Source organism: Oncorhynchus mykiss, chromosome 11, assembly GCF_013265735.2.
Source record: "Oncorhynchus mykiss isolate Arlee chromosome 11, USDA_OmykA_1.1, whole genome shotgun sequence".
In the NCBI taxonomy this organism is placed as follows: Eukaryota; Metazoa; Chordata; class Actinopteri; order Salmoniformes; family Salmonidae; genus Oncorhynchus; species Oncorhynchus mykiss.
Genome location: NC_048575.1, coordinates 77,517,295 through 77,576,585, shown reverse-complemented (window position 1 = coordinate 77,576,585; position 59,291 = coordinate 77,517,295). Strand labels below are relative to the sequence as shown.

The 59,291-nt window shown below is 43.8% G+C and overlaps 4 protein-coding genes across 4 annotated transcripts; 1 reads left to right on the top strand and 3 right to left on the bottom strand.

Moving 5' to 3' along the window:
* Positions 1-2,166: 2,166 nt before the first annotated feature.
* Positions 2,167-14,214, bottom strand: dhfr (dihydrofolate reductase). Its single transcript, XM_021622191.2, has 6 exons — positions 13,932-14,214; positions 13,450-13,499; positions 10,399-10,504; positions 8,537-8,663; positions 6,019-6,134; positions 2,167-2,357 (listed from the first exon to the last, which is right to left on the bottom strand). Exons 1-6 carry the CDS (start codon positions 14,021-14,023, stop codon positions 2,276-2,278), a joined length of 573 nt encoding a protein of 190 aa, XP_021477866.2. The 5' UTR covers positions 14,024-14,214; the 3' UTR covers positions 2,167-2,275.
* A 10,453-nt stretch (positions 14,215-24,667) lies between these two features.
* On the bottom strand, positions 24,668-28,271 carry LOC110535121 (cytosolic phospholipase A2 delta-like). Its single transcript, XM_021619983.2, has 3 exons — positions 28,135-28,271; positions 27,522-27,722; positions 24,668-25,107 (listed from the first exon to the last, which is right to left on the bottom strand). The coding sequence occupies exons 2-3, from the start codon at positions 27,678-27,680 to the stop codon at positions 24,847-24,849; spliced, it is 420 nt and encodes a 139-aa protein (XP_021475658.2). The 5' UTR covers positions 27,681-27,722; positions 28,135-28,271; the 3' UTR covers positions 24,668-24,846.
* Positions 28,272-33,870: 5,599 nt separating this feature from the next.
* LOC118937409 (cytosolic phospholipase A2-like) lies at positions 33,871-35,934 on the bottom strand. The gene is made up of 3 exons (XM_036936422.1): positions 35,870-35,934; positions 35,264-35,464; positions 33,871-34,242 (listed from the first exon to the last, which is right to left on the bottom strand). The coding sequence occupies exons 2-3, from the start codon at positions 35,420-35,422 to the stop codon at positions 33,982-33,984; spliced, it is 420 nt and encodes a 139-aa protein (XP_036792317.1). The 5' UTR covers positions 35,423-35,464; positions 35,870-35,934; the 3' UTR covers positions 33,871-33,981.
* An 8,767-nt stretch (positions 35,935-44,701) lies between these two features.
* On the top strand, positions 44,702-46,906 carry LOC118937407 (perforin-1-like). The gene is made up of 3 exons (XM_036936419.1): positions 44,702-44,828; positions 45,362-45,545; positions 45,849-46,906. The coding sequence occupies exons 2-3, from the start codon at positions 45,387-45,389 to the stop codon at positions 46,107-46,109; spliced, it is 420 nt and encodes a 139-aa protein (XP_036792314.1). The 5' UTR covers positions 44,702-44,828; positions 45,362-45,386; the 3' UTR covers positions 46,110-46,906.
* The last annotated feature ends 12,385 nt before the right edge of the window (positions 46,907-59,291 follow it).

The window sequence follows — 59,291 nt, the reverse complement described above, 5'->3', positions numbered from 1 at the left end:
CAGAAAGAGGGAGGAGAGAATGAGTGTGACAGGGATGGAGAGAATACAGCGAGGAGTTTGGAGAGGAGAATGTTGACAGCAGGAGGTGCATTAATAGTGAGGAGACTGAAGAGGAGAATGTTGACAGCAGGAGTGTTAATAGTGAGGAGACTGAAGAGGAGAATGTTGACAGCAGGAGTGTTAATAGTGAGGAGACTGAAGAGGAGAATGTTGACAGCAGGAGTGTTAATAGTGAGGAGACTGAAGAGGAGAATGTTGACAGCAGGAGTGTTAATAGTGAGGAGACTGAAGAGGAGAATGTTGACAGCAGGAGTGTTAATAATGAGGAGACTGAAGAGGAGAATGTTGACAGCAGGAGGTGCATTAATAGTGAGGAGACTGGAGAGGAGAATGTTGACAGCAGGAGGTGCATTAATAGTGAGGAGACTGGAGAGGAGAATGTTGACAGCAGGTGCATTAATAGTGAGGAGACTGGAGAGGAGAATGTTGACAGCAGGAGGTGCATTAATAGTGAGGAGACTGAAGAGGAGAATGTTGACAGCAGGAGGTGCATTAATAGTGAGGAGACTGAAGAAGAGAATGTTGACAGCAGGAGTGTTAATAGTGAGGAGACTGAAGAGGAGGAGCAGGAGTGTTAATAGTGAGGAGACTGAAGAGGAGGAGCAGGAGTGTTAATAGTGAGGAGACTGAAGAGGAGGAGCAGGAGTGTTAATAGTGAGGACTGCTGGTCTCTCAGTGAAGGACACAGGACAGCCAATGAGGACCTCTCTGATGGTACAAAACATGGGTCTGAGGTTTAGGTTGTGCACAGGTCAACACTCCCCTTGTCTTTTTGTTGTAGTGAAAACTCACACTGTGTATATGTGTGTATTAGAGAGAGAGACGGAGAGACAGAGAGTGTATGTCCCCCTGGCATTATGCCATAACTGTTGAATACTCCAGGTGTTAACTGTCCAAGTCTCCATCGATCTGTGTGACGACTCGGCAGTCAGACAGCGTCAGGTCCTGGTCACTCAAGGCTGAGGAGATAAAGACGGCCTTTTGAACAACTCAACATCCTGTCAGCACTGTGCTCAGCCTGTGAAGACAGAAATATGACGGTTTATAGCACATCCTTCACGGACCAAGACTAACTACTCACCAAGAGTCATACAGAAGTAGTTTACTCAGGGTCAAAGAAAGAGGCTGACCTAGGTCAGATTAGTCTCAAGTGTGTGTGTTAAAATATCACATTTATCAAAAAAGGCTAGCACACAAAAAAGGGATTCAGTTGTGTAAATTCATCTCATTATTTACAGATTTCGATCCGCCTTCAAGTCAGCTTTTGTCTCCTGCAGAAACAGGTGCTCACTCACCGTGTGTTTGTGTGATAATACGAGTGAGTGTCTCTCATCAGAAATGCTAATGTCGGTTCTCTTCAACATTTTCCAGACTCTCTCGTGTGCATGGCAGTGCACCGCAGGCTGAGGGGCACATGGCTCTGATCTCTGCATAATGACTCTCCTTTAAGTGCCAATCAAGGTGTGTGTGTGTGTGTGTTCTGTGTATGAATTCTGTGTCGTAGTGTGTGTTCTGGAGCATTACAGCCAGGGCAGTGGGGCCTAATTGAGCAGGGTTAACATGATTAAAGCCACAGTGTGTGTGTGTGTGTTCTGTGTATGAATTCTGTGTGGAGTGTGTGTTCTGTGTCCTAGTGTGTGTTCTGGAGCGTTACAGCCAGGGCAGTGGGGCCTAATTGAGCAGGGTTAACATGATTAAAGCCACAGTGTGTGTGTGTGTGTGTGTGTGTGATGGAAAGGTGTACTCCTCTGCTGTGATGGGCCACTCCAGACACCTGGTGAGTTAATTAGCTTTCTAGTGAAAACCTTCTGCATATTCATGTCATGTCTCATTTGGAATGAGCAGTCATGTCTCAACCTGCATCCCAAACAGCACTCTATTCCCTACGTAGTGCACACTTCCTTTGACCAGGGCCCATTGACGCAGTCAAGAGTGGAACAATCTACCTTAGAAACCACTGTTTTTATGTGTTTGTGCGAGAAATCTGTATCAAATGTTTCAATATTTGTAAAGTCTATTTCTGTGAAACAAATATCCAAGGACATAAAAATATAACCAAAACAGAAAGGAATAGGAGAAAGAGAAAATACAAAACAAATATCACAATTGTAATGGAATTAAACACATTTTATTAATTAAATTTGAGTGACAACAGTGAGCAGTGAAAAAATATTTACATGACAACACAGGATGTTTTCCTGGGTGTGTTTATAGCTCATTGGTCGATGCTTTCGTAGACTTCAAATCTGTACTGTAGCCCAGCCTCCTCCTGTAGGTCTTGTGGGACTCCTGGGAACCTGAGGAGAGACCGAGAGAGACACAACCACTTAAATCTATCCTCAATGCTCCACTCAACCACACAACAACAAGGACCATGAATTTTGCTCTTCACTGAAACCAGGCTGGCCATTTTCAATTATTTAGGGCCATCGTAAAACTTGGGCAATATGGTACTTTACGCCATAACGACACTATCTTGTGGGTTTGTCTCCATTAAATTTGTCTTAGATAACATTCACGAGAAGAGAGTTGACCCCACGAAGACAAAAACATTTATCATTGAGTTGAGATATGGTTTAATCTGACCTCCATGGTTTAACCTGATCCCCATGGTTTAATCTGACCCCCATGGTTTAACCTGATCCCCATGGTTTAATCTGACCCCCATGGTTTAACCTGATCCCCATGGTTTAATCTGACCCCCATGGTTTAATCTGATCCCCATGGTTTAATCTGACCCCCATGGTTTAATCGGACCCCCATGGTTTAATCGGACCCCCATGGTTTAATCTGACCCCCATGGTTTAATCTGACCCCCATGGTTTAATCTGATCCCCGTGGTTTAATCTGACCCCCATGGTTTAATCTGACCCCCATGGTTTAATCTGACCCCCATGGTTTAATCTGACCCCCGTGGTTTAATCTGATCCCTATGGTTTAATCTGACCCCCATGGTTTAATCTGACCCCCATGGTTTAATCTGACCCCCATGGCCTAATCTGACCCCCGTGGTTTAATCTGACCCCCATGGTTTAATCTGACCCCCACGGTTTAATCTGACCCCCACGGTTTAATCTGACCCCCATGGTTTAATCTGATCCCCATGGTTTAATCTGACCCCCATGGTTTAATCTGACCCCCATGGTTTAATCTGACCCCCATGGTCTAATCTGACCCCCGTGGTTTAATCTGACCCCCGTGGTTTAATCTGACCCCCATGGTTTAATCTGACCCCCATGGTTTAATCTGATCCTAAATCACCATGATGACAGACAGACATCAACAAACAGAGGATAAACACAGAAGCACCAGTCTAGAAAACATGTCTCATTCCCACGTGTCATTGTGCGCAATCTGACACACACACACGCTCCAGTGTGACCACTAACATGACAGCGATGTCAGAGAAATGTATTGTTAGGAGGATACAGACAGGTAGAACACACGGAACATTTTCAGTCAAAGGTGACAGGTATAACACACGGAAACGTCTCAGTAAAAGGTGACAAGTAGAACACACGGAACGCCTCAGTAAAAGGTGACTGGTAGAACACACGGAACGTCTCAGTAAAAGGTGACTGGTAGAACACACGGAACGCCTCAGTAAAAGGTGACTGGTAGAACACACGGAACGTCTCAGTAAAAGGTGACAAGTAGAACACACGGAACGCCTCAGTAAAAGGTGACTGGTAGAACACACGGAACGCCTCAGTAAAAGGTGACAAGTAGAACACACGGAACGTCTCAGTAAAAGGTGACTGGTAGAACACACGGAACGTCTCAGTAAAAGGTGACTGGTAGAACACACGGAACGTCTCAGTAAAAGGTGACAAGTAGAACACACGGAACGCCTCAGTAAAAGGTGACTGGTAGAACACACGGAACGTCTCAGTCAAAGGTGACTGGTAGAACACACGGAACGTCTCAGTAAAAGGTGACATCACCATGAGTGCACACACCAAAATAACACACACACACACACACTCACTCTCTTTGGTTCTGTTCTGCTCAGGGACTAGCTAGTTAATAACCAAAACAAATGATTGTAATCATAAGGGATGATGTTTTACCTTTGAAAAGCAGCCTGGATATCTGTTGTTGTGGCAACACATTTTGTTTCGTCTGTTATAAAAACCTCAGAACGTGACTTGAAATGGGCCTATTCACTGCAGATGTACCTTAGCATACCCCCCCCCCCCCCCCCCCCCTTTTAACAAAAGATCTTGCATTTTTTTTAAAGATTTTAAAATACCTTTTTAACTGTGTTTTCACTTAAGGTTTTGTGGACTCGACACTAATTGATGTGTTCTCTGACACCTGGAGCTGCATGGCAAATGGTCTGGGAACAAAGAACCAAGAGCTAAGGACCAGTGTGTCATTCCCCATCTGAATGGCCAACATGTGCTGTCCCTCTCTGTTACAGTAAATCAAATCTAATGTTATTGGTCACATACACATGGTTAGCAGATGTTAATGCGAGTGTAGCGAAATGCTTGTGCTTCTAGTTCCGACAGTGCCATTAATATCTAAACAAGTAATCTGACAAATTCACAACAACTACCGTACACACACAAGTGTAAAGGAATTAATAAGAATATGTACATATAAATATATGGATGAGCGATGGCCGTGCGGCATAGGCAAGATGGAGTAGATGGTATAGAGTATAGAATATACATATGAGATGAGTAATGTAGGGTATGTAAACATTATTAAAGTGTTGTTATTTAAAGTGACACCTTTATTAAGTTAGTTTACTTAAGAGTTAGTGATGGCTGTTTAACAGTCTGATGGCCTTGAGATAGAAGCTGTTTTTCAGTCTCTCTGTGTTCGTGGTGGCTGTTTAACAGTCTGATGGCCTTGAGATAGAAGCTGTTTAACAGTCTGATGGCCTTGAGATAGAAGCTGTTTTTCATTCTCTCTGTGTTAGTGGTGGCTGTTTAACAGTCTGATGGCCTTGAGATAGAAGCTGTTTTTCAGTCTCTCGGTCCCTGCTTTGATGCACCTGTACTGACCTCGCCTTCTGGATGATAGCGGGGTGAACAGGCAGTGGCTCGGGTGGTTTTTGTCCTTGATGATCTTTTTGACCAGAGAATCTTGTTTTTCATGGTCAGAGCCCTTCAGAGGCCTTTTGGTAAATTCCAAGTGGGCTGTCATGCACTTTTTACTGAGGAGTAGCTTCCGTCTGGCCACTCTACCATAAAGGCCTGACTGGTGGAGTGCTGCAGAGATGGTTGTCCTTCTGGAAGGTTCTCCTATGTCCACAGAGGACTCTAGAGCTCTATCAGAGTGACCATTGGGTTCTTGGTCACCTCCCTGACCAACGCCCTTCTCCCCCAATTGCTCAGTCTGGCTGGGTGGCCAGCTTTAGGAAGAGAATTTGTGCTTCCAAACTTCTTCAAATTAACAATGGAGTCCACTGTGTTCTTGGGGACCTTCAATGCTGCAGAAATGTTTTGGTACCCTTCCCCAGATCTGTGCCTCGACACAATCCTGTCTCGGAGCTCTACGGACAATTCCTTCAACCTCATGGCTTGGTTTTTGCTCTGACATGCACTGTCAACTGTTGGACCTTATATCGACAGGTGTGTGCCTTTCCAAATCATGTCCCAATCAACTGAATTCACCACGGGTGGACTCCAATCAACTTGTAGAAACATCTCAAAGATTGATCAATGGAAACAGGACGCCCAATTTTGAGTTTCATAGCAAAGAGTCGGAATATTTATGTAAATAAGGCATGTTTTTTTATTTCAATTTTGTATTCATTTGCAAACATTTCTAAAAACCTGTTTTCGCTTTGTCATTATGAGGTATTGTGTGTAGATTGATGAAGATTTTTAATTTAATCTATTTTAGAATAAGGCTGTAACGTAACAAAATGTGGAAAGGGGAAGGGGTCTGAATACTTTCTGAATGCCCTGTATGTGTATACATGCATGAATGAGCGATACTCACTCTGGCAGTAGGCGGTATTTGTCTTGGTTGATTTCAGGCAGGAAGGTGTCACTCTTAAACTGCTGCAGGATCCGTGTCACAAACAACCTCCTGGTCCCCTGACTCTCCATCATCTCCTGGGGATGCAGACAACAAATAAAACAACAACAAATATATACACTGAATGTATACGTTGGGGATTTTAAGACCGAGACCCACATTTTGTCAATCATTTCAGAGTAGGAGTACTGATCTTAGATCAGTTTGCCCTTTAGAACATAATGAATCAGATTATTAAGGAGGGGGGAGACCTGATCTAAGATCAGTTTGCCCTTTAGAACATAATGAATTAGATTATTAACTTCTTATGGCTGCAGGGGCAGTATTGAGTAGCTTGGATAAGGTGCCCAGAGGTGCCCAGAGTAAACAGCCTGCTCCTCAGTCCCAGTTGCTAATATATGCATATTATTAGTACATTTGGATAGAAAACACTGAAGTTTCTAAAACTGTTTGAATGTCTGTGAGTATAACAGAACTCATATGGCAGGCAAAAACCTGAGAAAAAAAATCCAAACAGGAAGTGGGAAATCTGAGGTTTGTAGTTTTTGATGTCAACCGTCTTTAGAAACTTGAATGAGGCTTCTACTGTGATGTGGGACCGGATGAGAGCTCTTTGAGTCAGTGGTCTGGCAGAGAGCCTGGTCCTTGTCATGCGCATTTCACATGATAGCGACCTGCGGTCCATGGCTTTTCTACAGACAATGGAATTCTCCGGTTGGAACGTTATTGAAGATTTATCATAAAAACATCCTAAAGATTGATTCTATACTTAGTTTGAAATGTTTCTACGACCTGTAATATAACTTTTAAAACATTACTTCCGACGTTCGGCTGGACCTGCACGAGCGTTTAGATTTGTGTACTAAACGCCCTAACAAAAGTAGCTACTTGGACATAAATAATGGACATTATCGAACAAAATCAAACATTTATTGTGGAACTAGGATTCCTGGGAGTGCATTCTGATGAAGATCATCAAAGGTAAGGGAATATTTATAATGTTATTTCTGATTTCTGTTGACTCCAACATGGTGGATATATATATTTCCACCATGTGGATATATATATATCGCGCCATTCTCAGATGCATGGTTTGCTTTTTCCGTAAAGCTTTTTTGAAATCTGACACAGCGGTTGCAGAGGTATATCTATAATTCCACGTGTAACACTTGTATTTTCATCAACATTTATGAAGAGTATTTCTGTAAAATTGATGTGGCTATGCAAAATCACTGGATATTTTTGGAACTACTGAACGTAATGCGCCAATGTAAACTCAGATTTTTTAAAAATATAAATATGAACTTTATCAAACAAAACATACATGTATTGTGTAACATGAAGTCCTATGAGTGTCATCTGATGAAGATCATCAAAGGTTAGTGATTACTTTTATCTCTATTTGTGCTTTTTGTGACTCCTATCTTTGGCTTGGCGGTGACCTAACATAATCGTTTGTGGTGCTTTCGCTGTAAAGCCTATTTGAAATCGGACACTGTGGTGGGATTAACAACAAGATTACCTTTAAAACGGTATAAAATACATGTGTGTTTGAGGAATTTTAATTATGAGATTTCTGTTTTTTTTTTTATTAGGCGCCCTGCACTTTCTGTTGTCATTTCGATCCCGTTAACGGGATTGCAGCCCTAAGACATTTTAAGGAGGGGGAAGACCTGATCTAAGATCAGTTTGCCCTTTAGAACATAATGAATCAGATTATTAAGGAGGGGGGAGACCTGATCTAAGATCAGTTTGCCCTTTAGAACATAATGAATCAGATGATTAAGGAGGGGGGAGACCTGATCTAAGATCAGCACTCCAACTCTTGACAAATAGACCCAAGACATTATTTTCTACTAATATGCCCCATTGTAGATCGACCCAGACAGTCTGTGTGTGTGTTCATAACAAGGTTGTGGTTAAATGGAAAATAGTCAAGGTCTTAAAGTCCCAAATTGAGTTAACCCTTTAGATTGAGATATGAGGTGGAGAGTGTGTGTGTGTGGAGAAGTGAAGAGAGTTCGAGAGCGTGTGCTGTATTGTCAAAAGCATCCTTGAGCGATGAGGTCTCCATGACAACCTACCGACTGCCGAGGGAAAGAAAGGTATGAGGGACGCTCTCTGTGTGTGTGTGTATGGAGATTGAAACTTTTCTACTTTCAATTTCTTTCAGATTTAGCGGACAAATAGTATAATTTAAAAGTCTCTCAGTGTTTTTGACAGCGGAGAATGCACCAAGGTCGTCTGTTTCTGAGGTAAAATACATTTAGAGCAGTAATGAAGTTCCCACTCTAGTAAACAGTTTCAAAAAACGCCCACTCACTCAAAACCCATTTCTCTACAAGTCTGTCTTTATGACCACGTCCCTCTACACAAATTCCCATCTGGCCATGTCTCAGAGACGGTTGACCCATTCCGAATGGATCCTATCCAATCCTCCATGTGAAGGACCAATGGCTAAGGCCTGCGTATTTCTTACCTCGTACAGAGAGCTGCCACCGATCACCCAGACCTGGTCGACCCGTTCTGCCATCTCAGCCGTGTCCAGCAGGCGGAGTGCTGAGCGGAAGTCTGACGCCAGCTGGTGAGCCCCGGCTGGAGGCTCTCTGACATTCACACAACACGGTAGTAATGTTAGGACAACACAGTAGTAATGTTAGGACAACACGGTAGTAATGTTAGGACAACACAGTAGCAATGTTAGGACAACACGGTAGTAATGTTAGGACAACACAGTAGCAATGTTAGGACAACACGGTAGTAATGTTAGGACAACACAGTAGTAATGTTAGGACAACACGGTAGTAATGTTAGGACAACACAGTTAGGACAACACGGTAGTAATGTTAGGACAACACAGTAGTAATGTTAGGACAACACAGTAGTAATGTTAGGACAACACGGTAGTAATGTTAGGACAACACGGTAGTAATGTTAGGACAACACAGTAGCAATGTTAGGACAACACGGTAGTAATGTTAGGACAACACAGTTAGGACAACACGGTAGTAATGTTAGGACAACACAGTTAGGACAACACGGTAGTAATGTTAGGACAACACGGTAGTAATGTTAGGACAACACGGTAGTAATGTTAGGACAACATGGTAGTAATGTTAGGACAACACGGTAGTAATGTTAGGACAACAGTTAGGACAACACGGTAGTAATGTTAGGACAACACGGTAGTAATGTTAGGACAACACGGTAGTAATGTTAGGACAACACGGTAGTAATGTTAGGACAACACGGTAGTAATGTTAGGACAACACGGTAGTAATGTTAGGACAACACAGTAGTAATGTTAGGACAACACGGTAGTAATGTTAGGGCAACACGGTAGTAATGTTAGGACAACACAGTAGTAATGTTAGGACAACACGGTAGTAATGTTAGGGTTAGGACAACACGGTAGTAATGTTAGGACAACACGGTAGTAATGTTAGGACAACACGGTAGTAATGTTAGGACAACACAGTTAGGACAACACGGTAGTAATGTTAGGACAACACAGTAGTAATGTTAGGACAACACAGTAGTAATGTTAGGACAACACGGTAGTAATGTTAGGACAACACAGTTAGGACAACACGGTAGTAATGTTAGGACAACACGGTAGTAATGTTAGGACAACACGGTAGTAATGTTAGGACAACACGATAGTAATGTCAGGACAACACGGTAGTAATGTTAGGACAACACAATAGTAATGTTAGGACAACACGGTAGTAATGTTAGGACAACCCGGTAGTAATGTGAGGACAACACGGTAGTACTGTTAGGACAACACGGTAGTAATGTTAGGACAACACAGTAGTAATGTTAGGACAACATGGTAGTAATGTTAGGACAACATGGTAGTAATGTTAGGACAACCCGGTAGTAATGTTAGGACAACCCGGTAGTAATGTGAGGACAACACAGTTAGGACAACACGGTAGTAATGTTAGGACATGGTAGTAATGTTAGGACAACATGGTAGTAATGTTAGGACAACACGGTAGTACTGTTAGGACAACACGGTAGTAATGTTAGGACAACACAGTAGTAATGTTAGGACAACACAGTAGTAATGTTAGGACAACACAGTCAGGACAACACAGTAGTAATGTTAGGACAACATGGTAGTAATGTTAGGACAACACGGTAGTAACAATGTGTTTTGGTTCATAGTATTTAATGACTTCAGTATTACATTGTCCCTTATGACAGAGGAAGAGAACCTTCCCTATATTATCCTAATTTCTCTCGCAGGTACAGACAACACAGGATGATGAACATTGTATAGAAATGAGTAGCTGGTCAGTGGCTGTCATTACAGATGTCCTCCATGCCTCTTACTTAAGTTCTCTGCTGAGAACGATGTTGATCCTGTTCTTGAGTGGCCGGTTCCGCTCTGGAATGGAGAACCATGTCTTCCGCCCCATGATGACAGCATTCTGTTTACCTAACCAATCAAAGACAGAGATGACAACATTCTGTTTATTTAACCAATCACAGACAGAGATGTCAACATTCTGTTTATTTAACCAATCACAGACAGAGATGACAACATTCTGTTTATTTTACCAATCCCAGACAGAGATGACAACATTCTGTTTACCTAACCAATCACAGACAGAGATGACAACATTCTGTTAATTTAACCAATCCCAGACAGAGATGTCAACATTCTGCTTATTTAACAAATCCCAGACAGAGATGACAACATTCTGTTTACCTAACCAATCCCAGACAGAGATGACAACATTCTGTTTATTTAACCAATCCCAGACAGAGATGACAACATTCTGTTTATTTAACCAATCCCAGACAGAGATGACAACATTCTGTTTACCTAACCAATCCCAGACAGAGATGATGACAACATTCTGTTTATTTAACCAATCCCAGACAGACATGTGTTTCCCCTGGTCAAGAATAGCTCAGGGTCCTACACAGCCCTGAGACATGGCTGAGGCCTGCTATGATGTCTATGAAGGCCATGTCTCAGGGCCCTACACAACCCTGAGACATGGCTGAGGCCTGCTATGATGTCTATGGAGGCCATGTCTCAGGGCCCTACACAACCCTGAGACATGGCTGAGGCATGCTATGATGTCTATGAAGGCCATGTCTCAGGGCTGGGCCAGACCTACAGTCAAGCACAGGACTGTTTGATTCCAGAACTGAAGGGCCAAAATACTTCTTGTTTTCATCCTCTCATTCTAATCTAGGACTGTTTCAGACCTGGGGCACTCGGTGGGAGCAATTAACTACCAGGTAGAAAGAAAAAACAGAGGTGTTTTGTCACCTCCAGGACTGGAATATAGTGAGGAAAGAAATGAAGAAAAGGACAGGAGAATGACATTTGATGATGACAGGACATGTGATACAGGTGCTCAGGTCATGTGATGAGGGAGGAGTGAGATGTTATATAAAGTTTGCAGATGACACTAGTGGTAGGCTTGATTACCAACAACGAGGGAGGAGGACCATCGGAGTGTGGTGTCAGGATAATAACATCTCACTCAACGTCAACTATTTAAAGGAGAGGATCGTGGACTTCAGGAAACAGCAGAGGGAACACCCCCCTATCCACATCGACGGGACAGTAGGGTAGAAGGATGGAAAGTTAAGTTCCTCGGCGTACACATCATGGACAAACTGAATTGGTCCACCCACACAGACAGCGTTGTGAAGAAGGTGCAGCAGCGCCTCTTCAACCTCAGGAGGCTGAAGAAATTCGGCTTGTCACCAAAAACACTCGCAAACTTTTACAGATGCACAATCGAGAGCATCCTGGCGGGCTGTATCACCGCCTGGTACGGCAACTGCTCCACCCACAACCACAAGGCTCTCTAGAGGGCAGTGAGGTCTTCACAACGCATCACCGGGGGCAAACTAACTGCCCTCCAGGACACCAACACCACCCGATGTCACAGGAAGGCCAAAAAGATCATCAAGGACAACCACCCGAACCACTGCCTGTTCACCTCGCTATCATCCAGAAGGTGAGGTCAGTACAGGTGCATCAAAGCTGGGACAGAGAGACTGAAAAACAGCTTCTATCTCAAGGCCATCAGACTGTTAAACAGCCACCACTAACATGGAGTGGCTGCTGCCAACATAGTGACTCAGATATCTAGCCACTTTAATAATTAAAAATTGGATGTAATAAATGTATCACTAGTCACTTTAAACAATGCCACTTTTCTCATATGTATATTCTGTACTCTATACCATCTACTGCATCTTGCCTGTGCAACACGGCCATCGCTCATCCATATATTTATATGTACATATTCTTATTCATTCCTTTACACTTGTGTGTATAAGTTAGCAGTTGTGAAATTGTTAGATTACTTATTATATATTGCTGCACGGTTGGAACTAGAAGCACAAGCATTTCGCTACACTCACATTAACATCTGCTAACCATGTGTATGTGACCAATAAAATGAGGTTTATATACGGTAGATGCTCCTGACTTTGGACTCAGTACTGTAAAAGCAGTGAGGGTATGTACCGGTAAATTCATTTGGATCATGACAGTGATTTTACATATTTCTTTATTAAGGAGCAACTCCACCACTTATGAACCTAATTTTCATTATGATGAGCACAATACCAGTGTCTACATATGTGAAAAAGTTGCATTTCTAAGTTTTGTAGACAATAAATATAAAAGTTTAAAAAGTTACACCGATTACATCATCAAAAACAATAACATTTTAAAAACAGTGATTTTCAAACACTGAGATTCGTGGTGACGTGGGGAGCTAGAAAATACTGTCCTTTGGGCTAGAAACTCATTGCTGGATTTGAAAATCAATTTTTTTTAAAGACTTTTAATCCTACCCTGTGATTTCACAGAGGCATTTTTTTTAAGGACCTTTCTTCTTATGTTTTTAACCACCGATCATAGAAACGGGTTGGTGCTGGAGGTGATGAATACGAGGTTAAAAAGTCCCTTTAAAATAATATTTGAGAGACGATATTTCGTCTCATGATACTTTGCACATGGTGCTATACTGTCACCTAGTGGCCATTAATAATACAGTTTAATGTTGACAACTGTCACAGTGTTTACAACTGAATCAGCCAATGTCTGTATCCATGTTTGGAGTAAACTCATGTGATTTACACCGCATTGGTAAAAAAATACAAATAATAATATATAATAACCTGAACCAGCACTTTACCCCCACCGCACATACCCAGCTCTGACTCTACTGATAAAGCTACTTTATTGACGAAAAAGTAACTTTTTATACCTTTGATATGTGGCAGTCCCACATAGCTACGGTATCTGAAGACGAATGCACTAACTGCAAGTCACTCTGGACAAGACCATCTGCTAAAATAAATAACATGTCGTCAAATGTGAAATGTTTGGAAACTGACTGTTACCTTCCACCGAAGACGTCATTGTCATCTTCTGGAAATACTTAAATTCATTACTGTAAAAGAAGTCAACGTCATTATTGTTTGTGAGACAAAGGGAGAAAAACAACAGTCCAGCAAGAATGTAGAAATAAAAACTGTGAAGTCAGTTGTATGGGTTTAACTTCAGAAATGATGAATTTAAGTTATATGCCATGATGTTGTTAATTAATAACTTAAGTATTGTGCAAAACCCTGGCCTTTGGATCCCCGAACGTTGTCACTCATTGCATCATCTGCAGCTGACTGTTCTGATTTCTTGCTAGATTTCTGTACCACACATCAATCGACCAATATTTGCCATTTCAACACGGTTGTTAGCTTTCCATTCGTTGCCAGCTAGTTGAAACAGATATGATGTGTATATAGGCTATTGTTGTAGATGGCTGTTGAAACTAAATGAATGAATGAGGCTAACGATGTTAGCCTAGCTAGCTAACGTTACTTACTTGAGTCTCTTCGGGTGCCAAGGTAGATTCCCGTTATTTCCAATCCCCATATCAGGACAAACAGCCACAATGCAGTTCAGCACACGAGACATTTTCACTTGACGAAAAAGTGCAATGATGAACAATGATTTTAGCTCAACCAAAATGAAGATATCCAGTACCTACTAGGCAGCCAACTGTGGACTACTGTACAGTTCCCGCCAACAGAGATACATATTTAACCGGATATGATAACGTATTGTGTGGCCAAAGATTGTTATAACTAAACTCAGATAGACCACAGCCTGTCGTTTCCAATTGAAACAAATGAGCCATAGTGGGCAGAACCAAGCACGGGTTAGCAAGATCCTATTGGCCTGTTCTAGCATATATCTGCATATTTCCGTTTGAGAACGCCTACTCCGTGAAGTGCGCGTGTGCAACAACTAAATTCGCCGTTGCAATCCTTCTAAACAACGTGATGTTTTACAACTTTGGTAAAGGGTAAAGTATACAACACCTAGTACACTCTTTTCGTAGCAGATTTTTAGTTTTGGGAACAAAAAACTGTATTGAGATCAAATGTTTAATCGATGAGAAAACTGAATGTTGGTCAAAAACCATCTCCTTCAATCTTCTCCCATTGCTGGCCAGTGGACTTCCTCTCACTACCATTTTTGGTGTTGAGTGGAATTGCCAAGCAGATGCGTCACAAATTTGACATCCAGTGAAATATCGGTTTCATTGTTCAATCTGTGGTATGGCCCAACTCTTCTTCGAGGCTGTCCTTTGGAGTACATTTCTCAAATATTAGCCACTGCCCTCTATAGGTAATTTTTGGAACATACTATACTGTATATGTCAATGTGTAGATAACGGGAAATCTAAATACAGTGGAGAGAAGAAATGTTGGGCCTAGAAATGCTGGGCCTAGAAGGGCTAAGGTAGTTCTCTCTCTCTCTCTCTCTCTCTCTCTCTCTCTCTCTCTCTCTCTCTCTCTCTCTATGTAAGGGCTTTATTGGCATGGGAAACATATGTTTACAATGCCAATGCAAGTGAAGTAGATAATAAACAAAAGTGAAAAAACCATAACAATTGTACCACAACACTGAAAGATAAGATAAGATGGGTATTGTGGGTGGGTTAGGGGCAGGTGAGAGGTGAGGAGAGGGTGAGGGTTAGGGGCAGGTGAGAGGTGAGGAGAGGGTGAGGGTTAGGGGCAGGTGAGAGGTGAGGAGAGGGGGAGGGGTGAGTGGGTTGGGGGTAGGTGAGAGGTGAGGAGAGGGTCCACATTGGCATGGGGGGGGGGGGGGGGGGTCTGTGTAGTCTTTTAAAAGAGTGTGAGAGTTTGAGACTGTGGTCTGTCTTCAGAGAAGAGGTATGACCTGGACCTCACATGATGATGATGATTATTATTGACATTATCATCAGTAACCACTCCTTCTCCTCCTCGTCCTCCGAATGTGTCCTCTGGTCACACATCTGCTTCCCTTCCCTTTTCTCTGTTTCTCTCTCTATATCCCTACCGGCCAAACCCTCCCTAACCCGGACGACGCTAGGCCAATTGTGCGAACCCAGGGTCTCTGGTGGCACAGCTGGCGCTACAGTACAGCGCCCTTAACCACTGTGCCACCCAGGAGGCCAGTCCCCCAGTGCCTACTTTGGGGGAAAGGACACCTGTTGTTGTTGACCTGCTGTTTTCTAGCCTGTATCATAGAATGTGTACGTGTAAGCTACTGGCGTCCTGTCCAGGGGGTGTACGTGTAGGCTACTCGCGTCCTGTCCAGGGGGTGTACGTGTAGGCTACTGGCTTCCTGTCCAGGGGGTGTACGTGCAGGCTACTGGCGTCCTGTCCAGGGGGTGTACGTGTAGGCTACTGGCGTCCTGTCCAGGGGGTGTACGTGTAGGCTACTGGCGTCCTGTCCAGGGGGTGTACGTGTAGGCTACTGGCGTCCTGTCCAGGGGGTGTACGTGTAGGCTACTGGCGTCCTGTCCAGGGGGTGTACGTGTAGGCTACTGGCGTCCTGTCCAGGGGGTGTACGTGTAGGTTCCTGGCGTCCTGTCCAGGGGGTTTACGTGTAGGCTACTGGCTTCCTGTCCAGGGGGTGTACGTGTAGGCTACTGGCGTCCTGTCCAGGGGGTGTACGTGTAGGCTACTGGCGTCCTGTCCAGGGGGTGTACGTGTAGGTTCCTGGCGTCCTGTCCAGGGGGTTTACGTGTAGGCTACTGGCGTCCTGTCCAGGGGGTGTACGTGTAGGCTACTGGCTTCCTGTCCAGGGGGTGTACGTGTAGGCTACTGGCATCCTGTCCAGGGGGTGTATGTGTAGGCTACTGGCGTCCTGTCCAGGGGGTGTACGTGTAGGCTACTGGCGTCCTGTCCAGGGGGTGTACGTGTAGGCTACTGGCGTCCTGTCCAGGGGGTGTACGTGTAGGCTACTGGCGTCCTGTCCAGGGGGTGTGCTTGAACATCAAGCTGCCTCAGTCACATTACAGAGACAGGAGATGGGCTCCTGCCTCTATGGGCTGGTCTGGCTCAGACAAGACTTACTTTTCCAAGGCTTAATTTACTTACTTTGAGAGGATATGTGCTTTGGCCTGTGATAACCCCGTAATCACCCTCAATATAGTATTGTTGCTTGGCCTCTGTTGTCACCTACCTGTTGGAGGAAAGCCTTTTCTCACAGTCGTACCCTAACCTACCTGTCATTATGTAATGAGACCATCTCTGTTAACCCGGGCTTCATCCCAGCTTCCATTTGGGACACGACAAAGATTTCAGTTCAAATCCCTGTTTGCCACGTAGTATAGGGCGTTGCCGTCTCATAGCCAGCACCCTGGAGACTCATTGGCTGAGACGATGCTTGAGAACTGACCATATGTATGTTGCAGGTGGGGTTTGTACCAGGTGGCCTATCCTCCAACAACACGAGGATACTTTTTCCATGTTAAGTCAAGGGGCTAGCTCTCTCCAGTATCCAGAAGTAGCGGTATCGCTGGATGCAGAGAAAGCTTTTGACAGAATGGAATTGGCCTCATGTGTTTTATACTCTCTCTAAATTGAGCCTGCTATTATGCAGTGGATCAGGGCACTCTATCATGAACCTATTGCTTCACTTGAAACGAATGGCAGACTGTAACATCTGTCACTTTTAGCTTCTCCGTTCTACAAGGCAGGGCTGCCGGGCCTCACCATGTATGGTCATTTTGCCACTAGATCCCCTTGACTGTATCACTTGGAGTGGTCATGACTTCAAAACCAGCCTATAGGGTGATGATATCTTACTAACACTGAGTGGTCATGACTTCAAAACCAGCCTATAGGGTGATGATATCTTACTAACACTGAGTGGTCATGACTTCAAAACCAGCCTATACGGTGATGATATCTTACTAACACTGAGTGGTCATGACTTCAAAACCAGCCTATACGGTGATGATATCTTACTAACACTGAGTGGTCATGACTTCAAAACCAGCCTATACGGTGATGATATCTTACTAACACTGAGTGGTCATGACTTCAAAACCAGCCTATACGGTGATGATATCTTACTAACACTGAGTGGTCATGACTTCAAAACCAGCCTATACGGTGATGATATCTTACTAACACTGAGTGGTCATGACTTCAAAACCAGCCTATACGGTGATGATATCTTACTAACACTGAGTGGTCATGACTTCAAAACCAGCCTATACGGTGATGATATCTTACTAACACTGAGTGGTCATGACTTCAAAACCAGCCTATACAGTGATGATATCTTACTAACACTGAGTGGTCATGACTTCAAAACCAGCCTATAGGGTGATGATATCTTACTAACACTGAGTGGTCATGACTTCAAAACCAGCCTATACGGTGATGATATCTTACTAACACTGAGCGGTCATGACTTCAAAACCAGCCTATAGGGTGATGATATCTTACTAACACTGAGCGGTCATGACTTCAAAACCAGCCTATAGGGTGATGATATCTTACTAACACTGAGTGGTCATAACTTCAAAACCAGCCTATACAGTGATGATATCTTACTAACACTGAGCGGTCATGACTTCAAAACCAGCCTATACAGTGATGATATCTTACTAACACTGAGTGGTCATAACTTCAAAACCAACCTATAGGGTGATGATATCTTACTAACACTGAGTGGTCATGACTTCAAAACCAGCCTATACGGTGATGATATCTTACTAACACTGAGCGGTCATGACTTCAAAATGACTTCCTAAAGCCTACAGTACACCCTACCCTGGAGTCCTCTTATCTAAAACAGCATTTACTACTGATAGTCCTATATACAGCTAGAGTAGAGGCCTCTTGTTATCTACGCAACGTCTGTTCCCATATCTCTTAGTCCTCTTATCTATATCTACCACAATGTCCCATGTCTGACCCCATCAGCTTTCTCGTTCTCCTCAGACCTGAGCTGAAACCTAGACCACTCCTTTCATCTAGAACAATGTCTATTACTGTAGTCAACACCCTCAACTAGACACCTCCTTTTAAGGAACCCATCCTCCACTACAACCACAGTGTAGGTCAGAGGTCTTCAACCTTTTCTAGCATGAGAGCTACTTTTAAAAAAATCAAATTTTCCATTTGTCTAACTTTCAAATAAGCACATTGTTCTCTTTCTTCTCTCCCCTGCAACTCTTCTCCATGTCCTTAGTGAGAACACGTTCTCAACTGGTCTACCTGGTTAAATAAAGGTGTTCTCAACTGGTCTACCTGGTTAAATAAAGGTGTTCTCAACTGGTCTACCTGGTTAAATAAAGGTGAAATAAAAATAAATAAATAAGTAAAAAGTGTACAAGAGAAAGTAGTGCACTATGTTTTCTGTCAATATACCTGGTAAAATAATGGTTAATAAACAACTCTAAGGCGAACCCTATAAATCTGTAATTTCATACCCATATTCTATCTTATATTTTCGAGCTGTCGATTAAATTTGATGTCCATGTCACAGCCTCATTTTTATTTGATTTAACTAGGCAAGCCAGTTAAGAACAAATTCTTATTTACAATGATGGCCTACCCTGGCCAAATCCTAACCCGGATGACACTGGGCCAATTGTGCACCGCTCTATGGGACTCACAATCACGGCCGGTTGTGATACAGCATGGAATCGAACCAGGATCTGTAGCGATGCCTCTAGCACTGAGATGCAGTGCCTTAGACAGCTGCCCCCCTCATTACTCCTAATTCACATCAGAAAACAATTTTATTTAGGTCTGAAACAAAACTTGAATTATCTTGTGTAATTCCCCTTTAGTTGTGCATCTGGCCCTTTAATTGCACATATGGCCCTTTAGTTGTGCATCTGGCCCTTTAATTGTGCATCTAGCGAGTGAATGTCTAGCAATTCTTCTGTACTACTGATGCTCCCTTCACCAGTAGTGGTGCGTGGGTAAAACCACTGGGAAAAAGCCATATTACAACCTATGTGTTGTGATTATTGCATTATTTGCGCTATAACCTGTTCGTTCATATGCCTTGCGACAGTGATATACAGGCTTAAAGGCCGAGACAATAAGAAGACTCAGTGGCAGAATAAATTCAACCACACCTTTGTTTCACAAAACCGGAGAGAAACCGCTGTCCTGTGAAGTGGACTTTGCAGGAATTTATGGTTGGATCAGAATTTCCATTATAATCATTGGCCAGTACGGAGAATTAAGTAAAACCACAAGTTTAGCGCAACGCTGATTGGCTATTTTGCTCGTTGGCTTCTCTTGCATTCAATGCTACATGGCGGCAACAATGTTATACTTTTTATTTTATTTCACCTTTATTTAACCAGGTAGGCAAGTTGAGAACAAGTTCTCTTTATGACCAGACAGCATCAGATAGATTACCTACACATACGGAGACAGAGGGGGGATGTTTCACACGCTGGGATGTTTTCGTTGGTGACATTCCTCTTGCCTCTTGCAAATTGAAGGAAAATTATGAGAACACAGAGAGATGAAATAAAAATGATTTGCTACTAATTTGATTTGCTAATGAATACATGCTACTGCCTTTCACAGAAAAGTTAGCAAATAACAAATAATAGATACAAATGATATACTTACTCATGATAGACTTCAGTCTTCATAAAACAATTAATTTTTACCATATTTTTGTTGTTGTTGAAATAACAGCTAGCCTACAATTTGACAACGAGGTGTTTATCATCTTTAGCGTGGCAGAATTCTCATCATTATTACTCACCTGTTAGTCCCAGACTCCCAGTAACCAACCAGTAACCTCTCTCTTAAAGCTCATTGGAGGAGAGGATCCAATGTCCCTCCCATGGACCTTCTCCTCCAATGATCTTTAAGAGGAATTGAGGAAACAAGGAGGGAGGAAGCAAGGATTTGGGCGCTAGTAATGTTTTCATAACCAGCCAGCCCAATGGCTCCATAAAGGGGAGGTTTCATCCCAAATGGAACCCTATTCCCTATATAGTGCACTACTTTTGACTAGGGCCCATAGAGTGGGTAGCGCACTACACAGGGAATAGGGAGTCATTTGGAAGGGACAAGGAACTAATATCTCAAATCAAATCAAATGTATTTATAAAGCCCTTCTTACATCAGCTGATATATCAAGGTGCTGTACAGAAAACCAGCCTATAAAACCCCAAACAGCAAGCAATGCAGGTGTAGAAGCACGGTGGCTAGGAAAAACTCACTAGAAAGGCCAGAACCTAGGAAGAAACCTAGAGAGGAACCAGGCTATGAGGGGTGGCCAGTCCTCTGCTGGCTGTGCCGGGTGGAGATTATAACAGAACATGGCCAAGATGTTCAAATGTTCATAGATGACCAGCAGGGTCAAATAATAATAATCACAGTAGTTGTCGAGGGTGCAACAGGTCAGCACCTCAGGAGTAAATGTCAGTTGGCTTTTCATAGCCGATCATTCAGAGTATCTCAGAGTATCTCTGGGACAGGTAGCACGTCCGGTGAACAGGTCAGGGTTCCATAGCCGCAGGCAGAACAGTTGAAACTGGAGCAGCAGCACGACCAGGTGGACTGGGGACAGCAAGGAATCATCAGGCCAGGTAGTCCGGAGGCATGGTCCTAGGGCTCAGGTCCTCCGAGAGAAGAGAGAGAGAAAGAAAGAATTAGAGAGAGCATACTTAAATTCACACAGGACACCGGATAAGACAGGAGAAACACTCCAGATATAACAGACTGACCCTAGCCCCCCGACACATAAACTACTGCAGCATAAATACTGGAGGCTGAGACAGGAGGAGTCGGGAGACACTGTGGCCCCATCCGACGATGCCCCCGGACAGGGCCAAACAGGCAGGATATAACCCCACCCACTTTGCCAACGCACAGCCCCCACACCACCAGAGGGATATCTTCAACCACCAACTTACCATCCTGAGACAAGGCCGAGTATAGCCCACAAAGATCTCCGCCACGGCACAACCCAAAGGAAGGGGGGAGGGTTGTGCTGAGTTACTTATCATCTGTCATGATGATGTATTCCCACGGCAACACGTTTTTCCACACCCGTGTTTGTTCAAGCTGGGCTGAAATGTGATTGGTACACCTCATTCCAACATTGTTTAATTTAAAACATGTTTCTTTACAGCACAATAAGAATCCAGTTTAGCTATCTGTACATCTGGTCGGGTATACCAAAAATAGCTGAATACTACTTTCTTACTTAAAACCTCTTGGGGATAGTGAGACGCTTGCGTCTCAAGTGGCCTTAGCCTCGGGAAATGCATAGCGCCGAATTCAAATAAAACGCGATGAAACTCAAACTTTCATTAAATCACACATGCAGGGTACTCAATTAAAGCTACACTCGTTGTGAATCCAGCCAACATGTCAGATTTTAAAAATGCTTTTCGGTGAAAGCATGAGATCTGATAGCATGCACCGCCCTGAACCAGTTGAACCAGTTGTAAACAAAAGAACTAGCGTTAGCAGGCGCTACACAAAACGCTGAAATAAAATATAAAACATGCATTACCTTTGACGAGCTTCTTTGTTGGCACTCCAGTATGTCCCAGAAACATCACAATTGGTCCTTTTTTTCGATTAATTCCGTCCATGTATACCCAAAATGTCCATTTATAAAGCCGGAAAAGAACAGCTTTCCAAAACACAACGTCACTACAAAACATTTCAAAAGTTGCCTATAAACTTTGCCAAAATATTTCAAACTACTTTTGTAATACAACTTTAGGTATTTTTAAACGTTAATAATCGATCAAATTGTAGACGGGGGAATCTGTATTCGATAGAGCAAGTAAACAAAACATGCCCCTTTTTCCCTCTTGCGTAACTCTCAACAGTGTAACGTTGTTCCAGGATGTGCCTCTTCTTTGTTTCACCAATGATTAACTTCAACCCAATTCCAAAGACTGGTGACATCCTGTGGAAGTCGTAGGAACTGTAAAATGGTCGCTATCTAATTTCCCTTGGCAAAGACAACTGAGGGAACGGTCAGAGGAGAAAAATATATATATTTCTGAACAGTTTTTCTTCTGGGTTTTGCCTGATACATAAGTTATGTTATAGTCACAGACATGATTGAACCAGTTTTAGAAACTTCAGAGTGTTTTCTATCCACAACTACTAATCATATGCATATAACATATTCCTGGCATGATTAGCAGGAAGTTGAAATTGTGCACGCTATTTATCCAAAAGTCGAAATGCTGCCCCCTATCCTTAAAAGGTTTTAATCACAATCCCCAAAAACAACAACAGTCGTTGCAGGGGAAAGGCTATGTTATTTAATTGTTTTACATTTTTATCTGTTGTGAAAGAGAACCAATGTTGAATCAGTGTCATGCCCTGACCTTAGAGATCATTTTTATGTCTCTATTTTGGTTTGGTCAGGGCGTGAGTTGGGGTGGGCATTCTATGTCTTGTGTTTCTATGATTTTCTATTTCTATGTTTTGGTAGGGTGTGGTTCTCAATCAGGGACAGCTGTCTATCGTTGTCTCTGATTGGGAACCATACTTAGGTAGCTTTTTTACCCCACCGTTCTTTGTGGGAAGTAGTCTTTGTTTGTTGGCACTATTGCCTTCAGCGTCACGGTTTATTGTTGGCGTCATTCTTAAATAAAGTCAAATGTACGCTCACCACGCTGCACCTTGGTCCTCTCTTTTCAACAGCCGTGATAATCAGGAAGATGCTGCTAACACTATGACCATATACAAACACATTTGGCTTAAAAGGTTTTCTTAATTTCTCTCTCTAGGAATTCCATTTTCTCTAACAGAGGTTCAATTACCTTGTTGGTATCATAATTCCACAGTTTTATTGACAATTTGTGGCCAAAGACCGGTCTCCAAACTAAACATGGGAGGAGACTATGATTGAAAAGATGTAAGCCTCATTGTCAAAACACAGTAAGTGACAGAGGTTAACACATTCAATGCTGCATAAGGTAAACAGACACAGTACTTGTAAAAGATGTAACTATAGTGGGACAACCAGATCTGGGTCATATAACTGAGTCAAACTTCAAATACACAAGGTGGGAGACATCAGTGTAGACACTAATTACAATACACTAACTGTAAGGTGGAGGTGGAGTTTTGTACTGCTCAATGTTCTAGAATCTATTCTCTTATGATGAGTCTGAGGATGAGGTCAGGGGGAGGACGGTTTTTCAGCTCAGTTTGAGGAGAACGAGAAATCCATGTCAGAGGAGAGGGGTTAGATGGGGGCCGGATGTTGTTGTTGGTGAGAGCAGGCGTCCGTCTAGTTGAGGATGTAGGAATCAGGGATGTTTATAAAACCCTAGAATACTTTAATGGAGTGCTGTTTTGAAGTCACTGCGCAGCCATTCAACTCCTTGACCATTCAACACCTATACCATTCAACTTCTATACCATTCAACTCCTACACCATTCAACTCCTTGACCATTCAACACCTATACCATTCAACTCCTATACCATTCAACTCCTACACCATTCAACTCCTTGACCATTCAACTCCTTGACCATTCAACTCCTATACCATTCAACTCCTACACCATTCAACTCCTTGACCATTCAACTCCTTGACCATTCAACTCCTATACCATTCAACTCCTACACCATTCAACTCCTACACCATTCAACTCCTACACCATTCAACTCCTTGACCATTCAACTCCTTGACCATTCAACTCCTTGACCATTCAACTCCTACACCATTCAACTCCTACACCATTGTAAAAACGATTTTAGAGGCTATAGAAATGCATGTATTATTGTCAACATTTGTTTTTGCCAAGTATATTCTATCATAGTTGCCTTAATGCATACTTTTAAACATACACATTTAAATAAAAAACTGTTATAATAAAACATTCTTTAAAGTATACTTTTTAGAGAGTACTAATGTTACTGTCCCCGCTACAACAACGAAAAACTTAAATACAAGTAATTTTGTCCGTGACATCCTGTGGAGGACTGCTCTTTATGAGGAGAACCAATATGGCGGCTGCTGGCTTCAAAGTGTCTCGTTGGCCAATACATAGCATCAGTATCAAGGGTTTATAAACATCATATGTAGGAATAGTAGAGGCCGGGTTCAATCAAATCAAATTTATTCATGAAGCCCTTCTTACATCAGCTGATGTCACAAAGTGATGTACAGAAACCCAGCCTAAAACCCCAAACAGCAAGCAATGCAGGTGTAGAAGTACGGTGGCTAGGAAAAACTCCCTAGAAAGGCCAGAACCTAGGAAGAAACCTAGAGAGGACAAGAGGAGCCTAGTATTCAGTTCAGGAGAATGAGAAAGACATGTAACAGATGAGGGGTCAGACAATGGAGGAGGAGGTCTTGCTACTCTAGCTGAGCATTGTGGGCTTACAGTAGTTGATGGAGGGGCTCTACTCTAGGCTAGGGGCTCCAGGGTGTAGGACTAGTACAGTGTCTACTGTTGAGGCTCTAGGGTGTAGGAGTAGTTCAGGATCTACTGTAGAGGCTCGAGGGTGTAGGAGTAGTTCAGGATCCCACCCTTCTTGAGGAAACATTGATGTTTCCAAGTTCCGATCTTGATGGAGCGCTCGCAGGTCCCCAGCAGGTCGTTGGAGTTGATGTCGCTGTCGTACACCTCCAACCTCAAGATGTTGTTCTCATGGGCGTTGAGGAAGCTGAACTCCTCGTTCCAGCTGGGGTCATGGTTGTTGTTCTTCACCTCTGTCCTCCCGAGAAAGCCGTAAGCTCTGAACACCTGGATAATAATGAGAATGATTATGATCATAGAGTTAGATAGAGGAAACATCATGGATATAACCCGTTCGCCTATGAGGATACATTAATGTATGCTAGCATAGCACAATGACTGGAAGTCTACAGGTAAGCTAGCATACCTAGCTAGCATTAACTCGAAAAACTACCTGTAACTTCCTTCATACGGCACGCAGAGGCATAAATCTGGTATCGACGAGTTCATCTGAATCTGGGTAAAGAATCTGGGTAAAGAATCTCCAGAATCTCGCGGTATCCCTTTAAAGTAGTCAACTGAGTGGGTATGGTCGTCACTAGTTACCACAGCCACAAAGTCATAAACCCCGCCTATTTCTATAATTTATCTTTGTAAAATTGGATTTTAAACCCAACCCCAACGCTAACATTAACGTTAACCAGACTGCTAACCTTATGCCTAACCCTGACCTTAAATTAATGCATACATTTTTTGTGTGGCTGTGGTATGTAGTGGAAACCAGTGCGTTGGGAGGGATCAGCGAAGGAGAGCAGATCAGGAGAGCAGATGATCAGCAGAGAGCAGATCAGGAGAGCATTGTCTCTTTCTTCAAATTGGGTTAACTATGGATTGAATGAAATTAATGACAAGATTTGGTTCAGGACTCCAGCCCCGCAGGTGGCGGTAAATTACCAATATAAGCTTTGTGAAAATTGACTTAAAAATGGAGATGGCATTAATGGCGCTGCCCATGCTCAGATACAAAGACGAGTCCTCTAACTAACTCTATGAATTCTGATATTAATGCTGAAAATTATCCTAATAATTTTTAACCTTTATTTAACTAGGCAAGTCAGCTAAGAACAAATCCTTATTTGTCACAGCCGTCAAAGGAAGTTGACCAAAGCGCAGAGTGGTGAGCGTACATATTCCTTTTATTTAGGATGACGCCGACAAAAAACAATAAACAATACAAAACAACCGTGAAGCTTAAACCTCTTGAAGCTAGGGGCCAGAATTTTTATGTTTGGAAAAAATAATGTTCCCAATGTAAGCTGCCTATTTCTCAGGCCCAGATGCTAGAATACGCATATAATTGACAGATTAGGATAGAAAACACTCTAAAGTTTCCAAAACTGTCAAAATATTGTCTGTGAGTATAACAGAACTGATTTTGCAGGCGAAAACCTGAGGAAATCCAACCCAGAAGTGCCTCTTATTTTGAAAAACTCCTGTTCCATAGCCTGCCTTTCCTCCATTTAAAGGGATATCAACCAGATTCCTTTTGCAAATGCTTCCATAGGGTGTGACCAGTCTTTAGACATAGTTTCAATGTATTATTCTGAAAAATGAGCAAGATTTATCAAAACGCGTCACTGGATTGCTGAATGTCCTTCGATTAGTTCATGCACGCGAAAGTTGTAGCTCCACATTTTCTTTATCTCTTTTATTGAATAGTTTACCATCCGGTTGAAATATTATTGATTATTTATGTTAAAAACAACCTGAGGATTGGTTATAAAAAACGTTTGACATGTTTCTACAAACTTTACAGATACTATTTGGAATTTTCGTCTGCCCTTCATGATCGCTCAAGCCTGTTGATTTCTGAACATACCAAATTGAGGTTTTTGGATATAAAAATAATATTTATCGAACAAAAGGAACATTTATTGTGTAACTGGGAGTCTCGTGAGTGCAAACATCTGAAGATCATCAAAGGTAACCAATTAATTTGATTGCTTTTCTGACTTTCGTGACCAATCTACATTGCTGCTAGCTGTTCGTAATGTTTTGTCTAGTGATCGATAAACTCACAAACGCTTGGATTGCTTTTGCTGTAAAGCATATTTTCAAAATCTGACACGATAGGTGGATTAACAACAACCTAAACTGTGTTTTGGTATATTTCACTTGTGATTTCATGAAAATTAATATTTTTTGTCATTTTTTAAAAAATGTGGCACTCTGCAATTCAGAGGTTGTTTACGAAAATGATCCCGTTAAAGGGATACGTGCGCCAAGAGTTAAGGGCTATTTGCCACAAACAAAGTTAACTTCCCACACTGAAAGGGGGGAAAAGGGCTACCTAAGTATGGTTCCCAATCAGAGACAACGATAGACAGCTGTCCCTGATTGAGATCCATACCCGGCCAAAACATAGAAATACAAAATCATAGAAAACAAAAACATAGAATGCCCACCTCAAATCACACCCTGACCAAACCAAATAGAGACATAAAAAGGCTCTCTAAGGTCAGGGCGTGACATTATTTACAAAGACAAACCCTCCTCTGACCCGGACGACGCTGGGCCAATAGTACGCCGCCCTATGAGACTCCCGATCACGGCCGGCTGTGATACAGCCCGGGATCGAATAATCCTAACATCACACATCAGCTGTCATGGTGGACAGGTGACTCAGATGAGGAGAGATTTACCTCGACGTAGGCATCAGGGGTCCCTAGCAGGCTGCTGTGCAGGTCAGTGGCATGGAGGTTGAACACCTTGAGGACTTTAGGTTCCTCTGCAGCATAGATCTGGACCACAGTCAGAACACACACCACCAGCAGGCACCATGGGAGAGAGGAGGAGGACATGTCTCTCAGTCAGATAGGGCTTGATCCGTGGAGAGAAGACAACTAGAGAGAGAGGGGGGATAGGGAGATGAAAGGAGAAAATATAAGCACATCACCTGTTTCTCTAAGAGCATGTCACAGAGCAAGAAGAACAAGAAAAGAGAGACATTAAAATACATAAATAATTAGAAGATAGAACGAACAGGATATATCAGGACAATACCCACTGGTCACAGTTCAAAGTCTACTTCTGATTTACATTTGGTTGTCGTTGGATTTAGGTTACATTGATTACTTTTTGCAAATTCAGAATTCCACGTTGATTCAAAGTCATCACAGATTTTTTGTATTTTTGTGGAAACAATGTTGATTCAACCAGTTTTTGCCCAGTGAGTTCTTTACATAATGTCCATTTTCAAATCGAATACATTATAAAGTAAACTCTCATTACGTGACTCCTAAAAGGTCATAATACCTGTGTTCTGTAGAGTCTGGAGACGAGTCTGTCTGCCTCAGGGGGAAACAACCACTTATGGTTTTTCCTATGCCCTCTCACTGTTTATAAAGACCTCACCTGTGCATCCACAATATACCCTCAACATACTCAAACAGATTCTTTGTCCCAAATGACACCCTATTCCCTACATAGTGCTCTACTATTGACCAGAGCCCTATAGATCCTGGTCAAAAGTAGTGCACTATCTAGGCCAGTGTGTCATTTGGGACACAGAGGGCCAAAGGAGACAGGTGGCCTGTTCTCAGTGATCCCTCAACCAATGAGATAGCACTCTGTTGTTAAACAACAGCAACACCTACAAGTATTATTAACCTCTCTGATGCTGATGAATGAAGGCCAGGCTTTTGAATCAACACTTTGTGGGCTAGTTTCCTGGACACAAATTCAACTTGGTCCTGGACGACAAAGAAAAGCCCTTTCAACAGGGATTCTACATTAAGTGTGCTTTTTAAGTTCAGCATTAGGCTTAATCTGGGTATGGGAAATCAGATCTCAATGCTCATAAAGAGAAATCCATGAAAATTCAAATTCATAATCACTGACATATTAAGATAAAAAGTAAACACTTTACGTGATGAAATAAATATCCAGACTGAGACCATAATGCTGAGATGTAGGTTCCTTTATTGATGCTATTGTCATATCAGATGAGTGATCCCAATATTCAGTAGGGACAAGGTCACAGGGAGCATTTGGCATATGCTCAGTTATTGGGGTTAGTTCATTAACAAATGCACTTAAATATGATAATCAGACATTGTGATAGGGGTGAGTACATAGCATGTACGTCTCTTAGGTCAAGAGGGTGTTTGGAATGAGCGTGGGGTCAGAGGTCAAAGGTCAGCGTTGTGTAACGGTTGAGGTCCTGCTGGTCAGGGGCATAAAACAGAGTTTCATAACATTCAGTCCTGAAGACTGGGGAGTTAAAACCAATCACATTTAATAAAGCACATTGCATGCATGTCGTTGTATATGCGGTCTAAGGGAGAAAAAAATGCCTTTTCAAATCTGATTCCATTGCATGCATGTCGTTGTATATGCGGGTCTAAGGAAAAACAATGCCTTTTCAAATCTGATTCCATGAAATGCATGTCGTTGTATGTGCGGGTCTAAGGAAAAAAAATTGCCTTTGCATTTCATGAAATCAGATTTGAAATGTCATTTTACATGACTGGAGACGTTACAAGAACGTTTTTTTAATAGCACACAAATGACCAAAATGGCTACTCCGACGTCGACATACTGAGATGAGTTAAACAAATGGCCCGGTCTTAAAATGCAACCCTGTAGCATAGGCCAATGAAAAGTATGGATGCACAGATTGTACGAGGAGGGAATTATACTTCACCAACTTTCCAGTGGCACCCAGTCATCCTGGTGCGTGTTGGTGGCAGGGAAGTCCGGCGCAGGAGAGTGAACTTGGTATAAACGGAGCAGTTTAATAAATGCTTAAATTTTTTTTTTTTTTAAACTCAGAAAACCAATATATACAAAAATAATATAAACGGGTACAAAACCCATCACACACACCAGAACATGACTTGCACAAAACATACAACAAACAATCACCGACAAACACATGAGGGGAAACAGAGGGTTAAATACACAACATGTCATTTACGGGATTGAAACCAGGTGTGAAGTAAGACAAGACAAAACCAATGGAAAATGAAAAATGGATCAGCGAAGGCTAGAAGGCTGGTGACGTCGACCGCCCGAACAAGGAGAGGGGCCAACTTCAGCGGAAGTCGTGACACATCCAAACTGTTTTTTCCCCGCAATTGCATTTTTTATATTATGAAAGGCCTTTTAGCTGCTGACTGCTGTTCATTGACGGACACATTGACAGACACAACTCAACAGTCAGCTGTTTGATATTTGCCCCATGGGCTGCCCAATTGTGGGATTCCCGACAGTAGGCCTATATGTGCTATGGCTAAATGATGCTCTCTGGTGAAGTATTTTCAATGATTTCATTTATTTCTGTACAGACAGGAGCAATTAGGCCTTTATCATTTAACAAATGTATTTGACTTGATCTGCAGCACTTACAGTTTAAGGCCAAATAATCAACACTTCTTGTTATTCAAAAAGAAAGGAGGACCAAGGCGGTCTTCATATAATTAATTACAATGCCTTTATTAGTGTGGCACGTTCAATAGAAACAAAACACGACGTGTTTCGGCTGCATGGTCTTCGTCAGGGAGGATAACAAAACACGACGTGTTTCGGCTGCATGGTCTTCATCAGGGAGGACAACAAAACACGACGCGTTTCAGCTGCATGGTCTTCGTCAGGGAGGACAACAAAACACGACGTGTTTCGGCTGCATGGTCTTCGTCAGGGAGGACAACAAAAAGTACTACCTTTTAGTGTTCTGATACTTCTAGCTTGGAGTTGTATTTTTATGATAACTTAGCTACAGTATTTCACCTTTTAATGTGTATAGTATTGCTTACTAGGTGTGTCCAATCAATTTTGTAACCACTCCCTCTTCCAATTAGGGCTAATTGGAAAAGCTGTTCAAAAGAGGACATTGTATTCATTTTTTATTTTTTGTTGTCCTCCCTTTCGAACGGTAGTGTACACTCAGCCTCTAGGCAAATTGAAGGAAAATTATGAGAATACAGAGAGATGAAATAAAAATGATTTTTGGGGAAGCTTGGCTTCCCTTGACATCCATGAATACATGCTACTGCCTTTCACAGAAATGTTATATTATTACATCATCATGTATTATAACCAGTGGAGAAGCCTAGTGGAGCACAATGTTATATTATTACATCATCATGTATTATAACCAGTGGAGAAGCCTAGTGGAGCACAATGTTATATTATTACATCATCATGTATTATAACCAGTGGAGAAGCCTAGTGGAGCACAATGTTATATTATTACATCATCATGTATTATAACCAGTGGAGAAGCCTAGTGGAGCACAATGTTATATTATTACATCATCATGTATTATAAACAGTGGAGAAGCCTAGTGGAGCACATTGTTATATTATTACATCATCATGTATTATAACCAGTGGAGAAGCCTAGTGGAGCACAATGTTATATTATTACATCATCATGTATTATAACCAGTGGAGAAGCCTAGTGGAGCACAATGTTATATTATTACATCATCATGTATTATAAACAGTGGAGAAGCCTAGTGGAGCACAATGTTATATTATTACATCATCATGTATTATAAACAGTGGAGAAGCCTAGTGGAGCACAATGTTATATTATTACATCATCATGTATTATAAACAGTGGAGAAGCCTAGTGGAGCACAATGTTATATTATTATATCATCATGTATTATAACCAGTGGAGTAGCCTAGTGGAGCACATTGTTATATTATTACATAATCATGTATTATAACCAGTGGAGAAGCCTAGTGGAGCACATTGTTATATTATTACATCATCATGTATTATAACCAGTGGAGAAGCCTAGTGGAGCACAATGTTATATTATTACATCATCATGTATTATAACCAGTGGAGAAGCCTAGTGGAGCACATTGTTATATTATTACATCATCATGTATTATAACCAGTGGAGAAGCCTAGTGGAGCACAATGTTATATTATTACATAATCATGTATTATAAACAGTGGAGTAGCCTAGTGGAGCGCAAAGGAATTTCTTAGTGACCCCAAACTTTCGAACGGTAGTGTACACTCAGCCTCTAGCCTCTAGGCAAATTGAAGGAAAATTATGAGAATACAGAGAGATGAAATAAAAATGATTTTTGGGGAAGCTTGGCTTCCCTTGACATCCATGAATACATGCTAGTAAGAGCTAGTAATGTTTTCATAACCAGCCAGCCCAATGTCTCCATAAAGGGGAGGTTACTTGTTCTTTACAAGGCCTTCATCCCAAATGGAACCCTATTCCCTATATAGTGCACTACTTTAGACCAGGGCCCATAGAGTGGGTAGCGCACTACACAGGGAATAGGGTGCCATTTGGAACACCAACAGTGACGTATCATGTGTCATCATGACGTATTCCCACGGCAACACGTTTTTCCACACCCGTGATTGTTCAAGCTGGCCTGAAATGTGATTGGTACGCCTCGTTCCAACATTGTTTCATTTAAAACATGTTTCCTCACAGCACAAGAAGAATCCAGTTTAGCTATCTGTACATCTGGTCGGGTATACCAAAAATAGCTGAATACTGCTTTCTTACTTAAAACCTCTTGGTGATAGTGAGACGCAATCCCCCAAAAACAACATCGTTCTTTGCAGGGGAAATGCTATATTATTTTGATTGTTTACATTTGTAACTGTTGTGAAAGAGAACCAATGTTGAATCGTGAAGATGCTGCTAATTAGATACTATGACAGTAAACAAACACATTTAGCTTAAAAGGTTTTCTTCATTTCTCTCTCTAGGAATTTTATTATTTTTCTCATCGACATTCCGTTGTCTCTAACAGAGGTTCAATTACCTTGTTGAAATCATAATTCCACAGTTTTATTGACAATTTGTGGCCAAAGTCCGGTCTCCACACTAAACATGGTAATAGACTATGATTGAAAAGATGTAAGCCTCATTGTCAAATTGTAGGCTAGCTGTTATTTCTATAACATGAATATGGTAATTTGGTATTTCAGTGAAGAACTAGAGAGAGCCAGACTGAGACCATTGTGCAGGGAAACAAGATTTGTATTAATTGATGTCATACTAAAGTGAGGATCAGAGCAGGCCAGACACAGTGACAGCAGGCCAGACACAGTGACAGCAGGCCAGACACAGTGACAGCAGGCGAGACACCAGTGAGTGACAGATGTTAACTCATTCACTACTGCAGTTCTAAGGTAACTGTGTAGACACTAATTACTGTTTTGTACTGCTCAATGTTCTAGAATCGAGTCTGTTATGATGAGCCTGAGGATGAGGTCAGGGGGAGGACGGTTTTTCAGCTCAGTTTGAGGAGAATGAGAAATCCATGTCAGAAGAGAGGGGTTAGATGGGGGCCGGATGATGTTGTTGGTAAGAGCAGGCATTCTCTCTAGTTGAGGGTGTAAGGAATCAATAATGTGTATAAAACCCTAGATGACTACAATTGGCCGCTGTTTGGAAGCCACTGCGCAGCCATTCAACTCCTTCACCATTCAACTCCTTCACCATTGTAAAAACAATTTGGGATTATATAGAAATGCATTTATTGTTGTCAACATTTATTTTCGCCAAGTATAATCTATTATATATGCCTTAATGCATACTTTTAAAGTGTAATAAAGTAGCGTTTTTAGAGAGTACCAATGTTACTGTCCCCACTACAACAAAGAAAGACTTAAATACATGTAATTTTGTCCGTGACATCCTATGGAGGACTGCTCTTTATGAGGAGAACCGATATGGCGGCGGCTGGCTTCAATAAGGTTTGATTTGATTTGATTTGGAATGAGAAAGCAATGTAACAGACAAGGGAGGAGAAGGGACAAGGGAGGAGGAGGTCTAGCTACTCTAGCTGAGTATTGTTGGATTGCAGTAGTTGATGGAGGGGCTCTATGCTAGGCTAGGTGCTCTAGGGTGTAGGGTAGGACTAATACAGGGTCTACTGTAGAGGCTCTAGGGTGTAGGACTAGTACAGGGTCTACTGTAGAAGCTCTAGGGTGTAGGACTAGTACAGGGTCTACTGTAGAGGCTCTAGGGTGTAGGACTAGTACAGGGTCTACTGTAGAGGCTCTAGGGTGTAGGAGTAGTACAGGGTCTACTGTAGGGGCTCTAGGGTGTAGGAGTAGTACAGGGTCTACTGTAGGGGCTCTAGGGTATAGGAGTAGTACAGGGTCTACTGTAGAGGCTCGAGGGTGTAGGAGTAGTTCAGGATCCCGCCTGTCTTCAGGAAACATTTATGTTGCCAAGTTCCAATCTTGATGGAGCTCTCGCAGGTCCCCAGCAGGTCGTCGAAGAGCACGTCACTGTCGTACACCTCCAACCTCAAGATGTTGTTCTCACGGGCGTTGAGGAAGCTGAACTCCTCCTTCCAGCTGGGGTCATGGTTGTTGTTCTTCACCTCTGTCCTCCCGAGAAAGCCGTAAGCTCTGAACACCTGGATAATAATGAGAATGATTATGATCATAGAGTTAGTTAGAGGAAACATCATGGATATAACCCGTTCGCCAATGAGGATACACTACTGTATGCTAGCATAGCACAATGACTGGAAGTCTACAGGTAAGCTAGCATACCTAGCTAGCGTTAGCTCAAAAAACTACCGGTAACTTCCTTCATACGGCACTCAGAGGCATAAAAATGGTATCGACGAGTTCATCTGACTCTGGGTAAAGAATCTGGGTAAATAGAAAAAAAGAATCTCCAGAATCTCGCGGTATCCCTTTAAAGTAGTCAACTGAGTGGGTATGGTCGTCACTAGTTACCAGAGCCACAAAGTCATAAACCCCACCTATATCTACAATTTATCTTCGTAAAAATCTGATTTTAAACCCAACCCCAACCCTAACATTAACGGTAACCACACGGCTAATCTAATGCCTAACCCTAACCTTAAATGAATGCATCATTTTTTTTTGTGGCCGTGGCATCTTGTAGAAACCAGTGGGTAATCCTATGGGTTGGGAGTGATCAGCCAAGGAGAGCAGATGATCAGCAGAGAGCAGATCAGGAGAGCATTGTCTCTTTCTTCAAACTTTGGATTTAATTAAATTAATGACACACGATTTGGTTCAGGACTCCAGCCCTGCTGGTGGCAGTAAATTACATATATAAGCTTTGTGAAAATTGACTACTTAAAAATGGAGATGGCTTTAATGGTGCTGCCCATGCTCAGATACAAAGACGAGTCCTCTAACTAACTCTATGAATTCTGATATTAATGCTGAAAATTATCCTCAGTTTTTAAACCTTTATTTAACTAGGCAAGTCAGTTTAAGAATAAATTCTTATTTACAATGACAAACCCTCCTCTGACCCGGACGGCGCTGGGACAATAGTACGCCGCCCAATGAGACTCCCGATCACGGCCGGTTGTGATACAGCCCGGGATCGAATAATCCTAACATCACACATCAGCTGTCATGGTGGACAGGTGACTCAGGTGAGGAGAGATTTACCTCGACGTAGGCATCAGGGGTCCCTAGCAGGCTGCTGTGCAGGTCAGTGGCATGGAGGTTGAACACCTTGAGGACTTTAGGTTCCTCTGCTGCATAGATCTGGACCACAGTCAGAACACACACCACCAGCAGGCACCACGGGAGAGAGGAGGAGGACATGTCTCTCAGTCTGATAGGGCTTAATCCGTGGAGAGAAGACAACTAGAGAGAGAGGGGGGATAGGGAGATGAAAGGAGAAAATATAAGCACATCACCTGTTTCTCTAAGAGCATGTCACAGAGCAAGAAGAACAAGAAAAGAGAGATATTAAAATACATAAATAATTAGAAGATAGAAGGAACAGGATATATCAGGACAATACCCACTGGTCACAGTTCAAAGTCTACTTCTGATTTACATTTGGTTGTCGTTGGATTTAGGTTACATTGATTACTTTTTGCAAATTCAGAATTCCACGTTGATTCAAAGTCATCACATAGATTTTTGTGGAAACAATGTTGATTCAACCAGTTTTTGCCCAGTGAGTTCTTTACATAATGTCCATTTTCAAATCTAATACATTATAAAGTAAACTCTCGTTACGTGACTCCTAAAAGGTCATAATACCTGTGTTCTGTAGAGTCTGGGGACGAGTCTGTCTGTCTTAGGGGGAAACAACCACTTATGGTTTTTCCTATGCCCTCTCACTGTTTATAAAGACCTCACCTGTGCATCCACAATACACCCTCAACACAGATGCTTTGTACCAAATGACACCCTATTCCCTACATAGTGCTCTACTACCCTACATTTTACTCTACAAAAGTAGTGCACTATCTAGGCCATTTGGGACACAGGTAGAGGGCCAATGGAGACAGGTGGCCTGTTCTCAGTGATGCCTCAACCAATGAGATAGCACTCTGTGTTGCTAAACAACAGCAACACCTACAAGTATTATTAACCTCTGATGCTGATGAATGAAGGCCAGGCTTTTGAATTAACACTTTGTGGGCTAGTTTTCTGGACACAAATTCAATTTGGTCCTGGACGACAAAGAAAAGCCCTTTCAACAGGGATTCTCCATGAAGTATGCTTTTTAGTTGAGCATGGCCTTAAGCCAAATACATTTAAACTCAGTTTTTCACAATTCCCGAAATGTAATCCTAGTCATTCTGTGTCTTAGGTCAGTTAGGATCACCACTTAATTTTAAGGATGTGAAATGTCAGAATAATAGTAGAGAGAATGACTTATTCTAACTTTTATTTCTTTCATCACTTTCCCAGTGGGTCAGAAGTTTACATACACTCAATTCGTATTTGGTAGCATTGCCTTTAAATTGTTTAACTTGGGTCAAATGTTTCGGGTAGCCTTCCACATGCTTCCCACAATAATGGGTGAATTTTTGCCCATTCCTCCTGACAGAGCTGGTGTAACTGAGTCAAGATTGTAGGCCTCCTGGCTCGCACACGTTTTTTCAGTTCTGCTTACAAATTTTGTATAGGGTTGAGGTCCATGTTTTGTGATGGCCACTCCAATACCTTGACTTTGTTGTCCCGAAGCCATTTTGCCACAACTTTGGAAGTATGCCTGGGGTCATTGTATATTTGGAAGACCCATTTGCAACCAAGCTTTAACTTCCTGACTGATGTCTTGAGATGTTGCTTCAATATGTCCACATAATTGTCCTCCCTCATGATTCCATCTATTTTGTGAAGTACATCAGTCCCTCCTGCAGCAAAGCACCCCCACAACATGATGCTGCCACCCCCGTGCTTCACGGTTGGGATGGTGTTCTTCGGCTTGCAAGCCTCCCCTTTTTTTCCTCCAAACATAACGATGGTCATTATGGCCAAACAGCTCTATTTTTTTTCATCAGACCAGAGGACATTTCTCCAAAAAGTACTTTGTCCCCAGTTGCAAACCATAGTCTGGCTTTTTTTATGGTGGTTTTGGAGCAGTGTCTTCTTCCTTGCGGAGCGGCCTTTCAGGTTATGTCAATATAGATACTTTTGTACCTGTTTCCTCCAGCATCTTCACACGGTCCTTTGCTGTTGTTCTGGGATTGATTTGCACTTTTTGCACCAAAGTACGTTCATCTTTAGGAGACAGAACGTGTCTCCTTTCTGAGCGGTATGACGGCTGCGTGGTCCCATGGTGTTTATACTTGCATACTATTGTTTGTACAAATGAACATGGTACCTTCAGGCATTTGGAAATTGCTCCCATTGATGAACAAGACTTGTGGAGGTCTAAAATGTTTAACTGAGGTCTTGGCTGATTTCTTTTGATTTTCCCACGATGTCAAGCAAAGAGACACTGAGTTTGAAGGTGGGCCTTGACATCCATCCACAGGTACACCTCCAATTGACTCAAATAGTGTCAATTAGCCTATCAGAATTTTCTGGAATTTTCCAAGCTGTTTAAAGGCACAGTCAATTTAGTGTATGTAAACTTCTAACCCACTGGAATTGTGATACAGTGAATTATAAGTGAAATAATCTGTCTGTAAACAATTGTTGGAAAAATGACTTGTGTCATGTTCAAAGTAGATGTCCTAACCAACTTGACAAAATTACAGTTTGTTAACAAGACATTTGTGGAGTGGTTGAAAAAGGAGTTTTAATGACTCCAAACTAAGTGTATGTAAACTTCCGACTTCAACTGTATGTGTTGTGATAATTGCGTTGTTTGCTCTATAACCTGTTAGTTCATATGCCTTGCGGCCCTCATATATTGGCCTGAAGACCGATACAATAAGAAGACACAGGGAAAGAATGAATTCAACCACACATTTGTTTCATCTTAAAACCAGAGAGCGACCTCTATCCAGTGAAGTCCACAAAACATATTGCATGTAACAAACAGCTCCATGACCTACTGCAGCAGGGTCAAGCAAGTTAGTATTTGACATTTTTGGACTACTAAACAACTATTGATTTAGAACCACGGAGAGTTTCCTTAAGTCTCAAAGAAAACAGGAGCTGCCTCCACTATTCCAGCACAGTTTCAACATTATCAAATCACCTCTGCTTAGTCTAATACAATGACAACTAAAAACAATTTAGTCCAATCAGCCATGGCAGTCCGTGGTTCTGATTCCTCTCTCCCTCTCACTCTCTCTCTCTCTCTCTCTCTCTGTGCGTTCATGCAGAGCCCCTACAGTAGATCCTGTATTACTCCTACACCCTAGAGCCTCTAGTGTAGACCCTGTACTACTCCTACACCCTAGAGCCCCTAGCCTAGCATAGAGCCCCTTCATCAACTACTCTAATCCAACAATACTCAGCTAGAGTATCTAGACCTACCCCTCCATTGTCTGACCCCTCATCTGTTATATGGCTTTCTCATTCCAAATCAAATCAAACCTTATTTGTCAAATGAGCCGAATACAACAAATGTAGACCAGTTTTCAGCTGTGCTAACATAATTGCAAAAGGGTTTTCTAAGGATCAATTAGACTTTTCAAATGACAAACTTGAATCACCTTACACACTGTGCCATTGCTGATAATGGGCCTCTGTACGCCTACGTAGATAATCCAATACAAATCTGCTGTTTTCAGCTACAGTCGTATGAAAAAGTTTGGGCACACCTGACAATTTCCATGATTTCCATTTATAAATACTTGGGTGTTTGAATCAGCAATTTCATTTTGATCTATCAAATAACTGATGGACACAGTAATATTTGTGCAATATGCATCAAAACAAAATTAGACAGGTGCATAAATTTGGGCACCCCAATAGAAAAATCACATCAATATTTTGTAGAGCCTCCTTTTGCTAAAATAACAGCCTCTAGACGCTTCTCATAGCCTCTAATGAGTGTCTGGATTCTGGATGAAGGTATTTTGGACCATTCCTCCTTACAAAACATCTCCAGTTCAGTTAGGTTTGATGGTTGCCGAGCATGGACAGGCCGCTTCAAATCATCCCACAGATTCTCAATGATATTCAGGTCTTGGGACTGGGATGGCCATTCCAGAACATTATACTTGCTCCTCTGCGTAAATGACCGGGTAGATTTTGAGCAGTGTTTTGGGTCGTTGTCTTGTTGAAATATCCAGCCCCGGTGTAACTTCAACTTTGTGACTGATTCTTCAACATTATTCCCAAGAATCTGCTGATATTGAGTGGAATCCATGCGACCCTCAACTTTAACAAGATTCCCAGTACCGGCACTGGCCACACAGCCCCACAGCATGATGGAACCCCCACCAAACTTTACTGTGGGCAGCAAGTGTTTTTCTTGGAACGCTGTGTTCTTTTGCCGCCATGCATAATGTCCCTTGTTATGACCAAATAACTCAATCTTTGTTTCATCAGTCCACAGCACCTTATTCCAAAATGAAGCTGGCTTGTTCAAATGTGTGTTTGCATACCTCAAGCGACTCTGTGGCGTGTGTTCAGAAAAGGCTTCTTCCGCATCACTCTCCCATACAGCTTCTCCTTGTGCAAAGTGCGCTGAATTGTTGAACGATGTACAGTGACACCATCTGCAGCAAGATTATGTTGTAGGTCTTTGGAGGTGGTCTGTGGGCTGTTTTTGACCGTTCTCACCATCCTTCACCTTTGCCTCTTTGATATTTTACTTGGCCTGCCACTTCTGGCCTTAACAAGAACTGTGCCTGTGGTCTTCCATTTCCTCACTATGTTCCTCACAGTGGACACTGACAGCTTAAATCTCAGTGATAGCTTTTTGTAGCCTTCCTTTAAACCATAATGTTGAACAATCTTGGTTTTCAGGTCATTTGAGAGTTGTTTTGAGGCCCCCATGTTGACACTCTTCAGAGGAGAGTCAAAGAGAACAACAACTTGCAATTGGCCACCTTAAATACCTTTTCTCATGATTGGATGCACTTGTCTATGAAGTTCAAAGCTTAATGAGCTCACAAAACCAATTGTGTGTTCCAATTAATCAGTGCTAAGTAGTTACAGGTATTCAAATCAACAGAATGACAAGGGCGCCCACATTTTTGCATAGCCTATTTTTCACGTCTGATTTAATTTCATACAACTTAATATTGCTACACTAAAAATCTTTGTCTCGACAATACCCCAGTACTCAGCTTTTATTAGAAAATCAATGGCATGCCACTGTGATCATTTTCTGTGACGACAGAGTAAATTATTATGCAGCCTCAGAGGGGTGCCCAAACTTTTTCAGTTTACAAGATTAACAATGTCTACACTGTATTTCTGATCAATTTGTTATGGACCAAAAATGTGATTTCCTTTCAAAAACAAGAACATTTCTTAGTGACCCCAAACTTTTGATCGGTAGTGTAGGTGGGGGTGACTATGCATAGGTAATAAACAGCGAGCAGCAGCAGTGCACAAAAGGGATCGGGGTCAATGTAATGCTTGGCCCCAGTGATGTACTGAGCCGTTCACATTACTCTCTGTACCGCCTTGTGGTCAGCAGTTGCCATACCAGGCGGCAATGCAACCGGTCAGGATGCTCTCGATGGTGCAGCTGTGTAACCTTTGAGGATCTGAGGACCCGTGCCAAGTTTTTCCAGTCTCCTGAGGGGGAAAAGGTTTTGTCGTGCCCTCTTCATGACTGTCTTGGTATGTTTGGACTATGATAGTTCGTTGGGGATGTGGACGCCAAGGAACTTGAAACTCTTGACCCGCTCCACTACAGCCCCGTCGATGTTAAAGGGGGACTGTTCGGCCTGCCTTTTCCTGTAGTCCACGATCAGCTCCTTTGTCTTGCTCACATTAATTATTAAGGGAGAGGTTGTTGTCTTGGCATCACACTGACAGTTCTCTGACCTCATCCCTATAGGCCGTCTCATTGTTGTCGGTGATCAGGCCACTGTTGTGTCATCAGCAAACTTAATGATGGTGTTGGAGTCGTGTTTGGCCATGCAGTCGTGGGTGAACAGAGAGTACAGGAAGGGACTAAGTACACACCCCTGAGGGGCCCAGTGTTAAGGATCAGCATGGCAGATGTGTTGTTGCCTACTCTTAACACCTGGGGGCGGCCCGTCAGGAAGTCCAGGATCCAGTTGCAGAGGCAGGTGTTTAGTCCCAGAGTCCTTAGCTTAGTGATGAGCTTCGCGGGCACTATGGTGTTGAACGCTGAGCTGTAGTCAATGAACAGCATTCTCACATAGGTGTTCCTTTTGTCCAGGTGAGAAAGGGCAGTGTGGAGTGAGATTGAGATTGTGTCATCTGTGGATCTGTTGGGGCGGTATGCAAATTTGAGTGTGTCTAGGGTGTCCGGGAGGATGCTGCTGATGTGAGCCATGACCAGCCTTTCAAAGCAGTTCATGGCTACGACGTGAGTGCCACGGGGCGGTAATCATTTAGTCAGGTTACCTTCACTTCCTTGGGCACAGGGATTATGGTAGTGTGCTTGAAACATGTAGGTATTACATATTCGGTCAGGGAGAGTTTGAAAATGTCAGGGAAGACACTTGCCAGTTGGTCTGCGCATGCTTTGAGTACACATCCTGATAATCCATCTGGCCCAGCAGCTTTGTGAATGTTGACCTGTTCACAATTTAATATTTTGTTGTCCTAGGCTCCTGTCTAAAATCCTTGCTCGCTAGCCTACCTTACTTTCATGGGCAACGATGAGCCAGCTAGTTAACATTAACCTGATGTGCCTGTCTCATGGTTACCCCAGTTATCCGAAGGCCTCGTGCCACTTTATAAAGCCCCCGTGGCATGCAGAATACGCTCATATTAAACCACATGTGGTTTGTTCCCAGTGGTATCTAGCAACCAATATGAACACAGAGTGCATCCCAAATGCCACCCTTTTCCTTATATAGTGCACTACTATGCACCCTGGTCAAAAGTAGTGTACAAAGAGAATAGGATGCCATTTGGGAAGCAGTCACACCCTCTCCTGCCAAGAGATTAAAAAAAACAAGCTAAAAAGCCAATCTGATGTTTAATCCTACATAAGCAAACAACAAACTCAACATCAGGTAATCTGATGCGGTTTAAGCTGCATTTGAATTTGCTTAAGCTGTTTTCTAGGGAAATGTGTTTTCTCGTCAGGACACTGTTGTTCAGAGCAATGTTGCAAATGTCAGAGACGGACAAGAAAGGTTTATACAAATCTCTGATGTTGAAAATGAAATGTTAGCCTAAAAGAAATGTGAGACAATGTCCAGATGCTTTATATAGTGGAGATCAAGTTTATAAATTGCCTGGCTGGGCTGATGAGACAGTGGATTGTGCAGTCAGATGGAACAGAGTAAATAGGCCTTTCAACATCATAGATTTAGCCGGTGGTAACTTCTGGAATAGACACTGGCTGGAATGCGCTTTCAACCAATCAGAATTGAGGAACTAACCCACCCATTGTAAAACAAGGTAATAAGGAATGTGTCACCCAGTTCCTAAGTCCCATCGCTACAGGCCAATAGCAGAAAAAGATGGACAGGACCTCTTATTGGGCTGTGTCTGAAAACAGCACTAGCTGTCAAAATCCTTGCTTCCTATGCTGTTGTTTCCTCAGTTCCCCTTAAAGTGTACTGGCAGAGAGTAGAGGGTCCAAGGTCCCATGGTTCTCTTCCTCCATTGAGCTTTTTTATTTCTTTACATTTTATATCACCTTTATTTAACCAGGTAGGCCAGTTGAGAACACCTTTATTTAACCAGGTAGGCCAGTTGAGAACAAGTTCTCATTTACAACTGCGACCTGGCCAAGATAAAGCAAAGCAGTGGGACAAAAACAACACATTTACACATAAACAGACGTACAGTTAATAACATAAAAGAACAGAAAAATATAAAAAATCTATGTACAGTGTGTGCAAATATAGAAGAGGAGGGAGGTAGGCCATAAATAGGCCCTAGAGGTGAAAATAATTACAATTTAGTAATAATACTGGAGGGATAGATGTGCAGATGATGATGATGATGCAAGTCGAGATACTGGGGTGCAAAAGAGCAAAAGGGTAAGTAATAATATGGGGATGAGGTAGTTGGGTGTGCTATTTACAGATTGGCTGTGTACAGGTACAGTGATCGGTAAGCTGCTCAGACAGCTGATGCTTAAAGTTAGAGAGGGAGATATAAGACTCCAGCTTCAGAGTTTTGAGAGGAATTGAGAAGATAAAGAAGCAAGGATTTTTTTATTTTAAAAATTTAACTAGGCAAGTCAGTTAAAACCTCTTTGGGCTAGGGGGCAGTATTTTGACGTCTGGATGACAAACGTGCCCAAAGTAAACTGCCTGTTACTCAGGCCCAGAAGCTAGGATATGCATGTAATTGGTGGATTTGGATAGAAAACACTCTAAAGTTTCTAAAACTGTTAAGATAATGTCTGTGAGTATAACATAACTGATTAAAACTCAGAGAACAAACCATCCAGAAAAACAAAAATTCAGCCCACCATTGATTCCTATGGCTGTCATTTTGAATATGAAGGGAAAACCTCCCAGATTGCAGTTCCTAGGGCTTCCACTAGATGTCAACAGTCCTTAGAAAGAGGTTCAGGCTTGTTTTTGGAAAAATTTGCTAGAATTTGTAGTTTTTCTAAGTGGCTCCCATTTTGGCTGTAGTGTTAGTTACGCGGACTGGTGAATGCGCTTACTTTGTTGTTTATCTCCGGTAAAGACAATAACAATCCTCCGTCTTAAATTGTTTGTTTGGAGAAGTTTATTGGTAACGTTTGTGATTGATTTTATATGCATTTTGAAGGAGGGAAACTGAATTTTTGGGATATAAAGAAGGACTTTATTGAACAAAATAACCATTTGTGATGTAGCTGGGACCTTTTGGAGTGCCAACAGAAGAAGATCTTCAAAGGTAAGGCATTTATTTTATCGCTATTTCTGACTTTCGTTGCGCATCTGCCTGGTTGGAAAATGTTTTTAATGCTTTTGTGTGCTGGGCGCTGTCCTTAGATAATCGCATGGTGTGCTTTCGCCGTAATGCCTTTTTGAAATCTGACACAGCGGCTGGATTAACAAGAAGTTAAGCTTTCAACTGATGTATGGCACTTGTATTTCATGACTGTTATATATTACTATTTCTGTAATTTGAATTTCGCGCTCTGCAATTTCACCGGATGTTGTCGAGGTGGGTCGCTAGCGGCACATCTAGCCCAAAGAGGTTTTAAGAACATATTCTTATTTTACAATGATGTCTTACCCCGGCCAAACCCTCCCCTAACCCGGACAATGCTGGGCCAATTGTGTCGCCCTATGAGACTCCTGATCACGGCCGGTTGTGATACAGTCGGGATCAAACCAGGGTCTGTAGTGACGCATCTAGCATTGAGATGCAGTGCCTTAGACCGCTGCGCCACTCGACAGTTAGCAACGTTTTCCTCACTCATTGGGCAGGGAAACTAGCTCTCAAAGTGTTAATTCAAAAGTCTGGCCTTCATTTTATCAGCGTCAGAGGATAATAATACCTGTAGGTGTTGCTGTTATTTGGCAACGCAGACTGTCATCTCATTGGTTGAGGCATCACTGAGAACAAGCCACCTGTGGAGTGCCATTTATAAACAGTGAGAGGGCATAGGAAAACAGTCAGTGGTTCCCCTGAGACACACAGACAGACACAGAGACAGACACACAGACAGACGCTCGTCCCCAGACTCTACAGAACACAGGTATTATGACCCTACCGAGAGTTTATTTTATAATGTATTATATTTGAAAATGAACATAATGTAAAGAACTCATTGGGCAAAAACTGGTTGAATCAACGTTGTTTCCACGTCATGTCCTGATATATCAAGTCTTTCCTCTCTTCTTCTGACTTTTTCTATCTTTTCATTTGTTTCTCTTCCCCCCCCACCTCTGCCTCTCCCCTGTCTCTCTCTCTGCTTCCCACCCCCCATCTCTGCCTCTCCCCTGTCTCTCTCACTCTCACTCTCACCCCCGCACTCTCTCTCTGCCTCCCACCCCCCCATCTCTGCCTCTCCCCCGTCTCTCTCTCTCTCTCTCACTCTCACCCCCGCACTCTCTCTCTGCCTCCCACCCCCCATCTCTCTCTCTCTCTCTCTCTCTCTCTCTCTCTCACTCTCACCCCCGCACTCTCTCTCTGCCTCCCACCCCCCATCTCTGCCTCTCCCCCGTCTCTCTCACTCTCTCTCTCTTTATCACTCCCCCCCCTCTCTCTCTCTCTCTCTTCCCTCCACAGATCAATCCCTATCTGACTGAGAGGCATGTCCTCCTCCTCTCTTCTGTGGTGCCTGCTGGTGGTGTGTGTTCTGGCTGTGGTCCAGATCTATGCAGCAGAGGAACGTAAGGTCCTCAAGGTGTTCAACCTCAGAGCCAGCGACCTGAACAGCGGCTTGTTCCAGACCCCTGATGCCTACGTCAAGGTAAATCTCTCCTCACCTGAGTCACCTGTCCACCATGATAGCTGATGTGTTGTGATCTGTCTGGTGCCAAATGTCTGGGTGATACACATTTGTGGTGGAAGCTATATGAAACTCTTTGAGCATCTGGGCAAATGCTTTATATAAATCTAATCTATTATTATGATTGTTATTATGTTTATGATGATTGTCATGACGATGATGATATTTATGATGACGATGATGTTTATGATGATGATTATCACTATCATTATTATCATCATTATTATCATTATCGTCATAATCATTGTCATTATTATAATTCAGGTGTTCAGTGGCGCCGGCTACGGTGGGAAGACAGAGGTAAAGACCGACAACCATGACCCCTGGTGGAAGGAGGACTTCAACTTCTTCAACGTCCGTGAGAACGACCCGCTGAGGCTGGAGGTGTACGACTCCGACGTGCTCTTCGACGACCTGCTGGGGACCTGCGAGCGCTCCATCAAGAATGGAACTTGGCAACATAGCTGCTCCATCAAGAGGGGAGGGACGCTGTATTACTCCTACACCCTAGAGCCCCTACAGTAGACCCTGTACTACTCCTACACCCTAGAGCCTCTACAGTAGACCCTGCACTACTCCTACACCCTAGAGCCTCTACAGTAGACCCTGCACTACTCCTACATCCTAGAGCCTCCACAGTAGACCCTGCACTACTCCTACACCCTAGAGCCCCTACAGTAGACCCTGCACTACTCCTACACCCTAGAGCCTCTACAGAAGACTCTGTACTACTCCTACACCCTAGAGTCCCTACAGTAGACCCTGTACTACTCCTACACCCTAGAGACCCTACAGTAGACCCTGTACTACTCCTACACCCTAGAGCCTCTACAGTAGACCCTGTACTACTCCTACACCCTAGAGCCCCTACAGTAGACCCTGTACTACTCCTACACCCTAGAGCCCCTACAGTAGACCCTGTACTACTCCTACACCCTAGAGCCTCTACAGTAGACCCTGTACTACTCCTACACCCCAAGCCTAGAGTAATGTCCCACTTCTCATCCACAACAATCTGTCAAAACTCTGACCTCACTCTGATTCCAAACACCCTCAACACCAGCGTTTCCCAATCCCGGTCCTGGGCACTAACACACCTGTTTCAACTAAAGGCTTGATGATGACTTGATTAGTTGAATCAAGTGTGTTAGTGGAGTGCTAGGGCATAACCCAAAACGTGCTCCTCTTTGAGTCCCCTAGACACAGCTCTAAACTGTGTTCTGAATCACAACAGACACATGTACCTAGTTTCCCCCTCCTCCTCACTCTGATCTCATGGTCCTCAGTTTAGACATCAATAAAACAACTGTTTTTCAGCATAATGCTCTCAATTTGGTTCTTTCTTTTATCACCATGAAGTGTTTAGGTTTTCTCCTAATATTTGTCTGTGACTCCTGCAGGAATTTGTGCCTCTGTGAAGGAATTGTGCAGGACTAATGTTGATAACTGTCAGAAGTTATGCCTACTCCTCTGTAGGACTCCTGTTTGTATTGTCCTGCAGGAATTTCTAAAATCCTACAGATCCTGCATGTTTAAAAAAAAAAATTCCTGCAGGACAAGGTCAATTCCTGCAGGATTGATTTATTCCTGCAAGGTAAGACAAATTCCTGCAGCAGTTTTGATAAATCTATATAATTTCAGATGCAGGGCAGTGTCGGTAAGATCAGGGCAGTGTCGGTAAGAGCAGGGCAGTGTCGGTAAGAGCAGGGCAGTGTCGGTAAGAGCAGGGCAGTGTTGGTAAGATCAGGGCAGTGTCTGTAAGAGCAGGGCAGTGTCGGTAAGAGCAGGGCAGTGTCGGTAAGATCACATCAGTGTCGGTAAGAGCGGGGCAGTGTCGGTAAGAGCAGGGCAGTGTCGGTAAGAGCAGGGCAGTGTCGGTAAGTGCAGGGCAGTGTTGGTAAGAGCAGGGCAGTGTCGGCAAGAGCAGGGCAGTGTCGGTAAGAGCAGGAAAGTATCGGTAGGAGCAGGGCAGTGTCGGTAAGATCACAGCAGTGTTGGTAAGAGCAGGGCAGTGTCGGTAAGAGCAGGGCAGTGTCGGTAAGATCACAGCAGTGTCGGTAAGAGCAGGGCAGTGTTGGTAAGAGCACGGCAGTGTCGGTAAGAGCATCGGTAAGAGCAGGGCAGTGTCGGTAAGATCATGGCAGTGTCTGTAAGAGCAGGGCAGTGTCGGTAAGATCACAGCAGTGTCTGTAAGAGCAGGGCAGTGTCGGTAAGAGCGGGGCAGTGTCGGTAAGAGCAGGGCAGTGTCGGTAAGAGCAGGGCAGTGTCGGTAAGAGCAGGGCAGTGTCGGTAAGATAACAGCAGTGTCGGTAAGGCCTGGGCAGTGTTGGTAAGAGCAGGGCAGTGTTGGTAAGAGCAGGGCAGTGTCTGTAAGAGCAGGGCAGTGTAGGTAAGAGCAGGGCAGTGTCTGTAAGAGCAGGGCAGTGTAGGTAAGAGCAGGGCAGTGTAGGTAAGAGCAGGGCAGTGTCGGTAAGATCACAGCAGTGTCGGTAAGAGCAGGGCAGTGTCGGTAAGAGCAGGGCAGTGTCGGTAAGAGCGGGGCAGTGTCGGTAAGAGCAGGGCAGTGTCGGTAAGAGCAGGGCAGTGTCGGTAAGATCACAGCAGTGTCGGTAAGATCACAGCAGTGTCGGTAAGGCCTGGGCAGTGTTGGTAAGAGCAGGGCAGTGTTGGTAAGAGCAGGGCAGTGTCTGTAAGAGCAGGGCAGTGTAGGTAAGAGCAGGGCAGTGTCTGTAAGAGCAGGGCAGTGTAGGTAAGAGCAGGGCAGTGTAGGTAAGAGCAGGGCAGTATCGGTAAGATCACAGCAGTGTCGGTAAGAGCAGGGCAGTGTCGGTAAGTTCACAGCAGTGTCGGTAAGAGCAGGGCAGTGTTGGTAAGATCACAGCAGTGTCGGTAAGATCAGGGCAGTGTCGGTAAGAGCAGGGCAGTGTTGGTAAGAGCACGGCAGTGTCGGTAAGAGCATCGGTAAGAGCAGGGCAGTGTCGGTAAGACCAGGGCAGTGTCGGTAAGAGCAGAGCAGTGTCGGTAAGAGCAGGGCAGTGTCGGTAAGATCACAGCAGTGTCTGTAAGAGCAGGGCAGTGTCGGTAAGAGCGGGGCAGTGTCGGTAAGAGCAGGGCAGTGTCGGTAAGAGCAGGGCAGTGTTGGTAAGAGCAGGGCAGTGTCGGTAAGATCAGGGCAGTGTCTGTAAGAGCGGGGCAGTGTTGGTAAGATCACAGCAGTGTCGGTAAGATCACAGCAGTGTCGGTAAGGCCCTGGGCAGTGTCTGTAAGAGCAGGGCAGTGTAGGTAAGAGCACGGCAGTGTCGGTAAGGCCTGGGCAGTGTTGGTAAGAGCAGGGCAGTGTTGGTAAGAGCAGGGCAGTGTCTGTAAGAGCAGGGCAGTGTAGGTAAGAGCAGGGCAGTGTCTGTAAGAGCAGGGCAGTGTAGGTAAGAGCAGGGCAGTGTAGGTAAGAGCAGGGCAGTATCGGTAAGATCACAGCAGTGTCGGTAAGAGCAGGGCAGTGTCGGTAAGTTCACAGCAGTGTCGGTAAGAGCAGGGCAGTGTTGGTAAGATCACAGCAGTGTCGGTAAGATCAGGGCAGTGTCGGTAAGACCAGGGCAGTGTCGGTAAGAGCAGAGCAGTGTTGGTAAGAGCAGGGCGGTGTCGGTAAGAGCAGGGCAGTGTTGGTAAGAGCACGGCAGTGTCGGTAAGAGCATCGGTAAGAGCAGGGCAGTGTCGGTAAGACCAGGGCAGTGTCGGTAAGAGCAGAGCAGTGTCGGTAAGAGCAGAGCAGTGTCGGTAAGAGCAGGGCAGTGTCGGTAAGATCACAGCAGTGTCTGTAAGAGCAGGGCAGTGTCGGTAAGAGCGGGGCAGTGTCGGTAAGAGCGGGGCAGTGTCGGTAAGAGCGGGGCTGTGTCGGTAAGAGCGGGGCAGTGTCGGTAAGAGCAGGGCAGTGTTGGTAAGAGCAGGGCAGTGTCGGTAATATCAGGGCAGTGTCTGTAAGAGCGGGGCAGTGTTGGTAAGATCACAGCAGTGTCTGTAAGAGCAGGGCAGTGTCGGTAAGAGCGAGGCAGTGTCGGTAAGATCACAGCAGTGTCGGTAAGATCACAGCAGTGTCGGTAAGGCCCTGGGCAGTGTCTGTAAGAGCAGGGCAGTGTAGGTAAGAGCACGGCAGTGTCTGTAAGAGCAGGGCAGTGTAGGTAAGAGCAGGGCAGTATCGGTAAGATCACAGCAGTGTCGGTAAGAGCAGGGCAGTGTCGGTAAGTTCACAGCAGTGTCGGTAAGATCAGGGCAGTGTCGGTAAGAGCAGGGCAGTGTTGGTAAGAGCACGGCAGTGTCGGTAAGAGCATCGGTAAGAGCAGGGCAGTGTCGGTAAGACCAGGGCAGTGTCGGTAAGAGCAGAGCAGTGTCGGTAAGAGCAGGGCAGTGTCGGTAAGATCACAGCAGTGTCTGTAAGAGCAGGGCAGTGTCGGTAAGAGCGGGGCAGTGTCGGTAAGAGCAGGGCAGTGTCGGTAAGAGCAGGGCAGTGTTGGTAAGAGCAGGGCAGTGTCGGTAAGATCAGGGCAGTGTCTGTAAGAGCGGGGCAGTGTTGGTAAGATCACAGCAGTGTCGGTAAGATCACAGCAGTGTCGGTAAGGCCCTGGGCAGTGTCTGTAAGAGCAGGGCAGTGTAGGTAAGAGCACGGCAGTGTCGGTAAGGCCTGGGCAGTGTTGGTAAGAGCAGGGCAGTGTTGGTAAGAGCAGGGCAGTGTCTGTAAGAGCAGGGCAGTGTAGGTAAGAGCAGGGCAGTGTCTGTAAGAGCAGGGCAGTGTAGGTAAGAGCAGGGCAGTGTAGGTAAGAGCAGGGCAGTATCGGTAAGATCACAGCAGTGTCGGTAAGAGCAGGGCAGTGTCGGTAAGTTCACAGCAGTGTCGGTAAGAGCAGGGCAGTGTCGGTAAGATCACTGCAGGGCAGTGTCGGTAAGAGCAGGGCAGTGTTGGTAAGAGCAGGGCAGTGTCGGTAAGATCAGGGCAGTGTCTGTAAGAGCGGGGCAGTGTTGGTAAGATCACAGCAGTGTCGGTAAGATCACAGCAGTGTCGGTAAGGCCCTGGGCAGTGTCTGTAAGAGCAGGGCAGTGTAGGTAAGAGCACGGCAGTGTCGGTAAGGCCTGGGCAGTGTTGGTAAGAGCAGGGCAGTGTTGGTAAGAGCAGGGCAGTGTCTGTAAGAGCAGGGCAGTGTAGGTAAGAGCAGGGCAGTGTCTGTAAGAGCAGGGCAGTGTAGGTAAGAGCAGGGCAGTGTAGGTAAGAGCAGGGCAGTATCGGTAAGATCACAGCAGTGTCGGTAAGAGCAGGGCAGTGTCGGTAAGTTCACAGCAGTGTCGGTAAGAGCAGGGCAGTGTTGGTAAGATCACAGCAGTGTCGGTAAGATCAGGGCAGTGTCGGTAAGACCAGGGCAGTGTCGGTAAGAGCAGAGCAGTGTTGGTAAGAGCAGGGCGGTGTCGGTAAGAGCAGGGCAGTGTTGGTAAGAGCACGGCAGTGTCGGTAAGAGCATCGGTAAGAGCAGGGCAGTGTCGGTAAGACCAGGGCAGTGTCGGTAAGAGCAGAGCAGTGTCGGTAAGAGCAGAGCAGTGTCGGTAAGAGCAGGGCAGTGTCGGTAAGACCAGGGCAGTGTCGGTAAGAGCAGAGCAGTGTCGGTAAGAGCAGAGCAGTGTCGGTAAGAGCAGGGCAGTGTCGGTAAGATCACAGCAGTGTCTGTAAGAGCAGGGCAGTGTCGGTAAGAGCGGGGCAGTGTCGGTAAGAGCGGGGCAGTGTCGGTAAGAGCAGGGCAGTGTCGGTAAGAGCAGGGCAGTGTCGGTAAGATCACTGCAGGGCAGTGTCGGTAAGAGCAGGGCAGTGTTGGTAAGAGCAGGGCAGTGTCGGTAATATCAGGGCAGTGTCTGTAAGAGCGGGGCAGTGTTGGTAAGATCACAGTAGTGTCTGTAAGAGCAGGGCAGTGTCGGTAAGAGCGAGGCAGTGTCGGTAAGAGCAGGGCAGTGTCGGTAAGAGCAGGGCAGTGTCGGTAAGATCACAGCAGTGTCGGTAAGATCACAGCAGTGTCGGTAAGGCCCTGGGCAGTGTCTGTAAGAGCAGGGCAGTGTAGGTAAGAGCACGGCAGTGTCTGTAAGAGCAGGGCAGTGTAGGTAAGAGCAGGGCAGTATCGGTAAGATCACAGCAGTGTCGGTAAGAGCAGGGCAGTGTTGGTAAGATCACAGCAGTGTCGGTAAGAGCAGGGCAGTGTCGGTAAGATCACAGCAGTGTCACAGCAGTGTAGGTAAGAGCAGGGCAGTGTCGGTAAGAGCAGGGCTGTGTCGGTAAGATCACAGCAGTGTCGGTAAGAGCAGGGCAGTGTCGGTAAGTTCACAGCAGTGTCGGTAAGAGCAGGGCAGTGTCGGTAAGTTCACAGCAGTGTCGGTAAGAGCAGGGCAGTATCGGTAAGATCACAGCAGTGTCGGTAAGAGCAGGGCAGTATCGGTAAGATCACAGCAGTGTCGGTAAGAGCAGGGCAGTGTCGGTAAGATCACAGCAGTGTCACAGCAGTGTAGGTAAGAGCAGGGCAGTGTCGGTAAGAGCAGGGCTGTGTCGGTAAGATCACAGCAGTGTCGGTAAGAGCAGGGCAGTGTCGGTAAGAGCACGGCAGTGTCGGTAAGAGCATCGGTAAGAGCAGAGCAGTGTCGGTAAGAGCAGGGCAGTGTCGGTAAGAGCAGGGCAGTGTCGGTAAGAGCAGGGCAGTGTCTGTAAGATCACAGCAGTGCCGGTAAGGGCAGGGCAGTGTCGGTAAGTTCACAGCAGTGTCGGTAAGATCACAGCAGTGCCGGTAAGTAAGAGCAGGGCAGTGTCGGTAAGAGCAGGGCAGTGTCTTTAAGAGCAGGGCAGTGTAGGTAAGAGCAGGGCAGTGTCGGTAAGTAAGAGCAGGGCAGTGTCGGTAAGAGCAGGGCAGTGTCTTTAAGAGCAGGGCAGTGTAGGTAAGAGCAGGGCAGTGTAGGTAAGAGCAGGGCAGTGTCGGTAAGATCACAGCAGTGTCGGTAAGTTCACAGCAGTGTCGGTAAGAGCAGGGCAGTATCGGTAAGATCACAGCAGTGTCGGTAAGAGCAGGGCAGTCGGTAAGATCACAGCAGTGTTGGTAAGATCACAGCAGTGTCGGTAAGAGCAGGGCAGTGTCGGTAAGATCACAGCAGTGTCGGTAAGATCACAGCAGTGTCGGTAAGAGCAGGACAGTGTCGGTACGAGCAGGGCAGTGTCGGTAAGATCACAGCAGTGTTGGTAAGGGCAGGGCAGTGTCGGTAAGATCACAGCAGTGTCGGTATCTGTAATTTTCTGGTAATCATCCCAGTGCCCTGGCGACGTGTGGTACATTCTGAAGTACACTATGCTACACACTGCAGTAGCCTGTGTTCATATACAGTGCCTATCATAGAATGTTGTTGACATGTCCTATAGTGCCCCTATCCCGAATCTTGTTTCTTTAAAAATATATTGTATAATATTTTTTTGTGTTACAACAGATCTAGCACATGCATTTCTACCATTGGGTCCCTTACTAGAGCATTCTATGGAATACAATAAGCCTATTATAGGCACAGAAAACAACAACAGTGAAAGTGAAGGCACAACCACAAACATCTTGCTGATAGACAGAGGCTGAGAGAGGGGTGTTTTTATTTATCTTGTGAGTCCAATAATAATAAAATAATAAATAATAATAAAATAATAATAATAAATAATAATAATAAATAAATTGTCTTCCAGATATTTTCCTTGCTCTGGAGTTGAGGACATACTTGCCCCCTACATTTCAGAAGGTCTGTTTTCAAAAGGTCTGTTTTATCCTACTAAATGAAGGATGAAGGTCTGTTTTAGTGTTGTTTTATCATCATCACCCCATGACCAATATGGTAATTACGTTATAATTTTGAAATTGGGAATTGCATTTGTCTTTACAATGACGTAATTTCTCCTATAGGAAGTTTGTATATAGAAATGTGTCATTATTGTAATGATTATTTTTGTGATATCAAGCCCTGCTCAGATAATCCCTACCATTGTGCTGCTGAATTGCCTTAGTGCTGCTGCAAATGTACATTATCCCAGGAGTGTTGGAAGTTATAATGTAAGTAACCAAATGTGTTTTCCTCTAACTTCCCGAAATGCCTCTGTCAATCGAACAGATATTGTAAGCAGTAATCACGAGCCCATGAACCTGAGTTCTACTGTCAGCACTGAGGCGGTTTGTTCTGGTAGGAAGTCCATTATCTGCTCCAAAATAAATATCACTGCCATGTCTTCCTCTGATAAGCCTCACAGTAAATCAATAAAAACAATCATTAACATAATTAGTCTGGAAACAAGGTTAAAAGAAATTGATAACTTTCTGGGAAATGGCAGCAATGCTTTGGTTACCACATCATCAGAAAAAATGATGGGGGTGGAGTTGCTGTTTGTATGCAGAGTCATATTCCTGTAAAGCTTAGAGAGGATCTCATGTCAAATGCTATTCAAATAATATACCTACAGTGAGGAGAACAAGTATTTGATACACTGCCGATTTTGCAGGTTCTCCTACTTACAAAGCATGTAGAGGTCTGTAATTTTTATCATAGGCACACTTCAACTGTGAGAGACGGAATCTAAAACAAAAATCCAGAAAATCACATTGTATGATTTTTAAGTAAATAATTTGCATTTTATTGCATGACATAAGGGGCTGTCTGTCCGTAATAAAGCGCTGCTCTGCTTTCTTGACATGGCTATCAAAAAAGCAAGTCCTACACTCTTAGAAAAAACTGCGTTATCTAGAACCTGAAAGGGTTCTTCGGCTGTCCCTCATAGGAGAAGCCTTTGAAAAACCCTTTTTGGTTTCAGGAGGAACTCTTTCGGTTCCAGGTTTAACCATTTTGGGTTCGGTGTAGAACCCTTTCCACTGAGGGTTCTAAATGGAACCCAAAAAAGTTAAACCTCTAACCAAAAAGGGTTGACCTAAGGGGACAGCCAATTACCCATTTGGAACACATTTTTCTAAGAGTGTACATGCCCTAATTTTGTTGCCCTTTGTCAAGTGCCACAAAGATGGACATAGGCAAATTACAGTTGGCCCATAACAGAACAGCACAGCTGGGCCTTAAATGTACACAGAGAGCTAACAATAATAATATGCATGCCAATCTTTCCTGGATCAGATGGACAAGTAGAGGAGAGATTAACCAATCAGTACTTGTATTTGTGAGAAGTATTGACACGTTGATGCATTGAGCTGTCTTTATAAATGACTAGCACACAGCGAAGACACCCATGCATACCCCCCACAAGACATGCCACCAGATGTCTCTCCACTGTCCCCAAGTCCAGAACAGACTATGGGAAACGCACAGTATGACATAGAGCCACGACTACATGGAACTCTATTCCACATCAAGTAATTCATGCAAGCAGTAGAATCAGATTTAAAAAAAATAGATCAGCAGGGTTATATCTGGAACTTCATGTTGAAGATCAGTCTATCTGAACATTCTGTAAATGTCCATTCTCCTGACTGTCCATTGCCCCAGGTGTACAGAATCAAGTCAAACCAACTAACCAATGATACAGAGAAGTATAAATAAGTTGTGATGCTCAAATACTGTATGACTCTTTCAACATGCCACTGAAAATGTTGAAAGCTGCAATACAGTTTTTGATTCAAAGCCATTTGCAAACAGCAAGTTGGATGCTTAGCAAAAACTACTTTGGACCTTCCTGTCCATCTGAGGGGAAGTGTTCTTGTTTCACACTCTACCACATTTAAATTGATAGTTTATTCAGAGTACAAACTAACAATTTTTTACCTACTGTACCTTGGCTGTAGTTGATTCAAGAAGGCAGTTTTGGATATTTAGTTTCCACTTAATAGCTGTATGTTGTTACTGTTAGCACTTAACATTAAACTCCCCCTTGTGCCTGTGTATTAAAACTAAATTCTATTTGCATGTTGTGACATAATACTTTGGTAATTGCATTTTAATCGCATAGCAATGAGCCGAGAGATTTTTTTACGGGACACAAGAGGAATAGTGACTGTTCCTTATTCCATGTAATAAATCCATTGTTATGTTATTATGAAGCAATTTACAAAGTACTACGCAACAACACATATATAAGAACATGATGTGATGTGTTACTGTGTTATCTTGTGTTTCACTCATTATGAACAATATATTTCTTAGTCATTTTGAAGCTGCAAAAGTGGTCTACTCTAATGTTGACGTGATTCCATGTCCCTCATGTGTTTCATTCTAGGCTATATATTCTATTTAAGATTCACATCTGAGAGCCCTCCAGACCATGTGCTAATGATCATATATTTAGACTAATTCAACTAACTGTTGTAGTTTTTGATCAAATATTTGGCCGCCATCAAATAAATACATTTTTGTTTAAAAATATGTTTTTTAAAAGTGTTGCCTTTTAGTTGAAACTATATAAACTATATTAGACTATGAATATTTGAAAGGGGCACAACTTTCACATGCCCCCCCCACAATCTGAAATAAAAAATGTTTATGATTACTATTAGAATGTGATACAAAACGAGGCAGCTTTAGGACCATGTGGATGCCTCCTTGCGGACGCTGCTGTTTGGAGTGTTTATCCCACTTCTAAAACAAAAGTTGCACAGCCCATTGTGCACTGTCCCTGCATTCAATTTGAGAAGACGGTGATGGAGAAGATGGCTGACGTTTTACGTGCTCCTAACCGATTGTGCTTTTATGTTTGTTTTTTTGCATTGTTTGTAACTTATTTTTTAAACTTATTTTGTACATAATGTTGTTGCTACCGTCTCTTATGACTGAAAAAAACTTCTGGACATCAGAACAAAGATTACTCACCACGAACTGACATTTTCAACCTCCCCCTGTAATACCAACATGTTTTAAGCAGACCACCATAGACCCTGTCCCCAAGAGCACTCACATCTGTAGCCATGAAGTACTTTGAAAGGTTGTTCATGGCTCACATCAACACCATTACCCCAGAAACCCTAGACCCACTCCAATTTGCATACCGCCCTAACAGATCCAAAGATGACGTAATCTCTATTGCACTCCACACTGCCCTTTCCCACATGGACAAAAGGAACACCTATGTGAGAATGCTATTCATTGACTACAGCTCAGCGTTCAACACCATAGTGACCTCAAAGCTCATCAATAAGCTAAAGACTATGGGACTAAACACCTCCCTCTGCAACTGGATCCTGCACTTCCTGATGGGCCGCACCCAGGTGGTAAGGGTTGGTAACAACACTCCGCCACTCTGATCCTCAACACAGGGGCCCCTCAGTGGTGCATGCTCAGTCTCCTTCTGTACTCCCTGTTCACTCATGACTGCACGGCAAGGCACGACTCCAACACCATCATTAAGTTTACCGATGACAGGCCTGGTAGGCCTGATCACCGACAACGACGAGACAGCCTATAGGGAGGAGGTCAGAAACCTGGCAGTGTGGTGCCAGGACAACAACCTCTCCCTCAACGTGATCAAGACAAAGGAGATGATTGTGGACTACAGGAAAAGGAGAATCCAACACAGCCCTATTCTCATCAACGGGGCTGAAGTGGAGCAGGTTGAGAGCTTCAAGTTCCTTGGTGTCCACATCACCAACAAACTAACATGGTCCAAGCACACCAAGACAGTCGTGTAGAGGGCACAACAGAACCTATTCCCCCTCAGGAGACTGAAATGATTTGGCATGGGTTCTCAGATCCTCAAAAGTTTCTACAGCTGCACCATCGAGAGCATCCTGACAGGTTGCATCACTGCCTGGTATGGCAAATGCTCAGCCTCCGACTGAGGACAAGCTTCCTGCCATCCAGGACCTTTATACCAGGTGGTGTCAGAGGAAAGCCCTAAAGACTCCAGCCACTCTAGTCATAGACTGTTCTCTGCTACTGCACAGCAAGCAGTACCGGAGTGCCAAGTCTAGGTCCAAGAGGTTTCTAAACAGCTTTAACCCCAAGCCATAAGACACATGAACATCTGATCAAATGGCTACCCAGACTATTTGCATTGTCCCCCCCCCCCCCACCCCATTTACCCCGCTGCTACTCTCTGTTTTTATCTATGCATAGTCACTTTAATAACTCTACATACATGTACATATTACCTCAATTACCTCGACTAACCGGTGGCCCTGCACATTGACTCTGTACTGGTACAGAGTATAGTATATAGTACAGTATACAGTATATAGTCTCCCTATTGTTATTTTACTGCTGCTCTTTAACTACTTGTTACATTTATTTCTTATTTGTATTTAAAAACTGCAACTGTTGGTTAAGGGCTTGTAACAAAGCATTCACTGTAAGATCTACCTACAGCTGGTTTATTCGGCGCATGTGACTAATACATACCTACACGTACGCTACGGTCACAAGACTCAGGCCTCCTAATTGTCACTAGAATTTCTAAGCAAACAGCTGGAGGCAGGGCTTTCTCCTATAGAGCTCCATTTTTATGGAACGGTCTGCCTACCCATGTCAGAGACGCAAACTCGGTCTCAACCTTTAAGTCTTTACTGAAGACTCGTTCTCTTCTGTGGGTCATATGATTGTAGTGTAGTCTGGCCCAGGAGTGGGAAGGTGAACGGAAAGGCTCTGGAGTAACGAACCGCCCTTGCTGTCTCTGCCTGGCCGGTTCCCCTCTTTCCACTGGGATTCTCTGCCTCTAACCCTATTACAGGGGCTGAGTCACTGGCTTACTGGGGCTCTCTCATACCGTCCCTGGGAGGGGTGCGTCACCTGAGTGGGTTGAGTCACTGATGTGATCATCCTGTCTGGGTTGGCGCCCCCCCCCCCTTGGGTGGTGCCGTGGCAGAGATCTTTGTGGGCTATACTCAGCCTTGTCTCAGGATGGTAAGTTGGTGGTTGAAGATATCCCTCTAGTGGTGTGGGGGCTGTGCTTTGGCAAAGTGGGTGGGGTTATATCCTTCCTGTTTGGCCCTGTCCGGGGGTGTCCTCGGAGGGGGCCACAGTGTCTCCTGACCCCTCCTGTCTCAGCCTCCAGTATTTATGCTGCAGTAGTTTATGTGTCGGGGGGCTAGGGTCAGTTTGTTATATCTGGAGTACTTCTCCTGTCCTATTCGGTGTCCTGTGTGAATTTAAGTGTGCTCTCTCTAATTCTCTCTTTCTCTCTTTCTTTCTCTCTCTCGGAGGACCTGAGCCCTAGGACCATGCCTCAGGACTACCTGACATGATGACTCCTTGCTGTCCCCAGTCCACCTGGCCGTGCTGCTGCTCCAGTTTCAACTGTTCTGCCTTATTATTATTGGACCATGCTGGTCATTTATGAACATTTGAACATCTTGGCCATGTTCTGTTATAATCTCCACCCGGCACAGCCAGAAGAGGACTGGCCACCCCACATAGCCTGGTTCCTCTCTAGGTTTCTTCCTAGGTTTTGGCCTTTCTAGGGAGTTTTTCCTAGCCACCGTGCTTCTACACCTGCATTGCTTGCTGTTTGGGGTTTTAGGCTAGGTTTCTGTACAGCACTTTGAGATATCAGCTGATGTACGAAGGGCTATATAAATACATTTGATTTGATTTTGATTTAATAACATTTGATTTGATTTACAACCGTTATTGTCAGTTGGAAACATCGACATCGCTGTCCACTCCCTTGCTAAAAACCCAAACCCAATAAAAAGACTGGAAAGATTCTCCCATCAAAGGTGACTGTTTATAATA

Coding starts and splice junctions, on each gene's coding strand:
- dhfr (XM_021622191.2), bottom strand. CDS start 14,023: ATGTCTCGTGTGCTGAACTGCATTGTGGCTGTTTGTCCTGATATGGGG. Junction 6,135..8,536: donor GTGGCAGCTCTCTGTACGAG/GTAAGAAATACG, acceptor CTGCATCCCCAG/GAGATGATGGAGAGTCAGGG. Junction 2,358..6,018: donor AAATACCGCCTACTGCCAGA/GTGAGTATCGCT, acceptor GTCTCTCCTCAG/GTTCCCAGGAGTCCCACAAG.
- LOC110535121 (XM_021619983.2), bottom strand. CDS start 27,680: ATGTCCTCCTCCTCTCTCCCATGGTGCCTGCTGGTGGTGTGTGTTCTG. Junction 25,108..27,521: donor CCCCTGATGCCTACGTCGAG/GTAAATCTCTCC, acceptor ATTATTATCCAG/GTGTTCAGAGCTTACGGCTT.
- LOC118937407 (XM_036936419.1), top strand. CDS start 45,387: ATGTCCTCCTCCTCTCTTCTGTGGTGCCTGCTGGTGGTGTGTGTTCTG. Junction 45,546..45,848: donor CCCCTGATGCCTACGTCAAG/GTAAATCTCTCC, acceptor ATTATAATTCAG/GTGTTCAGTGGCGCCGGCTA.
- LOC118937409 (XM_036936422.1), bottom strand. CDS start 35,422: ATGTCCTCCTCCTCTCTCCCGTGGTGCCTGCTGGTGGTGTGTGTTCTG. Junction 34,243..35,263: donor CCCCTGATGCCTACGTCGAG/GTAAATCTCTCC, acceptor ATTATTATCCAG/GTGTTCAGAGCTTACGGCTT.